This window comes from Manihot esculenta, chromosome 5, assembly GCF_001659605.2.
Source record: "Manihot esculenta cultivar AM560-2 chromosome 5, M.esculenta_v8, whole genome shotgun sequence".
Classification (NCBI taxonomy): domain Eukaryota; kingdom Viridiplantae; phylum Streptophyta; class Magnoliopsida; order Malpighiales; family Euphorbiaceae; genus Manihot; species Manihot esculenta.
Genome location: NC_035165.2, coordinates 12210464 through 12282370, shown reverse-complemented (window position 1 = coordinate 12282370; position 71907 = coordinate 12210464). Strand labels below are relative to the sequence as shown.

Here is a 71907-nt window from a genome sequence, read left to right as displayed (position 1 = left end):
CACTGCTGAGGTCCTCGGTTCCTCGGGTCCGAACCTACACAGGTGGACTCAAATGAGGGACCAAACAACTAGAACATAACTCTAAAAATATCCCCCAAAAACCCCCTAAAACATCTCAAAACATCCATGCAAGAACATGCAAAGAAGGCCTGGACAGGGCACTTTCGGCGGCAGGTTCGACAGCCGAAAGTCCCTCTAGAGCCGAAAGTCAGGCAGGTTCGGCGGCACCTTCAGCGGCCGAAACTCCCAGACAGAGACGAAACTCATGCATGTTCGGCGGCACTTTCGGCGGCCGAAACTCCCAGACAGAGGCGAAAGTCCTCTTTCGGGGGCAAGCTTCGGCAGCCGAATGCTGCCTCCACAAGAGGGTTCGGCGGCCGAAAGTCCCTTCGGCTGCCGAACCTGGTTTCTCCCAAAGGGCAGAAACTTGGTTCAAACATGCACAAACACCTTAAACTCATACCATCATGCATTTAGCTCAACCAAAACATGCACACAAGCTCCTAGGGGTCTCAAACTAACTTAAACCCCAACTACAACACACATACACAAGCATTTGCAAGTCACATTGTCCATAAACTCAAAAATCATCAAATCTCACTAAAAACCTACACATGCATTTCTACCCATAGATCTTGCATAAAACTTATTTAAAACATACAATGAGCTTAAGATCGGCTCTTACCTCTTGATGATCGAGAGAGAGACGACCTAAAACTCGAAGGTGGGAGAGATTGGATTCTTGAACCTCCAAGCTCCAAAACTTTGCTCAAAAGCTCAAATCTTCAAAACAAAGTTAAAACAAATGAAAAACTTGAAAGATTTAGAGGAAAAACATCAAAGATCGGTGAGGGGCGGCGGAGAGCTCACCTTGGCCGAAAATGGGGAAAAGCTCGCCCGTTTTCGGCTAAGGGACCCTTTTATAGTGGCTGGCCAGGCCACGTTCGGGGGCCGAATGTGCCTCCGCATGCATGCCATGTTCGGCGGCCGAACTTGAGGTTCGGCGGCTGAACCTGGACTTCCCTCACTTATGCTTTCGGGGGCCTAAAGCACACCCGCAACGCATGCATGTTCGGCGGCTGAACTTGAGGTTCGGCGGCCGAACCTGAGCTTTCCTCCAAGGTTGTTTTTATTCGAAAACTCATTTTCTTTTCATTCAAAATCATCAATAACATTAAAACATTTCATGAAAACATAGTTTTACCCTTCTAGAAGTCTCCGACATCCGAGATTCCACCAGATGGTAGGAATTCCGATACCGGAGTCTAGCCGGGTATTACACTACACAGGTGGACTCAAATGAGGGACCAAACATCTAGAACATAACTCTAAAAACATCCCCCAAAAACCCCCTAAAACACCTCAAAACAATCATGCAACAACATGCAAAGGAAGGCAGAACAGGGCAGGTTCGGCGGCACCTTCGGCGGCCGAAAGTCCCTCCAGAGCCGAAACCCGGGCAGGTTCGGCGGCACCTTTGGCGGTCGAAAGTCCCAGACAGAGACGAAAGTCTCTTTTCGGGGGCAACTTCGGCAGCCGAAAGGCTTTCGGCTGCCGAACCTGGTTTCTGCCAAAGGGCAGAAACTTGGCTCCTTTATGCACATTTGCCTCCCAACTCTTCCAACATACATATAACTCATTCAAATCATGCAAATATACATACATTGGCTCCTAGGGGCCTCAAACTAACTTAAACCCCAACTACAACACACAACAACAACACAAATCCAACATACATTGCTCAAAACATAACATTAACTCAAAAACCTAACTATGAGGTAAACATGCATTCTACCCCATAGATCTTGCATAAAACTTACTTTAAACATGAAATGAGCTTAAGATCGGCTCTTACCTCTTGAAGATCGAGAGAGAGACGTCCTAAACTCGGAGGTGGGAGATTTTGAGTTCTTGAACCTCAAAGCTCCAAAACTTGCTTTAAACTCGTAAATCTTCAAAACAAAGCAAAAGCTTGTGAAAATCTTGAAAGATTTGAAGGAAAAACTCAAGGATTGGTGAGGAATGGCAGAGAGCTCACCTTGGCCGACAATGGGGAGAAAAACTCGCCCGTTTTCGGCTAAGGGACCCTTTTATAGTGGCTGGCCAGGCCACGTTCGGGGGCCGAACGTGCCTCCGCATGCATGCCATGTTCGGCGGCCGAACTTGAGGTTCGGCGGCTGAACCTGGACTTTCCTCAACCTATACCTTCGGGGGCCTAAGGCGCACCCGAAATGCCTGTATGTTCGGCGGCCGAACCTGGGTTTTCCTCCAAGGTTGTTTTTATTCAAAAACTCATTTCCTCTTTACTTAAAATCATCAAAAACATTAAAACATTTCATGAAAACATGGTTTTTACCCTTCTAGAGGTCTCCGACATCCGAGGTTCTACCGGACGGTAGGAATTCCGATACCGGAGTCTAGCCGGGTATTACAGAGGGGTTATGGGGTAGAAATGCATTTTTAGGTGAATGTTGAGTTTAGGGATAATGTATGTTGTTTGAGTTGCTATATGTGTTTATGTTGGGGTTTAGGATAGTTTGAGACCCCTATATGCTTATTTGCTTGTGTATGCATGTTGTAGAATAACTAAATGCATGTTTGAATGGTTTGGGAGGCAAAATGTGCATGAGGAGGCTGAGTTTTGCCACTTTGGGAGAACTCAGGTTCGACAGCCAAAGGCACTTTCGGCCGCCGAACCTGCCTGTGGAGGCAAGCTTTCGACTGCCGAACCCTACCCCTGAAAGTTGGACTTTAGGCTCTGGAAGGGAGTTTCGGCTGCCGAAGGTGCGGCCTGTAATACCCGGCTAGACTCCGGTGTCGGAATTCCTACCGTCCGGTGGAATCTCGGATGTCGGAGACCACTAGAAGGGTAAAACCATGTTTTTATAAAATTTTTTAATGTGTTTTATGTTTTGAGCTAGAAGGAAAATGAGTTTTTGCATGAAAATAGCCTTGGAGGAAAACTCAGGTTCGGCTGCCGAAGCTCAAGTTCGGCCGCCGAACATGCGGGCGTTTCGGGTGTGCCTTAGGCCCCCGAAGGCATATGTGAGGGAAACCAGGTTCGGCCGCCGAACCTCATGTTCGGCCGCCGAACATGGCATGCATGCGGAGGCACGTTCGGCTCCCCAATGTGGCCTGGCCAGCCACCTATAAAGGGGCCCCTTAGCCGAAATGGGCGAGTTTTTCTCCCTATTGTCGGCTAAGGTGAGCTCTCCGCCATCCCTCGCCGATTTTGAGTTCCTTCCTTCAGATCTTTCACGATTTTCACAAGTTTCCACTTTGTTTTGAAGATTTTCGAGTATAAAGCAAGTTTTGGAGCTTTAAGGTTCAAGAAACCCAATCTCTCCCATCTCCGAGCTAGGGTCGTTTTCCTCTCGATCTTCAAGAGGTAAGGGCCGATCTTGAGCTCACTATATGTTTTAAGTAAGTTTTAAGTAGATTTATGGGGTAGAAATGCATGTTTAGGTTATTGTTAAGTTTATGGGTTTATGTATGTTTATGAACAATGTGAGTTGTTTGATGTGTTATAGTTGGGGTTTTTTATGGTTTGAGGCCCCTAGGAGCTTGTATGCTTGAGTATGCATGTTGTAGAATAGGAAAATGCATGTTGAAAGGTTTGGGAGGCGTTTGTGCATGTTGGAGCTGAGTTTCTGCCACTTTGGAGAAACTCAGGTTCGGCCCCACTAAAACACCTCAAAACATCCATGGAAAACATGCAAAGGAAGGCTGAATAGGGCACTTTCGGCGGCAGGTTCGACGGTCGAAAGTCCCTCCAGAGCTGAAAGTTAGGCAGGTTCGGCGGCACCTTCGGCGGCCGAAACTCCCAGACAGAGACGAAACTCATGCATGTTCGGCGGCACTGTCGGCGGCCGAAATTGCCCTCCAGAGACGAAAGTCCTCTTTCGAGGGCAGGCTTCGGCAGCCGAAGGCTGCTTCCATAAGCGGGTTCGGCGGCCGAAAGTTCCTTCGGCGGCCGAACCTGAGTTTCTCCAAAGTGGCAGAAACTCAGCTCCAAGAAAATGACCCTAGCTCGGAGATGGGAGAGATTGGGTTTCTTGAACCTCAAAACTCCAAAACTTGCTTTATACTCGAAAATCTTCAAAACAAAGTGGAAACTTGTGAAAATCGTGAAAGATCTGAAGGAAGGAACTCAAAATCGGCGAGGGATGGCGGAGAGCTCACCTTGGCCGACAATGGGGAGAAAAACTCGCCCACTTTTAATGCATGATCACTATTATTATTGATGAGATGAGTAATCAAGCTTAATGTATGTTATTAATACCCCATTGGAGCATGTGATGAGGGCTCCAGTGTGAGGTTTATGGTTATGTTAGTGTGCATACACAGGTTAAGCTTGATTTATGAAAGAAAAAGTTTACATGTTTAATGTATTTTGTATGATCATGTATGGGATTTGACAGGTTCATAGGTTCTATATCAGGCTTGCTATAGGTCCCGGTAGGGCTGAGCAGAATTCGGTTTAAACCGAAATAACCGACCGAACCGAACCGATTTGAAATTTTGGTTCGGTTTTATTTTTTTTTCGGTTCGGTTCGGTTTGAAATTTTAAAAAAATCGGTGATTTCGGTTCGGTTCGGTTCGGTTTTAGACGTAAAAATTTCGATTAGACCGAACCGAACCGAAATCACTTATACTACGTCGTTTGAGTAGTTTCCTAATTCCCTATTTCCCTTCCCTTCCCTTCCTTTGCCTAAATTTAAAACAAATTTCTCTCTCCGTGCGTGCATCTCTATCTCTGTGCTCACCCACCCCTAAACCTAACGCCCTCACCTCTCAACGTGCCTCGCCTCTGAGTTCCATCCAAGTTCCAGCGGCGGTTCCACCATCCACCGTCCACCGTCCACCGTCCAGCCTCCGGTCTCTTTCTGAGTAGTAGAGCCACGCACGCATCTCGTCGCGAGATTCTCGCGCATGTGATGTGCCTCCACTCTCCTCTCGACTGGACTGATTCACCATCGTCGATCTTCACCGATCTTTAGTCTCTCTTTCCACGCAATCATCGGCGTCGGCCGTTGCTCTCTATTGGCTCTCCACGCATCATCGGGCAGTCGGCAATTTGGTCGTGCTTATTCCACAGCCCTCAGTCCTCTCCGAGTCTCTGTGTCGCGCTTCCAGCCTTGAGCCTTTCACAGTTCGTGGACCAGACTCCGGGACCAAGAGTGCCACTCGCGCCTCCAGCCCTCGGTTGTGTCGGACATGGTTGCCTGCCAGTGCCACGGCGTGCTGTTGAACTTGAGTCAACCGTAGAAGCTAAGTAAATATTTGTGATTTGCTGTTGATTGTTGAATTTATGTACTCTTGGTTGAATTTGTGTACTATTGATTGTTGAATTTGTGTTATTGATTGTTCAAGTGTGTGCTCTGCTCTTGATTGTTGATGTAAACTCATGGCCGTGAAGTATTCTATTCTAGATTATGTTAACTGTTATTATTTTTTTTTTTTAAAATCGGTTCAATCGATTGAACCGACCGAACCGAACCGAACCGAATCAAATCGGTTCGATTCGGTTATCCCTCTTATTCGGTTCGGTTCGGTTTATGTAAAATACTGCAATTCGGTTTTCGGTTATTTCGGTTCGGTTCGGTTTTGAACCGAACCGACCGAATGCTCAGCCCTAGGTCCCGGCGGCCTTAAGCCGATCTGGATCCTAGCGCCGGTAGCGGTCCGGTTTTCGGGTCATTACACGGCCGAACATGCACGAGTTTCAGATCTGGAGAGAACTTTCGACCGCCGAAGGTGCCGCCGAAAGTGCATGACTTTCGGATCTGGAGGAGGGTTCGGCCGCCGAAGGTGCCGCCGAACATACCCTGTTCAGCCTTCCTTTGCATGATTTCAGTGAATGTTTTAAGGTGTTTTAAGGGGGTTTTTGGGGAGTTGTTTAAAGTCATGTTAGTCTATGTTTGGTCCCTCATTTGAGTCCACCTGTGTAGGTTCGGACCCGAGGAACCGAGGACCCCAGCAGTGAGGTAGCTGCTTCAGAATCTGTCCAAAGTCAGCCAGAGGTGAGTAGAACTGAACTATGTATTAAAATAACGAAGTTTTAAGTATGTTCATGCATCACGAATACCATGATGTACTTTAGGTTGTTGCATTAGAATCTCACGAATATGATGCATTGCATTCTATGTTGTTGATGTGGATGAATGTTGGATGATCCATTAGCCCTCAATATGTATGATGATTAATGAAAGTCCAAGGCTGCCCATGTCCACGCGTCCTGGCATTTTATATGTATGGTGATTAATGAAAGTCCAGGGCTGCCCATGTCCACGCGTCTTGGCATTGTATGTTATGATTAAGAGGAAGTCTTGCGGAGCTTCGTCGAGGGCCGGCACATCGGATATGTAAAGGGTTATTGGTGATAAATTCATCCTTGATGTGAAATGTATTTGTTGTGATGCATTCCATGAAAGCATGATTTTTATATATGTTTTATTGTTCTGCTCACTGGGCTTTTTAGCTCACCCCTTTTCCCTTAACCCCCAGACTTGCAGGTTCAGGATAGACCGGGGAGTTTTCAAGGTTGAAGTCAAGTTAAGTGTAATAGTTAGAGTGGACATGTATTGTAAAATGATTTTTATGCAATGTAATGTAGAGAATATTTTTATGGTTTAGTATTGTGCTTGGCCCGAATAGTAATGTTATTTTCCCTTGTACATGATCTTTTAATGAAATGCTTTTATGATGAAAAATGATAGTCCAAACTTGATGTATGTTATGACAACCCATTAGAGCATTTGATGAGGGCTCTAATCGGGGTTTTATGTCTATGATGTTAGTGCATGCACAGGTCAAGCTTGGTAAAAAGAAAAGTTTTAAAATTTTATGAAAATATATGATCATGTATGGGATGTTATCAGGTATCCAACAGGTATAGGAGGCTTGCTACGGGTCCCGGCGGCCTTAAGCCGATCTGGATCCTAGCGCCGGTAGCGGTCCGGTTTCCGAGTCGTTACACAAGTACTCGAGAAATAATGCTTACCATTCGAGGATCAGTCAGATTCGGGGACAGCCCGAAGACATGATTGCTGAGTAGCTTAGTGATAGAAGTGGGTGTGGAGTCAGAGCTCAGTTGAAAATGTACCCTGGACTCATTGGAAATCAAGACGATCGGGAGATCATCATTGGCACCTCTTAGATGAGCTCTCCTTACGTTTGCCTTTGCTCGCTTTATCCAAGGAAGGCTTTCTCGGAGGCAAGGAAGACGAAGTTCCCTTCTGAGAGGAGACCAGGCTAGACGCCTTCACCGGCCTTCTCTTTTTGTTAGTTGTCCCTGCAGCAACGGTGGTCATCTCCTAATTCAACTGAGAGTTTTTTTCATTTCAAGCTCTCACCGACCTCCTCAACTGGAGAAGACCAGTTTAGGCTGACCACTGCTCTCACTATAGTAACCTCTAAGCTGCCCCCAAGAGTAGGAGCACTCCAACTATGGCAAGCACGACCTCAGTTTTGTTAGAGCTAACTAAGGCCAACTCCATGTTAGCCTAATAGAAGACAAATGAGGTACAACTTGGGCTGAAGCAAGCTCCACCACCAGCATCTCCATCATCATGTCCATAGTCTTCCGGGACTTAAAAGTTTCGACAGCATCCCAGACAGAATCCCAGTTGAGTGAGAAGTTCTGAGGTATTGAGATCTTCTCCATAGGAATGATGGAAGATGCAAAAAGCACTAAAAATAAATAAAAACATAGAATGATGAAGCCAATAAAGAAGCAACAACAAGAGAATGATTAATACCAGCAGAGTAACAACCCTCCCCCGGGCGGAGATCCAAGCACTTGAAGAAATCATACTTGAAAGGCAGAGAAGAGATTCAAGTGAAATAAAATTGCTCCCACTCAGAGAGAAAAGGGAAATACTTTCAAAAGAGTCAATGACACCCTATCCTAGCTCTAAGACCCAGTCGGAGCTACCCTCGGCTCCGACTATAGCAAAATTCTCCTCTAGTTTTTTATGGAATCTTTGTGGCCGATGAAAATAGCCACACCATTTCTACCGTAGAAGCTCAAGAAATTGTTGTTTGCCTTCAAAATCTTGAAGAAGGCCCAAATAAAACCTAAAGCAGGAGTAAAGCCCTAACCCCGGCACATCGCCTTAAAGGCACTCATGAATAAGATGAAATTTGGGGTTAGCATTTGAGGCATGACCTGGAAAAACCTAAAGACAAAATGTACGAACTCAAAAAAGGGGAAAGAAAGGCCATAGTCAATCTGTTTCAAATAAAAAACAAGTCTCCTCCCGGACTCGGCATCGACTAGGTTAGGAGGGGGGGCGAAGGAGAACAAGGCAATCCATTTGTTGGAATTCGAAGCCCGAATATAATGGGTCTCCATAGAAAGGAAGGCTCGAGGAAAAATTTTCCAAAAGAGAGATGGAGGTGACCCTAGAAACCACTTTCTCAATCCGAGGGTATAACCTTTGCTCCATAATCTTCGTTTCTAATTACATTGGTTGTTTTGATTCCTAAGAATCAGATTCCTAAGAATCAGGCTCCTAAAATCATGTCTGATATCCGACCAATTGCACTATGCAATGTACTATTGAATATTATCACTAATAGTGCTGGCTAACCATCCTAGGAATTTCCTGTCTCGTATAATTTCTGAGAGCCACAGTGCATTTGTTGCAGGGAGAAGTATTCACGATAATTGCATAATGGCTTTTGAAGCTACGCATGCTTTCCACCAGGGTACAGATTGCTTGGCCACTATCAAAATGGACATCAGTAAAGTATATGACCATATGAAATGGTTTTTTATTAGAAGAATGTTATAGAGACTAGGTTTTGCACAAGATTGGATTGAACTTACTGAGCTTATATGAGGTAGAGTCGGGTCAGCAAATAAATCTCAACAAGTCTTCAATCATCTTCATAGCAAACACACAATGTGCAGTTAGGAGTCAAATTTGTTCATTGCTAGAGATGGTTGAAAAAGACTCTCATGGAACTTATTTGAGATTATTGTCTCGCATTGGTTGGAAAAAAAAAAAAGGTTTTCAGTTATGTTAAAGACGTATGTAGAAATGATCGAATTCTTGGGAGCATAAATCACTCTCTCGAGCAGGTAAAGAGATGTTATTAAAAACAGTATTTCAGGCGTTGCCTAACTACTTAATGATCCTCTTCTTGTTTTTCAAATCTCTTTGTTCTGAGATGGAACAATTTATGAACCGGTTTTGGTGGGATATGGTAACAACTATGGGTAAGGTATACATTGGTTTGCTTGGGAGAGATCAGAAGTTCCCAAACAAATTAGGAATATGGGTTTCGAAAACTCCATGAGTTTAATTTAGCACTATTGGAGAGGCAAGGATGGAATTTTGCTTGTGAATCTGGATTCTTTAGCAACAAGTGTGTCAAAAGCTAAATATTTCCCTAACTGCAATTTTTTTGAGGCAACTTTAGGAGCTACCTTGGGACTTTTTTCTAATTTAGTATTGGAGAATTTTTTTTTTTTTTTATCGATTTAGAGTTAATTTTTTTATTGATTTAGGGTTTGACTAGGAATGTAAACGGATAGGGTACCTGCGAAAATTAAACTATCCGAATCCAAATCTGATTTATATTAGTAATATCCGAACCCGTTCCAAACCCGATTAAAAATTAATTTAAACTATCCGAATCCGTCCCAAATCCGATTATTATTATCCGAATAAAACCCGAACCCGTTTAATCTTATATATTTTAATTAATAATTTATATAAAAAATATTTTTTATTAATAATTTTCATTTAAAAAATTTAATATTTTTAAAGAATATTTAAATTTAAAATTTTAAATATAAATATATAAAAAAATTTATAAATATTATTGTAAAATATATTTTTTATATTAAATTAATTATTTATATAAACAGATTCGGATAGTGGGTAGCTGTACATAAAATTTGAATTCGATCCGAATCCGCAATGGGTATATTTTTAAAATCCGAACTCATCCCAAACCCAATTATAACTAGCTAAAGGTATTCTATTAAAGTTCCATCAAATCAGATACCCAAAAATACTCCATCCCCTACAATCCCTAGGTTTAACTGCTTCGCCGGCGCTTTTATTAAAACCATTGGGAATTATTTTATTTTATTTTTTAAATGCGTGCCAGCGAACAGTGTAATTGTGGCAAAATTAATATATTATAATAATATATTTATATTATATTAATTTATTAATATTATTTATATGATTTCTTTTATGATAATAAATATTTTTTTTATAATTTTAATATATTAATATTTAAATAAAAAATATTGATATTATATAATTTTAATATCATAAAATTAATATTATATTAAATTAGATATATAAAAACAACTCTTTACATATTTTTTCAAATGATAAATTTTTTTAATTTTTTTATAATATATTTTATTATTTTTAATATATTAATATAATAATATTATAATTAAATAATAATGATTATAAATAATATAATTTTATAATTCTAAAAATAATTATCAATTTAATTAGTCTCAATTATAGGAATACTTTTTTTAATATATTATTATAATAATATTATAATTAAATAGTATCAATTATAAATTTACTGATAATAATTATTATCTGTTATATATTTTATTATTTTTAATATATAGAAATATTGATAGTAAAAGAAGTACACACTGAAATATTTAGAATTATGATACTCTCCGGATATTAAATTATTGGATTGTTTATAATTTATCGAGAAAAAAAAATCTAATCGCATATAAACTAATTATTTAATTTTTTTATTTTTTATTTTTGATAAATTATAAATAATTTTATTTAAAATTTTAATATTATTTTATTATTAAATATTGTATGAGATTATTAAGTTATTTATATTTTTTAAAATAAATAAATTAATTAATTAATTTAATTACAGAATAAATTAATTACTTAATTTATTTTTTTTATAAATTATAAATAGCTTATAATATATAATCACAATATAATTTTATTTCATAAATCTAAATATTAATATATTTTATATATCAATATTTAATATATTTTATTATTAATATTTAAATTAAAAATATTACTGATATTATATAATTTTAATATTATAAAATTAATATTATTCTGTGATTGAATATGCAGGATTGTACGAGAGTAGTCTAATAAAATATAAATTTAATTTTTATAATTTTAAATATTTATATTAATTAATTAATTAATTAATTTTTCTTATTAATTATAATGCGATAATATTATAATTTTAAATATTTTTATGTGCAGTTGTTTTTATTATCAATTTTTATAATAATTTTATATATTAAAAATAATAAAATATAATAAGCATATATCAATAAATTTATAATTGAGATTATTTAATTATAATATTATTACAATAATATATTAAAATTAATAAAATATATTATAAAAAATTTATTATAATAAAAAGTATAATATAAATAATATTATAATATATTAATAATTAAAAAAAATAAAAATAAATAAATTTAACCTGGCACCTCTCAAAATGTTGGCAGGCACTGTAGCCGACATATTTTAAAAAAATTTAATAATTTATTAACATTTTTTTTCTAACTCTAAATAAATTTTTTTCTCCCCAAATCGGCAAAAACCCCTAACCTGGGATACCTTTGGAGGAGCATTTGGGAGGCGAAATCATTATTGCAGCAAGGTGTAAATTGGCACATTCGTTCGGGTTCTCGTACCTATATCTGGGATTCACCTTGGCTGTTAGACAATGAGAACTCCTATATTTCTACCCCTTGCCCATTAAGTACCGATGTCTTTCTAGTTTGAGACTTAATTAAGAATAGACGATGGAATGTTGACAGGATTAACAGGTTATTTAACCAGAGAGATGCAGCTTGTATTCCCTCAGTGCCTCTCAGTAACATAGCACAAGATGATCATATTTGCTGGAAGTTTGATCCAAAGGGGTAGTTCACTGTTGAAAGTGCATATCGAGTTTCCATGGGCCCAGTTACTGCCTCTGCTATAGTTCTGGCTGTTACATGGAATAAGATTTAAAAGATTACCGTTCCAATAAAAGTTAATTGTAATCAGATAAGGAATAATTTGACAATTTTAGTATTTTTTCTATTGAAATAAGTATGTATATATACAAATTATAAGATTTTATTAAGGTAACTCGTAATAATTCTCTATCAATCAATTAGCGTATGATTATATAATCTCTTATAATTATGTACAGATTATATGTTCACACTCTAACATTCTCCTCAAATTGGTTCATAGGTATTTATCATACCCAAATTACTAGAAAAATATTCTATTCGAGACTCATTTAAAGTTTTAGTAAGTAGATAACCCAGTTGCTCTCCTGTCTTCACATAACTAGTAGAGATTAAATTTTCTTGAATTTTCTCACGGATAAAATGATAATCAATTTTAATATGCTTAGTTTGTTCATGATATAGTGAATTGGAAGCAATGTGAAGAGTGTTGGAAAAATAGGATAAAAATAATTAAACCTGAATCGTGTTGGACACTGTCTTTAAATATTTATTTTGTAATCCCTCAGAATTAAACAGGTTCTTCTGAAATTTAATTTTCAGAATCAGAATAACAAGAATTTATCTCTAATTTATAACCTAATAGAAAATATAGAGAAGAGTAGGAGTGTTTTTCTTTGCAAAGATGTAGACTAATTATAGTGGAAAAAATGATCGCCGTAAGCGGTTATAAAAATCTTGAGATAATATAATAAAATCATAACAGTCAGATTTAATATTAGATTTAAATATCAAACATGCAATAGCAAAAAAATCTCACAAATAAAATCTTCAAAAACCACAAAATCTTTTGAAATCTAAACTAATTTTAAAATAATCCCCCATATATTTCAAAAAATTTTTCATTGCTGGATTTAGAAATTTAGTATATATGTTTCGAATTTAGTGCCTTTTGAACTATGAACCAGACTTAGATTAATAAGACTTAACATACAGAGTAATTAGTAAAACTTTTGTTTCTATGAACCAAAAACTCTTTTTTGTATGCTAATATCTCATCAATCTCATAACGCTCCACAAATCTTATTGTCAACACTGTTTTGCGCTAATAGGCTATGTGCGCGCCTGGTAGTTCATAAGTGCTCTAAAAATTATGCCCCAATCTCATAGAAGCGGCCCCACTCCACACTTATATAGGTGATATCATCAAGTATATACTGCAATTTATACACCATCCATAAGGGGTATGGATATCATTAAGAGCTTTATCTCATCATCTCATTAATGCAGTCTAGCACTTCCACACTATAGGAAGAGACAACGATAAATAGTGCTAGCAGAACTAACAAGTGACTTGTTATTGCCCATATGAACCTTTTTCATGGGATCTCTAATCGCAAAGTTTAGGTTTCTATCACTGTTAATTTCAAATTAGCTCAAGTCACATTTCCCTCGATGTTTCATCAATTAGTTTTCTCCCTAAAAGTTTAGTCAAAGGATCGACCAAATTCACTTCTGACTTCACATAATCAATGGAAATAGTTCCATCTTTCAACAGCTGCTTAATAATATTATGTCTCAGACGAATATGTCTATTCTTACCATTGAAAGTTTTATTCTTTGCAATGGCTATTACCGCTTGGCAATCACAACGCATTGATACAGATGGTGTTGGTTTTATTCCTAATGGAATATTTGCTAAGAAGTTTCTTAGCCACTCAGTTTCAGTTCCAGCTAATTCCAAAGCAATAAACTCTGACTTTATAGTTGATTTAGCAATGATATTTTATTTGGTTGATTTCCATGTAATTGCACCACCTCCTAGAGTGAATACATAACCACTAGTACATTTTATCTCATCTGAATCTGAAATCCAGTTAGCATCACTGTATCCTTCTAATACAATGAAAAATTTACTATATAAGATACCATAGTTTATTTTACCTCTCAAATATTTCATTAGTCTAACTAATATAGTTCAATGATCGTCATTGGGATTATGTGTATGCCTACTGAATCTACATACAACATAAGCTATATCAGGTTATGAAAAATTCATTAAATACAATAGACTCTCAATGATCTGTGTATATTCAGATTGAGCAACAGAGTCACCTCTATTTTCTTTAATTGAGAGTTAGGATTATAAGGGGTACTCACTGGTTTGACATCAAAATGTCCAAATTTTTTTAAAAGCTTCTCAAAGTAATGCTCTTGTGATAGCATTAAACTATCATTCTTCCTTATGATTCTAACTCCCAAAATCAAATTTGTCTCTCCCATATTTTTATTATCAAATTTAGAGGCAAGAAAAACTTTTGATTTACAAACTATATCATAACTTGTGTAAAAAATAAGCGTATCATCCACATATAAACAAATAATCACAGATTCATCATTTATACATTTTGTATATACATACTTATCAACTTCAATAGAGATAAAACCATCATTCAACAAAATTTGGTCAATTTTTTTATGCCACTGTTTGGGAGCTTGTTTTAAACCATATAAGAATTTAAGAAGTTTACAAATTTTATTTTCTTGATCAGGAACAATACAACAAGTGTAAAAGTCATTTCCAAAAGAAGTCTATTTTCTTTATCTTTTACTTCTTCTTAAATCTTTATTATTATTTCCAAAATTATTTTCATAAACATTTTCATTAAGTGCATAAGAAATTTTCTCAACTTTTAAAGGAAAAATATGTTCAAAAAACTAAGCATTTTTTGTCTCAATTATAGTGTTACAATTAAGCACATCACTCTTCAAAATAAGAAATTTATATGCATCACTATGTTCAGCATAACCTATAAACATGCAATTAGAAGTTTTTGAACCTATTTTTCATTTCTTAATTCAGGAAGAATTACTTTAGTAAGACACCCCACACTTTTAAATATTTTAAGTTAGGTATATAACCTTTGCAAAGCTCATAGGGTATTTTATCAGTTTTCTTATAGGGTATCTTATTTTGTAGATGACAAACAAATAATAAAATTTCTCCCTAAAGGTTATTAGGTGATGAGGAACTTATTAATAAAGCATTCATCATTTCTTTTAATATTCTATTTTTTCTTTCCGCTACTCCATTGGATTCAGGTGAATAAGGTGGAGTAAATTCATGAATGATTCCTTCTTTTTCACAAAAGTCATTAAATAAGATATATTCTCCACCTCTATCTGATCTAATCCTTTTTATTTTCCTATTTAATTGATTTTCTACTTCAGTTTTATATAATTGAAACATATCAAATGCTTCATATTTGTTTCTAAGCAAATATACTTTAGTATATCTAGAATAATCATCAATAAAAGTTACATAATATTTTTTACCACCTCTAGTCATAGTTTATTTTAAATCCCTTAAGTCTGTGTGTATTAAACTAAGCAATTCACATTATCTATGTGCAGTTGAACATGATTTTTATGTTGACTTAGATTCTGCACAAATTTCACATTTATTTAAACATGTATTACTAGTGTCAGATATTATACCAAAATATTGCATTTTTTTAATATAAGAAACACTAACATGTCCTAATCTAACATGACATAAATCAAAAGAATCAAGCAAGTAAGTAGAAAAAGATGTATTTTCATTTGTTATTGCAGAAATATTGAGAACAAAGAGTTCCTGATTACAATAAACTTTTCCAATAAAAATGTCATTTTTAGTCAGTAAAATTTTGTCCGACTCAAAAGACACCTTAATCCCAGTCTTTTTCAATAGAGCTATAAAAATTAAATTAGCTCTCATATTAAGTACATGAAGTACTTCATTAAGTGCCAAGGTCTTGCCAAATGTGAGTTTGAGAAGAACTGTGTTTTTACCAATGACACTTACAGTCCTAAAATCACCTAAATACACATGTTCTTCTCCTTTTTCTTACTGTAGTGTAGGAGGTAAACGCATTTCTGTTTGTTCAGATTTGCCTAGTAGCACCAGAGTCTACTACCCATTCTTGCACATCAGCTATAAAAAAGTTTGAGAAATGACTGCAGCAATAATGTCATCTCCTTCAACTAAATTCACTTTTAGTTTACGAGAATTGTCATTTATCACTCTTTTCCTGCACTGAGATGCATGATGACTCGGCTTACCACATACAAAACAATATCCTTTCTTTTTAAAGGTGAGATTATTAAACTTAGGTTTGTAATCAGGTTTTTTATTTTCGTACCTGTTATTTGATTTGTGCACTTTTTCCTTGTGCAAGATATGCTCTTGTAGCCAGCTCTTTACCTTTTGCGGCTTTAAGTTTCCTCCTGTTTGTAACTTCAATCTTCGAGATGTCAAAAAAAGGTTTGGCGTATGAAACAGTAAGCATAATTGGCTCACCATTTACAATAGCAAGAAGCGCGACGGCAGAAAGCATGACGGCAGGAAGCACATCAAAAGCAGAGACAGTGACAATGTCACTGAAAGCAGGTAGTGCAAAAGTAGAGACAATGACAATATTTGGTTCCATTTGTATAAAGTTTTTAAATCCTTAAGATTATTGAAAAAATAAGATAAAATAATAAAATCTAAGTCGTATTGGACATTGTTCATAAGGATTTATTTTGTAATTCCCCAGAATTAAACATATTATTCTGGAATTTAATTTTCAGGATCAGAACAATAAGAATTTATCTTTAATTTATAATTCAGTAGAAAATATAAAGAAGAGAAAAAATAAAGTAAAACAATGAGAGTATTTTTCTTTGTAAAGATGGAGGTTATTCATAGTGGAAAAAGTGGCTATTGTAAGCGGTTATAAAAATCTTAAGATAATATAATAAAATCACAACAGTCAAATTTAATATTAGATTTAAATATCAAACCTGCAACAACAAAAAAATTTCACAAATAAAATTTTCAACGACTATAAAATTTTCAACGACTATAAAATCTTTAACGACCACAAAATTTTTTGAAATTTAAATTAATTTGTAACACTTTTTTATTCATTTATGTATGGAATTTTATTTTTTATACATGATTGTTGGACAAAAAGAATATTGGTCCAATAATTTTTTTATTACAAAAATTCTTTAAACCACGGTTATCTCTTTTAATCTATAAAAGAGAAAGAAATAAAATAACTGAATTAAACGGAATATTTTAATTTAATTCAGTTCGGTTTTTTTTAATCGATTTAATTTAATTTTTATAATTTTAATAAGATTTATTGAATAAAAAAATCTAAATGTTTATTACTTTTCACATTTATATTCTAACATTAAAATTTTGAATAATAAAATCAATTCTTTCACAGTTTCTTTAATTTTAGCCATTTACCTTAATCAATTTTGATCAAAACATTTTTAGTACACTTGTCATGCCATGTAAAATTATTTCTCAAAGTATTTATTAGATAAAAAATTAAAAAGTTTACCTTAATTCATATTTATATTTTAAATTTTGAATAATAAAATTAAATTTTTTTCATTTTATCTCAATTATAACTTAAATTAAATTTAAAAAGTTATCAACTAATTATAATATAGTCCCTAAAATTTTATTTGACTAATAAAATAGTCTTTAAAATATATTTTTTTATTTCAACAATGCCTTTTTTGCTAATCTCATTATTTACTTTTCATTCTCATTTTTATATACACATTGTAGTTTAATAAAAATTTAAAATATAAAAAATTATAATATTAAAATATATAATATTTTATTTTATTTAATATTATTGATATAAAATACAGTTTTTTATTGGATCAACCAATAAATTAATATACATTACAAGTTTACTTGTTATATAAACAAAATAAAAATATTAAATATAAACTTGTAAAAAAATCATAAAGGAATGACATTACATACTAAAATATATATAATATTTTATTTTATTTAATATTATTAATATAAAATATAATTTTTCATATATTAAAAATACGTACATTATAATGATGAGTATAAATTTTTAATAACATATTTTAATATGTAATATTTATAAGTGATATCTTATGCAATAAAAAATTTATTTATAATAAATGTTTATTTAATATTATATATAATAAATATAAAATAAACATAATTTTAATATATAATTTAAATTAAAGAATTATATTTTTATTAATATAAAATTTTAGAAATTATATTATAATTTATCATTAACTTTTTTAAATTTATTTTAATTATTTAGATTATAAAAATAATAAATTAAAAACACAATTTTGTATTTAAATATTCTGAATCTTATGACTTAAAGTGTCTAATAAATTAGTCTTGAGGTATATAACAAATAAAAGTTAAATAATAGATGTCTGAATATGTATTTTGGCGATTTAACTCTTGTGCAAAAAAGGCAGGAAAGAGAGAAAAAACCAGAGACATTTTATTTCAAACATAAAAATGACGTTACACCCAGTTTTGGAAGCATCTTGCTTTCTTTTATACTAAATAAAAACATATGCACAACACGTGACTATAGAGTTACAGCTTATACAAGAAAAATGACATAGTTTAGATACCAATATAAACCAATAACAGTAGATAGAAAAACGAAATAATTTTAACACCCCCTCCTCAAGTTGAAGCTGGTAGCGGGTGAGTCTGCCATGGCGACAGGCTGGTAAGACCTTGGTGAATATGTCAACCAGTTGTTTTTCAGTAGGGAGATGGTTAGGCATTATGAATCCCCATTGAAGTTGATCTTGAACTAGGTGGCTGTCTATCTCGATGTGCTTCGTACACTCATGGAAGCTTGGATTGGCAGCAATGTGCATGGCTGCTTTGTTGTCACAGCGCAATGGGATGGGCAATTGGATGTGAACCTGCAAGTCTTGCAAAATATAGCTAATCCAGAGGAGTTCACACACATAGTGTTAGACATTGTACGATACTCAGCCTCAGCTGAGGACTTAGAAACAGTAGGCTGCTTCTTTGTTTTTCAGGAGACAAGGCAATGTCCCAAGTATATACAATATCCAAAGAGCAATTTTTTAGGAATAGGTACATGCTGCCCAATCAGAGTCACAGTAGACATTCAGAAACAGGTCAGTACTTACAGGGAAATAAAGTCCCTGATATAATGAGCCTTTAAGATAGCGAAGCACATGTAAAGCAACTTCCTAATGGAGGTTTCAGGGCATGCTCATAAATTGACTCAAGTGTTGTAAAGTATAGCATATGTCAGGTCTTGTGAGATTAATATAAAGAAGTCTGCCAAGAAGTCTTCTATATATATCAGGTTTATCAAAGAGCTCTCCTAAGTCAGGAGATAAATGCAAGCCTTAAGGAAAAGGACAAGAGGCAGGTTTACAATGAAACATGCCTGCATCTTTCAATATATCTGAAATGTACTTAGTTTGACTAAGGAAGGTTGCTTGAGAGGATTTAGCAACATCTAGGCTCAAAAAATATTTCATAGGCCCCAAATCTTTGATAATGAACTTTGAATGTAAAGCAAACTTGCATTCAGTAATAGCATCAATGGAGTTTTCGGTCAAAATAACATCATTAACATAAACAAGCAGTATCAAAATTTAGGTACCTGTGTGCTGTGTAAAGAGACAATGGTTATTGGGGGATTGCACAAAAGCCTAAACCCCTGAGAAAATTGGTGAACTCAATGTTCCACTATCTGGAGGCTTGTTTAAGCCCATATAGGGTGTAACAGCCCGGAAATCGAACTGCTATCGGCACTAGGATCCAGATCGGCTTAAGGCCGCCGGGACCCGTAGTAAGCCTACTGTGAACTCTGTGTACCTGTGATATCCCATACATGATCATATATTTTCTGTAAACATTAAAACTGTTCTCTGTTCCAAGGCTTAACCTGTGCATGCACTAACTCTGTACTATAAAACCCCTGCTAGAGCTCTCATCTTTGCTCTAGGCGAGTCCTCTCATCTAATGTTAAGCCTGGTTTTACATACATACATAGACACTAAAATCATTTTCATAACAGACCATGTATATACAAAAGGGATTACAACTCATATGGTCAAGCATCATCTATACAACATACACTATCTGTACAAGTATATGTCCACACTAGCTATTACATAACTCTTCTCTTTATCTGTACCTTGCTGACCTCTCTAAACTCTGTACCTGCAAGACTGGGGTTGAGGGAGAGGGTGAGCTATACTAGCCCAGTGAGTAGTACATATAAAACATGTAATAAAACATGATCTCATGGAATGCATCACAATACAAGTAAATCACATAATCTCAGACGGACTAATTCAAAATTCCCCCACATTGCCCGGCCCACGAAGGAGCTCCTCAGGTCTTCATTCAGCACCCTATGGTACCGTGTGCCCGGCCCTTTCAGGGCTCCTTAGGTCTTCATTTAGGGGGCTAATGAATCCAAGCTATGCCCGATCTGTACATGCACTGATTAATGCAACATCTTCATGCTCACTAATGCAATACTATACATATGGCATAAATGATGCATGAAATAAAAGATTTAGTTCAGTTCCACTCACCTCTGGCTGACTCTGTACTGACTCTGCAGGTTCAGAAGCAGTGCTCACTGCTGACCTCCTTGGTTCCTCTGGTCCGTTCCTACACAGGGGGACTGAAATGAGGGACCAAACTAACTCAAGAACATCTCTAAGAAAGTCCCCAAAAACCCTATAAAACATCATAGAACAATCACATAAAACATGCAAAAGAAAGCTGGACAGGACACTTTCGGCGGCAGGTTCGGCGGCCGAAACTCCCCTCCAGAGACGAAACTCATGCATGTTCGGCGGCACCTTTGGCAGCCGAAAGTCTCATCCAGAGACGAAACTCAACCTCGGCGGCACTTTCGGCGGCCGAACCTTGCCTCCAGAGACGAAAGTCTAAATGTTCGGAGGCAAGCTTTGGCAGCCGAAACTGCCTCCACAAGGGGTTCGGCGGCCGAACCTTCCTTCGGCGGCCGAACCTTCCTTCGGCGGCCGAACCTGGTTTTGCCCGTTGGGCAAAAACCTGCTCTGTTTCATGCAAACTTCTCCCAAAACCTATCCAACATGCATAGCAACTACTCCCAACGAGCATATACCATATAACATGCATAAAGAGGTCCTAACCTCGCCTAACACCTCAACAAACATCACAAACAACACATATACACACTTATGCACCAAAGATCATCAAAAACCTCAACTAAACCCTATCATGCATACTACCCATAAAACTTCCATAAAACCTTCAAAACTCAAGAAAGGAAGTTTAGGATCTTCACTTACCTCTTCCAAACAAGAGATTAAACGATTCCAACGTGGAGATATGGAGAACTCCTCCCTCAAACTCTCCAAGCTTCCAAACTTGCTCTTTTGCTTAAAACTTCAAAACCACATGAAAATCCATCAAAACCATTAAAGATTTGAGAAAACACATAAATCACTCAAGAAAGATCAAGTCTCACCTCAGCTCATGCAAATGGACAACAAATCTTATCCATTTGACCGACCTAGGGCCTTTTATAGTTGGCTGGCCAGACCAACTACGGCGGCCGAAGGAGAACCCGAATGCCATGCATGTTCGGCGGCCGAAAGTGACCTTCGACGGCCGAACCTTGGCTTTTCTCCCTTGTTGCTTTTCTTTCAAAACCTTACTTCTTTAAACACTTTAAAACATAAAAATGCTTCCAAAACATAGAAAACATAGAAAAACATAATCCATACCCTTCCAGAGGATTCCGACATCCGAAAGTCCACCGAACTACAGGACTTCCGACGCCGGACTCTAGCCGGGTATTACATTCTCCCCCCTTAAGCACATTCGTCCTCGAATGTTCCTCAAACACAAAGAACATAAACACATAGAAAAGGGGAAAAACTAACCTCAAAACAAATATGGATATTGCTGGAGCATAGACTCCCGTGTCTCCCAGGTGCACTCTTCTAGGTTATGGTGGTTCCACAGGACTTTTACCATCGGAATTTCCTTGTTTCTCAACTTTCTGATCTGGGTGTCAATGATCCGCACTGGCTGCTCTATATATGTGAGATCTCCTAGGATCTCCACATCAGGCTCACTGAGAACCTGTCCCGGATCTGACACAAATTTCCGTAGCATAGAAACATGAAAAACCGGATGGATTCGTTCCATCGATGTAGGTAAATCCAGCTTGTACGACACATTCTTGATCCTCTGCAGAATCTCAAAGGGACCAATGTATCGTGGAGCTAGCTTACCCTTTCTCCCAAAGCGAACCACGCCCTTCATTGGAGACACCTTTAGCAAAACCATATCCCCCTCCTGAAACTCTAACTACTTCCTACGGATATCTGCATAACTTTTCTGTCTGCTGACAGCTGTTCTGATCCTCTCTCTGATGATAGGCACTACTCTGCTGGTAAGCTCGACTAACTCTGGCCCTGCAAGAGCCTTCTCTCCTACCTCTTCCCAGCAAACAGGTGTTCTGCACTTCCTCCCATATAGAGCTTCATAAGGGGCCATCCCTATGCTAGCATGATGGCTGTTATTGTAGGCAAACTCCACCAGAGGTAGATGCTGCCTCCAAGAACCGCCAAAGTCTAACACACACATTCTCAACATATCTTCTATGGTCTGGATGGTCCTCTCTGACTGACCGTCTGTCTGTGGATGGAAAGCAGTGCTAAAATCCAACCTCGTGCCCATAGCAGCTTGCAGACTCTGCCAAAACTGGGAGGTGAACTGAGGTCCTCTATCTGATACGATTGACACAGGAACTCCATGCAGCCTTACTATCTCTTCTACATACACCTGTGCTAGCTTGTCTACAGAATAGTTACTCCTAACTGGAATGAAGTGAGTAGATTTAGTCAGTCTATCCACAATCACCAATATGGAATCTAACCTGTTGGACGTCGCCGGTAATCCCACTACAAAATTCATAGCTATGTTTTCCCATTTCCACTCTGGAATCGGCAGTGGGTTAAGCATTCCAGCCGGCTTCTGGTGCTCTAGCTTCACCCTTTGACATGTTTCGCAGGCTGACACATACTGTGCCACTTCTCTCTTCATCGCTGGCCACCAATACACTCTTCTCAGATCTTGATACATCTTGGTGGCTCCAGGGTGAACGCTATACCTTGCATTATGAGCTTCCCTCATAATGTCCTCTTTTAAACTGCTGTCATCTGGCACACATAACCTCTTCCCGTGACGAAGAATCCCCTCCCTATCAAATCTGAACTCTGCACTGTTGCCTGACTGAACAGTCCTGGCAATTTTCACTAACTCAGGGTCCTCGTGCTGTTTCCGAGCTACCTGCTCTAGAAACACGGGAGTAACTCTCATCTGTGCAATCAAAGCACCTGTACCAGATAACTCTACCTGTAGCCCTTCTTCCATGAGCCTGTAGAAGTCTTTCACCACCGGCCTTCTCTCTGCTGCGATGTGGGATAAACTGCCGAGTGACTTCCGGCTTAAGGCATCAGCTACAACATTAGCCTTACCCGGATGATACTGGATCTTACAATCATAATCACTGAGCAATTCTACCCACCGTCTCTGTCTCAAGTTTAGCTCTCTCTGGCTCAAGATGTGCTGCAGGCTCTTATGATCCGTGAAGATCTCACACTTTACCCCATAGAGGTAGTGCCTCCACATCTTGAGTGCAAAGATAACTGCTGCCATCTCCAGATCATGTGTAGGATAGTTTAGCTCGTGCTTCTTCAGCTGTCTAGAAGCATAAGCTATTACTCTGTCATTATGCATCAATACACAACCCAATCCCACTCGGGATGCATCACAGAACACTGTGAAGTCTTTATCACTGATCAGCAGAGCTAACACCGGTGCTGAAGTCAACCGTCTCTTCAACTCTTCAAAACTCTCTTCACACTCTTCTGACCATATGAACTTCTGGTTCTTTCTGGTTAATCTGGTCATCGGAGCAGCAATCTTCGAGAAGTCCTGAACGAACCTCCGATAGTAGCCTGCCAAACCCAGAAAACTCTTGATCTCTGTGACTGTCATGGGTGTAGGCCAGTTGGCTACTGCTTCTACCTTCTTAGGGTCCACTGCTATACCTTCATTTGATACTACATGCCCCAAGAAAGAAATGCTCCTCAGCCAGAACTCGCACTTAGAGAACTTGGCATACAAGCCATGCTCCCTCAAAGTCTGCAAGACTATCTGCAGATGCTGGGCATGCTCCTCTGCATCCCTGGAGTACACTAAGATATCATCTATAAAGACAATCACAAAGTGATCCAGGTACTCTCTGAAAACTCTGTTCATGAGATCCATGAATGCTGCAGGGGCGTTAGTTAACCCGAACGGCATTACTAGGAACTCATAATGCCCATATCTGGTCCTGAAAGCTGTCTTAGGTACATCCTCTTCCCTGATTCTCAACTGATGGTATCCAGATCTCAGATCTATCTTCGAGAAACAACCTGCTCCTGACAGCTGGTCAAATAGATCATCGATCCTGGGTAGAGGATATTTATTCTTGGTAGTGACCTTGTTCAACTGCCTGTAGTCGACACAAAGTCTAAGAGGTCCATCCTTCTTCCTGACAAACAGTACTGGAGCATCCCAAGGTGAGGTACTCGGGCGGATGAAACCCTTGTCTACCAAATCCTGTAACTGCTCTTTCAACTCTCTCAGCTCAGCTGGTGCCATCCTATAGGGAGGAATAGAGATCGGTCTCGTACCAGGCATTAACTCTATCTCGAACTCTATTTCCCTAACAGGTGGTAGTCCTGGAAGCACTTCAGGAAACACATCTGGGAACTCTCTAACAACTGGTACTGAGGATGGTTCCCTAACCTGCATGTCTAGCTCTCTCACATGAGCTAGGAACCCCTGACAACCCTTCCTCAACAACCTACGAGCCTGGAGGGCTGATATCAAACCCTTAGGTGTCCCTCTTCTGTCTCCTCTGAAGACACACTCTGACCCATCCTGGTCTCTAAACCTGACTACCTTGTCCCTGCAGTTCAAGGTAGCATTATACGTAGATAACCAATCCATCCCTAGAATGACATCAAAATCTGTCAACTCTAGAACCACAAGGTCAGCTGGAAGGTATCTACCCTCTATACACACTGGACTGACTTGACAGACTGACTCTGCCAATGATGGGTCACATCTAGGTCCACTGACCCAGAGAGGACACTTTAACTCGGAGATTATCAAACCCAACCTCTCTGCAGCTCTAGAAGCAATGAAAGAGTGAGAAGCACCGGGGTCCATCAAAGCATACACCTCGGAACACCCAATGATGAGATTACCTGACACCACTATGTTCGATGTGTCTGCCTCTTGTTGCGTCATGGTGAATATCCGTGCTGGGGCTGACGGACCTGCACCTCGGGAACCCATCCCTGATGAAGAAGCTGACCCTCTTCCTCTTCCTCTGCCACTGCTCTGTGGTACGGCTGAAGCTGCTGGCTGTGCTACACTGCCTGAGGTCATCTGCTGGGATGGTGCCATAAAGGTCGCCTGGGGGCATTCTCTTGCAATATGTCCCTCTCGCCCACATCTATAGCAGGCTGTAGATCCCATCAGACAAACTCCTCGATGTGGTTTCCCACACTTCTGACATACTGCACTACCTGTGCTAGAGCTGGAGCCGTTTCCCATTCCTAGTCCTGACTTAATCCTGCTCCAGAACTTGCCTCTCTTGGATTTAAACTTCTCTCCCTTTCTGCTGCCAGAAATCGCTACACTGGGGGTCTTAGAACCCGAAGACTGTGCCACCTGCCGCTTTCCTGTTCCCTGTATGATGGCACTTGCCTCCATTTTTCTGGCTGCATCCATAATGGAGTGGAAACTCTCTTTCTCTGCTGGAAGAATCAAGGAGAAATACCTGGGGTGAAGCCTTGTGGCATATCTCCTTGCCTTCTTTTGATCCGTATCATACGCCTGCCCTACGTATGGTAATAATGCCAGGAACTTATCTGTATACTCATCAACGCTCATCTCCTCTGTCTGTCTCAGCTGTTCGAACTCGACAACCTTCATCTCCCTGGCACTGTCAGGAAAAGCCCACCCTGCGAACTCATTGGCGAACTCTTCCCATGACATGCTGTCTATTCTGGGATCCACATAGTTTTTGAACCATTCTTTGGCTTTCTTGCACTTTAATGTGAACCCTGCCATCTCAATGGCCCTCATCTCAATGGCCCTGCTCTCATTAGCTCCCAATTCACTGGTTATCATTCTCACTGTACTCAGGTACTCAAAGGGATCATCTCCTGTATTGAATTTAGGAGCATCCAACTTTAAGTACTCGGTCATCTTCACCTTATGTCCCCCTGATGAACTAGGTTGCTGTGCTTCAACAACAGGGGCTACAGGTTCTGGTGGTGGTGGTACTGGTTCTCTTGGTTCAGGTTGAGCGGGACTTGCATGAGAAGGTGGGGGTGGATACATGTGATATGGTGGGTAAAAAGAAGGATAAGGCATATAGGGCATATATGGTGGATATGGGGCAAAGCTGGAGAAATCCGACGTACCTCCCATCGGATACCCCGGGCCCTGTGCGCCTCTTTGGGACTCTCCCATCCCTTCTTCCGACCTTCCTATACCCATACCTTCATCTCTGCTCTGACCAACTTCCATAGCCTCTCTTTCGTCCTCTGAGCTTCCCCTTCTCTCTACTCCTCTTCTGCTCTCGTTAGAAGACCTTCTAGGGTCTCGTGACGTTCCTTCCCTGCTTGACCTGTGAGATCTTGCCCTTGGCAATGCAGGAGGACGAGCAGCTGTACCCTCACTTCCAGGTGGGACTCCAGTCAATCTAGCAGATCGACGAGTTCCTCGCATCTTCACTCTCTGGAACACAACACACATAACATCAGCAACATATAACACATGCATTAATCATGGCAGTTCACACATCAGATAGACATGACTGACATCCTATCCTAGTGGACATGCTTTCCTATGGTGCTTGACCATCTATGACCTCTATGAGCCCGACTCTCTCTCTATAGGTCCGACCATATGAACCTAGGGATCTGATACCAATCTGTAACAGCCCGGAAACCGAACTGCTACCAGCACTAGGATCCAGATCGGCTTAAGGCCGCCGGGACCCGTAGTAAGCCTACTGTGAACTCTGTGTACCTGTGATATCCCATACATGATCATACATTTTCTGTAAACATTAAAACTGTTCTCTATTCCAAGGCTTAACCTGTGCATGCACTAACTCTGTACTATAAAACCCCTGCTAGAGCTCTCATCTTTGCTCTAGGCGGGTCCTCTCATCTAATGTTAAGCCTGGTTTTACATACATACATAGACACTAAAATCATTTTCATAACAGACCATGTATATACAAAAGGGATTACAACTCATATGGTCAAGCATCATCTATACAACATACACTATCTGTACAAGTACATGTCCACACTAGCTATTACATAACTCTTCTCTTTATCTGTACCCTGCTGACCTCTCTGGACTCTGTACCTGCAAGACTGGGGTTGAGGGAGAGGGTGAGCTATACTAGCCCAGTGAGTAGTACATATAAAACATGTAATAAAACATGATCTCATGGAATGCATCACAATACAAGTAAATCACATAATCTCAGACGGACTAATTCAAAATTCGCCCACATTGCCCGCCCCACAAAGGAGCTCCTCAGGTCTTCATTCAGCACCCTATGGTACCGTATGTCCGACCCTTTCAGGGCTCATCAGGTCTTCATTTAGGGGGCTAATGAATCCAAGCTACGCCTGATCTGTACATGCACTGATTAATGCAACATCTTCGTGCTCACTAATGCAATACTATACATATGGCATAAATGATGCATGAAATATGCTAAAAATGTTTGAGTGCTCATCGTAAAAGATTTAGTTCAGTTCCACTCACCTCTGGCTGACTCTATACTGACTCTGCAGGTTCAAAAGCAGTGCTCATTGCTGACCTCCTTGGTTCCTCTGGTCCGTTCCTACACAGGGGGACTGAAATGAGGGACCAAACTAACTCAAGAACATCTCTAAGAAACTCCCCAAAAATCCTCTAAAACATCATAGAACAATCACATAAAACATGCAAAAGAAAGCTGGACAGGACACTTTTGGCGGCAGGTTCGGCAGCCGAAACTCCCCTCCAGAGACGAAACTCATGCATGTTCGGCGGCACCTTCGGCAGCGGAAAGTCTCGTACAGAGACAAAACTCAACCTTCGGCGGCACTTTCGGCGGCCGAACCTTGCCTACAGAGACGAAAGTCCAAATGTTCGGGGGCAAGCTTTGGCAGCCGAAACTGCCTCCACAAGGGGTTCGGCGGCCGAACCTTCCTTCGGCGGCGGAACCTGGTTTTGCCCGTTGGGCAGAAACCTGCTCTGTTTCATGCAAACTTCTCCCAAAACCTATCCAACATGCATAGCAACTACTCCCAACGAGCATATACCATATAACATGCATAAAGAGGTCCTAACCTCGCCTAACACCTCAACAAACATCACAAACAACACATATACACACTTATGCACCAAAGATCATCAAAAACCTCAACTAAACCCTATCATGCATACTACCCATAAAACTTCCATAAAACCTTCAAAACTCAAGAAAGGAAGTTCAGGATCTTCACTTACCTCTTCCAAACAAGAGATTAAATGATCCCAACGTGGAGATATGGAGAACTCCTCCCTCAAACTCTCCAAGCTTCCAAACTTGCTCTTTTGCTTAAAACTTCAAAACCACATAAAAATCCATCAAAACCATGAAAGATTTGAGAAAACACATAAATCACTCAAGGAAGATCAAGTCTCACCTCAGCTCGTGCAAATGGATAGCAAATCTTATCCATTTGACCGACCTAGGGCCTTTTATAGTTGGCTGGCCAGACCAACTACGGCGGCCGAAGGAGAACCCGAATGCCATGCACGTTCGGCGGCCGAAAGTGACCTTCGGTGGCCGAACCTTGGCTTTTCTCCCTTGTTGCTTTTCTTTCAAAACCTTACTTCTTTAAACACTTTAAAACATAAAAATGCTTCCAAAACATAGAAAACATAGAAAAACATAATCCGTACCCTTCCAGAGGATTCCGACATCCGAAAGTGCACCGGACTACAGGACTTCCAACGCCGGACTCTAGCCGGGTATTACATTGGGACCTTTTAAGCAAGCAAATCTCCCCTAGCTAGGCTTTGTAATAACCCTGGGGAGGTGTCATGTACATCTCTTCATTTAGATGACCATGTAAAAAAGCATTATTGATATCCAATTGAAAAATTGGCCATTGTTTAGAAGTAGCAAGGGCAATGAAAATTCTTACAGTTGTAAGCTTAGCCACAGGTGAAAACTTGTCTTTGTAATCCAAGCCCTCAATTTAGTTGTAGCCTTTGGCCACCAATCGGGCCTTATATCTTTCTACATTCCCATTTGGTTTAAATTTCACTTTGTATATCTATTTACAACCTATTGCTTTCTTACCCTTAGGTAAATTAGTAAGCACCCAGGTGTTGTTGTTTTCCAAGGCCTGAAGCTCTTGCTTCATGGCCTCAACCCAATATACATCTTTAGATGCTTGAGAATAAGTACAAGGTTCAGTGACCCTGTTAATATTGCAGATGTAAGACTAATGTAAGGGATAGAAGGACATAAAGGATGTTTGCAAAGAATTTACATAGTCTTGCATCCAGTCAAGGGCTTGTCTTTGTCTTTGAGTTTGTTTAACTGAAGGACATTTCTATAGGTCATCACTCGTATGACCAAATGGACAGAGTTCAAGATCTGGACAATCATTCTCAACCACAAGAATGGGAACCATAGAGTTCTTAATTAGATTAGTCTCTTGGAAGGGAAAAATGTTTTCATGAAAAATAACATCCCTACTCACAAATTTATCACTGATATTATACAACTTATAAGCTTTGTGTGTGCTGGCATAACCCATCATCACAGCTTTAATGGCCCTTTCATGAAATTTGTCCTTCTATGTTCCCACAGAAATAGCAAAACACAAGTAACCAAACTTTCTCAAGTGAGAATAGTTAGGTGAAGTCCCATAGAGCCTCTCATAAGGTGTGGACCAATCAAAATGTTTTCATAGGCATTCTATTTATTAGGTAAGTAGCAGTTAGGATACACTCTGACCAGGATTGAATAGGCACTTGTGATTGCATTTTCAAGGCTCTGGCTGTGTCAAGTATGTGTTTGTACTTCCTCTCCACAGCTCCATTCTATTGTGGAGTGTATGGGCAGGATCTTTGGTGCATGATTCCTTTACTCATAAGCAGAGAACTGTAATTATGGCTTAGAAACTCTTTTCCATTGTCAGTTCTAATAACTTTAATGGCATTGTTAAATTGATTTTGATTTTCTACCATGTGTATGAAGTGTTTAGTCAAACTGAAGGTCTGACCTTTTAAGTACATCATAAAAGTCCACACGACCCTACTATAGTCATCAACAATTGTGAGAAAAAACTTAGCTCCAGTAATAGAGCTGATCTTATATGGCCCCCATATGTCAATATGAATTCAATCAAAAGGTTTTGAAGCTAAGGTGTGACTTTTGGGAAAGGGCAATTTGGCTTGTTTTGCTAGAGGACATACAGGACAACACCTCATAGGTTCATTACCACCATTCATGCCTTTAAAATGTTTGAGCTTACCTACTGATGCATGTCCTAGTCTATCATGCATGTCATTCATGGTCACTACCGAGTTATGTGTCTGTTCAAGTTGTATGGAATGTTCTTTATTCAAATCCATTTGGGAAAGAGTGCTATTTACAAAGTTGTGAAGTTCAGCATTAGAGTTCATGATCTCAAGCAAACAGTTTCTTACGTCAGAATGAGAGAAACTCATCTGGTTTTGCCTGAAGAGGCCTCTTTGTTTCTTGCCTATGGCCACCACCTTCTTATTCAGTGGGTCCTGTATAAGGCAATAATCATTTCACATCTCTATACAGTAGCCATAGCTACTCATTAATTGACTAACAGAGATCAAATTATATTGAAAGTGAGAAACATAAAGAACATCATCTAGAATCAATTTGCCAAAGAGATTCAGCTTTCCAGATTGAGTAACCTGAGTTGTTTTCCCATTTGGAAAGCACACAGATATGTGCTTGTGTAGTGAATGCAAAGTGGTGAAGAGAGTGCTATCTGAACACATGTGATTTGTGGCTCCAGTGTCTAGGATCAAATTAGAGTCAGTTTACATTTGTGCATGGCAAGTGTTATAGAGAATATGCTTACCTGCAAAGTCTATGAAATATGCCTCAGATCCATGAGATGTGATTGGGGCAAGAGTTCCTTTCCCCTTTACAAGTTGAGAGACTTCTTATTTTAAAGAGCTTAACATGGATGTCAATTCATATATTCTATTTGATGTGTCTAGATATTCCATAGGATTATCCTATTCTGATTTGTTTCCTTCAATAACAGCCATAATTTTGGTGTTTCTGTTTTCCTTGACAGATTGGGTTCCAACCTTGTTTTTAGTTTTGAACTAATGAGAATAGCCGATTAGCTTAAAACACCATTCCCGAATGTGGCCATCCATGTTGCAGAAGGTGCAATGACCCTTCTTAACCTTAGACCTTCTTGGTTTGGACAGATTCTGAGCTTGAGTCTTATTCAATAGGATAAAGGATTCTGAATTGTCATTCATCGCCCCCAAAATCTTCCTTTGAGACTCAAATTTTACAACCATTGAATAAACCTTGTTCACTGTTAGTAAAGGGTCCATCCCCAATACATGGTCTCTCACAGACCCGAAGGCCTCATTCAGACCCATCAGGAATTGCATGAGCCTATTCCTATTGGTTGTTTCAGCTATGACCCTAAAGGTTCCACGGGTACATGTTGGAAGTGGTTCTACTGACCTAAACTCATCCCACAATCTCTTCAGCTTAGTGAAGTAAACTGATACAGACTGATTTTCTTGAGAGATAAGAGATATTTTCCTATACAACTCATAAATTATAGGCGCTTTGCATTCTCTGAATCTTTCGCAGATCTCTTTCCAGAGATCTCTGGCAAAGGCAGTATATATGAAGCCATCAACCAACTCCTTCCAAGATGTGACCATAAAGTCACATCTTTTCCACTGTTCATATCCCTCGGTGTCTTTGTTAGGAGTCAAAGTTGTGTCTTCAATAAATCTCAATTTTATTTTGGCACATAGGGCAATTTTAACAGTCTTACTCCAAGATCTGAAATTAGGTCCTATAAAAGGTGATGAAACTAAACTCATATTTGGATGGTCATGAAGGCTCCGGGAGTCTCCCATTCCAGTATTCGCTATCTGCGCTTCGGTCGTCTTCTATATCTGCTCTCCGATCGTCTTCGCTCCGGTCGTCTTCTGTTTCTTGCTACTGCTCCCTCGCTCCGCCATGACCAGCTTTTTCAAAAGCACCAAGAATCTCTCGCATGCAACCAGTAACGCGCCGCCGTGAGCTATGGTTCCAGCTCTGATACCATATGTAAAAAAGGCAGAAAAAAAGAGAAAAAACCAAAAATTTTATTTCAAACATAAAAATGACGTTATATCCAATTTTGAAAGCATCTTGTTTTCTTTTATACCAAACAAAAACACATATATAAAGTATCTTATTTTCGAAAGCATCTTGTTTTCTTTTATACCAAACAAAAACACATATATAAAGTATCTTATTTTCTTTTATACCAGACAAAAACACATGTACAACGTAATTACAGAATTACAACTCATAAAAAAAAACAACATAATTTAAATACCAATGTCGTTTTAGATACCAATATAAAGCAATACCACCCCAATGTCGTTTTAAATAGCAAAACAACGTAGTTTTATTTTAGCGTGTGGATACCTCATGGAGTGATTCATGCTTCATAAGAATGAATACTTGCACCATTGTATTAATTACAATTAATTCAAACACATTTAAATTTATAAAAAATATAATAATTAAATATAAATAATTGTATTACCGACAATATTCTAAAGTTATATAAATTAATAAATTTAAATTGACATAAAATTTTATAAAAATATATATATTAACAAAATTATATAACAAATTTTTAGATAATTATTAAAATGTAAAAATATTTTCTTTTGAAAAAACTAACTTTCCTTTGATCATTGTCCAATTTTCTTGAATACCCAAACAGAAAATATTAATTCAACATCTATCACGGTGAGCACACTCAAGCCTCTAATCATACATAATTAACACAAAAAAAAAAATCATCAACCTCCCTCCAATCCAATATGAACAAAAAAATGAACCATTTTAATCAACTTAATCAATAATTAATTAACGTTAACCATAAATAAATAAACATATAATGAAATAGATTTCATTTTCTCATTGGAGATGATTAAAAAAATCAAGACAAGCAACACCCACTTCACCAAATATCCACCACACCACAAATCCGACCCGACCCGACCCGTATTCATCACAACTCATCATGCGCCAGGAGCTGCATCCTTCACCTTGCTCTGCAGGTACCCTCCGCACTCCTTCGCATAATCTTTCATATGGCTCGCTGTATCGTAGATTCGGCTGCGAGCATAATCAAACCGTTCAGAACCTGGTGGGTTCATCCCTCTGTAATACCTATACATCCATGCTAATCCACCCACCACCGCCACCCCCACTCCGCAAATCGACAAGAACCCGGCAACGGAAAGAAAGAGGATGATTCCCACGGGGAACCATATGGGGCTAGAAAGTATGATCAAAGGAGCAAAAAAGATGAGACCAAGAACTGAGACTGTGACGGTGATGCCCGTGAGGAGAAGAAGAATGGAAGCGGAGATTAGGAAAGTTAAGAAACCGACTAGTTGGGTTGAGTTGGGAGCGTGAGCTTGGAGTTTACGTAGAAAAATGGAGGCATTGTTTGTGGCCGCGGGTCTAGAAGGTCTCTGCTGAGTAGAACGATCAGCCATAACGGAGTTCGACGAGATAGAGAGAGAAAGAGAAAGAGAAAGAGAAAGAGATGGAGAAAGCGAAAGCGTTAAAGAAGATATGGTTATGAGGACAGGTGTTAACGATGGTTGAGTTTTGGGGACATGCAAAGGCACACGTGGAGGGATCAAGTTTTTAAAACTCCTAGATTTGGGTGTGACCTACTGACTTTTTCTTTTCCAAAATCGAAGATTGGATTCTTGAGTTCTTGTCCTGATTTAAGGTGGTATTGGTCTTGGCCCATTCGGCCCCGGCCTGGAAAAAGAAGACACCCTGACGGCCTTGTTATCTTTCTTGAATCGGTCTGTCAAAGTTAGGAACCTAAACTTGTAGAATAGCAGCAAAAAATTAAACTATTTATATCCGAATTTAATTTATATTATTAATACTTTAAATTTTTTAAATTTAATTAAAAATTAATATAAATTATTTAAATTTATTTTAAATCTAATTAAAAATTAATATAAATTATTTAAATTTATTCCACATATAATTATTACTAATAGAATTTCAATATATTTAATTTCACATATTTAATTAATAATATATACAATTTTTATTAATAATTTTTATTTAAATTTAATATTTTTTAAAAAATTTAATTTTAATTTTAAAATTAAAACATACAAAAATTTATAAATATCATTATAAAATATATTTTTTTATTAAATTAATTATTTATATATATATATTTAAATAATAAATATTCTATATATAAAATTTAAATTCGTTAAAAATATTAATTTTTAAATTTAAACTCACCATACAACCACCGACTCCTGTATCCAATCCGTTGTCATCCCTTATTAAGTTTGGTACTACAGTTTGCATTGCTTTTCAAAACCCGATTGATACCTGACTTGAAATTTTATTGTATTTAATCAGTGTACAGACACTGATGAGGATGTTAGTGAACCCCAGCAGCAAGGAGAAGAAGACAAGCAACTACTATGAATCCAAATATGAAGAGAACAACTATAATTTGGACATCATCGTCAACCTTATTTTCAGTAACAAGCTTGTTAGGAATCCCTGAACTTTGCTCTTTCTCATCCTCCCTCTTCCTGAGAGGCTGCTGCTCATTGACAGTCTTCACAACAGATGCTTCTGGCAATGAAATCTCCTGAACTTCCTCTCTCGCCAATTCTGCTCCAGAGCTCGACACCGTATGGCTAAAAATTTTAGCTGATCCTGGGAGTTCTCGAAATGTCGAGATAACTGTTGTAGCAGAGTCAGTAAACGAAATTCTCCTTCTTATACTTCTTCTTTGGCTGCTTGAAGAGCTTCCAGTAGTGGCAGTAGTAGTACTGTCATTTGTATCGCTGTCGGTTGAAGAGTTATTCGAGGAACTGCTGTCATCAGATAGTAGTTGTTTGGATTTCTCATGGGGTTTTTTATTTGTGTTTTTGCTAATAAGCTCCCATTTTGAGGGGTTTCTTCCATTGTTTAGGATTTCAAATCTCAAGCAAGCGTTTAGCCAGCGTTGGTATACTAACTCTTCTACCATGCTGAATCTGTTCTGCTGCAATCTCTCTGCCTGATTCCAGCGATCTTCATTGTGATTCTTTAAAGTAGTTAACTCCTTCTCAATCCTGGCAATGCTTTTGCTCTGCAGCCGTTCCAAACATTACATTAATAATTACAAAGAAGATTCAAGCATGAGTTCCTTGTAAATTTTTACAAGAGCTAAAAATTTTATTACCTCTGTAAAGTTGGAGAGTGAAGTGATTCTTTCTTGAGCAGCAACTAACTTAACTGCCAATTCCCTCTTTTTCAACTCAAGTTCTTTATTTTCCCTCTTCTTCTCAAACCATTCTAATTCAACATCTGTGAGAGCTTTCATTCTCTTCACAAGTGCAGTATCCCTGTGAGAGAGTTCTTCTCTTTGAAATCCAGAAACAATTTCTTGAAGCATCATCAATTGGAACTTCAAATTGCTTGCATTGGCATCCATGTTCCTCTGCATTTTCTCTATCTTCTCTTTTTTCCACAGCTACCTGCTTTTCAGCCAAGACAATCTCTTCCTTTTCCTTCTGAAGATGATTAATCTTATTATGTAAATAATTACTGGTTACATTAAGCATGTTTATCTCCTTCATCTTCTCCTCCAAAGCTTTTTCGCAATTGGGAAATGTAAGTTTGCTGCTCTTTTAGACTATACAGCTCAAGCAATTTTCTCTCAAGTGTTAATTTCCTCTGTTCAAATTATTTTTCTAGATTCCATATTTTCTCAGTATCATTCAACTCCTTGTCCTGCTTCAGAAATCCAAACTTCCAGTTTCTTTCCACTTCAGTCTCAGTTGCAGCCTCCTTAATTTCCTGCATTTCCTCATCCTGCAATGAGTGGACTAGTTACTGTTAACTTTTCCAGGAATTCTGATGCACACAAACTAACACAGAAAAAGAAAAGAGAGAAAGAGAGTATTGATAATGATAAATTATCGGTATGCCTTTCTTCCTCTTCTATCTCTTGCAGTCTTGATCCATCTTTCCCTGGACCCGAACAAAAAGATCAGAAAAACTAAATCCTTGAAGGTATATAAACAAGGATTTAATATTTGGGTAGCCATCGAAGCAGTACCTGAGTGATTTACAGAAGAGTTCTCTTTATCCTGAGAAACTGCAATAGCTGAAACTGCAGCCATGACCAGAAAGCTTACCCTGAATATCATGCAGTTGTTAACAGAAGATAAAATCACTGGTGCTGAGCCTTCACCATCGCCATATCCTCTCAAGTCACCCCGGTTCTGGTGTATGTATCCTTCACATGGAGTAGCAGAAGATAAAATCTCATCACTAAGCAGTGGTTGATTTTTTTCTCCATGAAGACATGGATATTGAATACTCTTGGAACATTTTTTTTTGTTCATTTTCTTAGTTTCAGCTTTACAACGAGATGGACGTTGATATTTTTCTTAGTCAATTTAGCCATGACGTATTACTCCAGTGCCACTTTTCTCTCCCTCTCTCTAATACTCAATTCCACATATAGTCAGGAAGTTGATACATGGGGAATATTCATAGTAAAGATGAAGTGGTACTCTATACTAATTATAAATATTTAATGGATTGATATTTATTTTTATTTTATTATATATTTTAATAATAAAATAATAAATATTTTAATTTTATTTGTTAAAAGTACTGTCTACTCAGTAGGGGTGAGCATTCGGTCGGTTCGGTTTAAAATCAAACCGAACCGAATAAATCGAAAATTAAAATTTTAGTGTTTATGAAAATCGAACCGAACCGATTTTGATCAGAAACCGAATCGAACCGAACCGGTCTGATTCGGTTCGATTCGATTCGGTTTGATCGGTTTCGATTTTTAATAATTTTTTTATTTTTTACATTTTATTTTTAATATTTTAAAATTTAATTAAAATATTTTAATATTAATATGATTTAATTTCTCTATATTATTGAAAAAATATATTATTATCACTAATCGGTTCGGTTCGGTTTTTTCGGTTTTTTCTGATCAAAACCAAACCGAACCGAAATAATCGAAAATTCTAAAATTAAAAATCGAACCGAACCAAAATATATAAAAAACCGAACTAAATTTTTAAATCGGTTCGGTTTGATCAATTTTTTCAGTTTGAACCGAATATTAATCACCCCTACTGACTAGTGGAACTTAATAAGATAGATTTAAATAGTATATTTAAAACGATTTCAGATTTGAACTTTAATAATCAATACTCCTTTGGTCCATGATAGTATGTTTGGTTTTCTTTTTCATCCGTTTTAAATTATAATATACATTTATTTTTAAAATGTCAATTTATTTATTAACTTTTTAATTTGTATTAAAGTTAAAATTTAAAACGGATGCAAAGCTCCGCTGGAAACCGCTTGTGATCAATGATGAGAAACCCACCAAAATCAGAAGCTTCAAGAAGAAGTCTTAACAAGCATAGAACAAAGGAAAACTTTGAAGTCCAGCCACAACATAGCCCAAAGTCTCCTCGAAGGTACCCATAAGAATAGAGCTTGCTGGAAACTCAGCTTGGAAAAACAACGACCACAAGTGCAAAGATTGACACCACAAGAGTTGCATTCTCATAGAACCAGGGAGGGGCCGCTTCAACGCGAAATAGATTCAGCACCTATTCCATTGATCGTCGAATGCCACATGCAGCCATTGATGAAGGCAGGATGGCACATAGAAGAAACTCAAAACCCAAGCCAAACATATCCAGGAGAATACCTCTCCTTTTCAGCATTGGATCTGTAAAGCACCGAAACATATATACTCTAAAAAGAAGGTCGTGGAGGAGACAACCTTCTCAAGAATAAAACAAAAAACTGATGGAAAGAATATTCTGTCATAATTATAATTAATCAGTAATTAACATTATCATAGTTAACATAATTCTAGCATGATTTTAGGCGATAATTGATAGCATAATCATAGACATAATTGATCATATTTTGTACTTATCCTATTACACAGAAAGTAAGGAAATAAAAAATATTTTTCTTCCTATAATTCTAGTTGGTATCAGAGTCTCCCCATCCGATGTTGGGCCTCACGTGTCACGCACCAGTAAAATTCTGGGCGTGAGGGGCTATGTTGAATCTCACATCGATTGTGGAAAGGGGTAATGTGCTCCTTATATGAGTCATAGGCAATCCTCCTCCTTGAGCTAAGTGAGCCGACCCAGTGCTCGAGACCTCCTCCACATAGTACAGTCCATCTTTTTCAAAACCACGACCCAGTACCGTGTCCGTATGAATATTCTGCAAAATACAAAAATGAGGATACATAAGTACTTTGCGATTTAACTGCTTGGTGATTTGATTGATAGAGAGTAATTTGCAAGATAAGGAAGGTACATAGAGGTAGTTGGAGACATTTAAAGTGGGATTATATAAATGATACCACCACTAATGACTGGGAATGAGCCACCGGTAGCATTTAGAATATTGGATTTGGTGGGTGGAGTTCGAGAAACAATATTTGAATGATCATTGGTTATAGTGTCTGTGGCTCCTGAATCAAATATCCAACCACTAGTACTATGCACATTATTAACATGGCCAACTGTCGCCGGCATTGGGAAAGTGGGATGTGCTGAATCAAGAGTAATTTGATTTGCTAGTTTCTGATTTGTATTTTGGTTGTTCTAAATTAATAAAAAGAGTTTGTGTGACAGGTCTGCTATTAGATCAGTTACTGCCTGGGATTGATTGGCTGGACTCTGGCTAGAAGAATCGGCCATTGTTGTTTCTCGGTTAGAGAAGGTTGGGAAAGGTTTTCTTGCAAATGATGATTGCAGGAAAATACATCCTTGATCTGTTAGCCGAAACAGGAATGATAGACTGCAAGCCGATTGATACTCTAGTAATGGTCAATCATGAGTTGAGCAAAGATTCAGAAGAAGGATCAACAGATAGGGGGCGGTACCAGAGACTGGTAGGAAAGCTGATTTACTTATCACACACCAGACTAGACGTGGCGTATGCTGTGAGTTTAGTAAGTCAGTTCATGCACGATCCAAAACAAGACCATATGGAGGCAGCATTAAGGATTGTTTGATATCTGAAAAGAACAACTGGGATGGGCATATTGTTCAAGAAGAATGGTCATCTCAGTATCAGTGGATATACGGATGCTGATTGGGCAGGAGACCATGCCGACAGACGATCTACTTCAGAATATTTTACCTTCGTTGGAGGTAACTTTGTGATATGGAAAAGTGAGAAGCAAAAGGTGGTGGCACTGTCCAGTGCTGAAGCAGAATTTAGGGGAATAGCAAAAGGACTTGCAGAGCTACTATGGATCAGAAAGTTGATGTTTGAGCTTGGATTTCCATCAGGGGACATAGCTGAACTTCATTTTGACAAGGTAGCAATCAACATTTCTGAAAATCCTGTTCAACATGATCGAACAAAACATGTTGAAATAAACTGACACTTCATCAAGGAAAAGTTGGACAATGGTTTGATATCATTACCGTTTGTTCGATCGGAAGATCAATGGGCAGACATCCTAACTAAAGCAGTTGCTGGACGAATATTCCATGAAGTTTTGGGCAAGTTGGGCATGTTGGATCCACATGAACTAACTTGAGGGGGAGTGTTGGAAAGAGTATTCTGTCATAATTGTAATTAATCAGTGATTAGCATCACCATAGTTAGCATAATCCTAGCATGATTTTAGGCGATAATTGATAGTATAATCATAGGCATAATTGATCATATTTTGTACTATATAATCATTGTATCCTATTAAACAGAAAGTAAGAAAATAAAAAATACTTTTCTTCCTATAATTCTAGTAAACACACCTCCTTTTGCTCGAAGGACAGAGGAGGCCAACAAAGTAGAACTTGGCGGACTCTAGAAAGGATGATGAGAAAACCACTCGAGAACGTTTTTTTCTCTCTAGATATTCTAGACATAGTGAATGGTTTTATATCCATTTTAATGAAATAACTTTATTTTATGAGATAGAATGAGTATTCTTATATTAATAACTAAAATTAAATTATACACAAGAGATGATTTCTTTTGCATTTAATATGTAAAATTTCAATGCATTAGTTGCATGATAATTTTGAGAATAATTAGGGATAAGACTTTTTCTTTATGGGAGATTGAAGAAATGCACTGAGGCAAACCCAAGGTGGTATGAAGCCATTAACAAAGTTCGGTTGAGCTATCGGGTTACATAGGAAATTAGCATCATAGAGTGCCTTAATAGTCATTGAATGCGCAGCTTAGTTTCCATTGTGCCTGACATGAAGGAAAGAAATAGAGCGAAAGGTAGATGAGAGTGAATGAATATCCTTGATCAACTCACTTATAGAAGTAGGAATATTGTTTCCAGATATTGACTAGATCACCACTAAGGAATCACCTTCAACCTCTATAGAATGGTAACCATGAGAGCGAGCGAGCAAGCATCATTGCTCCCTGCAGGCGAAACACTGAAGCATAAGGGGTCAGTAATGTATGTAATGCTCCTATAGAACCAAGCTAATGGAATGCCTTTATGATTTCTGGCAAGTACTGCTATAGAACCTTTCCTTCTTTTTGTGGACACCCCGTATCAAAATTTACTTTAATAATTTCCATATAAGGAGGTGACCAATAAGTAGCAGAAGTCATTGTTTACATGATGGGGGTAGAAGAGATCTAATCATTAAACTCCATGGCTGATGAATAATCTTCCAAATGGGATAAGGCAACCATAAGGATGTCTTCTACATTGTTATAAGAATTCTGACCTTTCCATATGTGCCAAAGTATGAAGGTAACAAGTTGAGTGAGTTGAAAACCTTCTTGATGAAGCTTTAAATGATCACACAGGTTCAGCTAGCTAGTCTTAATATCACAATTGGAGAAGGCAGATGAATATAGCCTAAGCAGGGAGTTAAACCATACTGCAACAGCTTAGAGACACGAGAAAAAAAGGTGACTAAGCGATTCCATCTCTCTGCACCCTCTACAATTGGGATAAAAAAGAAAAAAGACAAACGCTTATGGAGCAAGTCATTATAGGGCAAACGTTCTTTTTGAAGTATCCAAAGAAAGATAAATAGTTTGCTTAGTAGTGGGAGGTTCCATTTCTTCTTGCAAATCAAATCATGGCTCATTGACAAGCTAGTTCTCGATCTAAAGAGGGAGAGGCTAAGCTTAGTATCTTAGTAGCAAGCATGTATCCTAACTTGACAGTGTAAGCACTTTGTCCATTATAGTGCCAAATAAGTGAATCTTGCAGTGTGGTAAAGGGAAGATGAATCGAGATGATACATTGGATATCACCAGTATAAAAGTTAGCTTTCAGCTCTTATCTTTTCCAAGAATGAGTAACAAGGTCTATTAATTGGGATACCCAATTAACAAAGGGGTTGTGATCCAATCTCAAAAAAGGTTGTGCCGGATGCATTCGTGAAAGCCACTTGTCTTGTTTATATAAGATTGACCATTACCTACTTGCCATCGGTTCCCTTTTAATAAAAGTTGTCTTCCCCTTAATATACTCTGCCAATCCCAAAAGGGGAGTTTCTTGTTTTTGCTTGAATGAAGGATATGGCATGGAAGTATTTTCCTTTAAGCACACGAGCTAAAAGACAATTCAGATTTTGGAGAATGCGCCATCCTTTCTTGGCCAACAACTCCATATTAAAACATTGGAGGTCCTTGAAGCCCAAATCTCCTTTCATCTTTGATTCATACATAGAAGACCAAAAAATCTAATGTAGATTGTTTTGGATTCACCATTACTCCACCAAAAATTAGAGATGAGAAAATTGAGTTCATGACATAAACCTACAGGCAATCTAAAATAAGACATCACATCGACATGAATAGCTAGTAAATTGATTTAATTAAAACCTCTTTACCTCCATTAGATAACAATTGCTCTTTCCATGTGGCTGTTTTATTCGCAATACGCTTTTTGAAAGCAGCAAAGATTTTCCTCTTTGATCTAGGAGTGTTTATAGGAAGGCCAAGGAATTTGTCTGGAGTCTCAAAATGAGTAATGCAGAGAATAGATGCAATGTTGTTTTTAACATGCAAAGGAGTGTTAGGCTTAAAAATAATACTGGATTTTTCCACATTAATAGACTGACTGTTGGCTATTACATAGAGATTAAGAATTCGCTTAATCTCAAGGCCTCCTTTATATCAGCTTTAGCATAAAAGGTGGTATCATTAGCAAACAGAAGGTGAATAAGCTTGGGACCATGCTTAGATATCTTGAGGCCTTGGAGGTTGTACTTCTTTATCAAATGGGAAAGACCTTCAATGCAAATAAGATAAAGGTATGGAGAAAAAGAGTCTCTCTATCTAATACCTCTCAAAGGGTGGAAATAATCATATTTAAAACCATTAATTTGAATGGAATAGGATACCGAAGTTACACAGGTCATAATCCAGTTCATCCAAGTTTTATTGAAATCAAAGCAAAGCATTATATGCTGAAGATAGGCCTATTCCACACTCATAAGTTTTACTTATGTTCAGCTTAATTGCCATTCTATAGTTTCTATATTTCTTATGTAGCTTTACAGAGTGCATTACCTCATGATTAATTAAAATATTATCTGAGATGAAATGATATATGGTAAAGGCATTCTGCTAACAAATTATTAATCTTATCCATGAAGAGTTGCAACCGAGAGGTCAGAATTTTAGAGATGATTTTATAAAAGACATTGCATAAGCCAATCAGTTATAGGTCCTTTATGCTGCATACATGCTTCACTTTTGGGATCAGAGAGATTGGAGTGTAATTCATATGCTTATCAAGAAACCCTATAGCAAAAAAAGTCTAGACTATATTACAAACATTCGTACCCATAATATGCCATTATTTATGAAAGTAAAGTCTAGTAAAACCCATCTTCTCCTTGGGCTTTTATGAGGTGAATGGGAAGTGTTGCATGTTTAATTTCCTCCTACCAATAGGTCTGATCAATTATTCATTCATGTCATCTGTAATCCTTCATAAAAAACCTTCAGTGATAGAGTTGAAGCTCAAAGGGTTCCACGTTGCATAGATATTCTTGAAGTAGTGAAGAGCAATATTTCTATTTGAATGTCAAACAAGGAAGATCTCTAAGTTCTTGAATTATTCAAGAGCCATACTATGAAATTCCTCATCCTTCGTTGGATAACTTGGGCGTGAAAGAAAGCTGTGTTTTTGTCACCTTGTTTAAACTAATTAATTTGAGATTTCTAAGTCTAATAAATCTCTTCATTGTGAATTTTGTTTGCAAGTTCTTTTTCCACCTTTCTAATAGCATTGCCATCCCAAGAAGGAGACTTTTTAAGAGAATCAAACTGATCTTGTAATCTAGTGATATGCACTTTGGAATTCCGATGATTGCACCTATTCCAATCAATAATGGCATGTCTACAAGATTTTAAGAGTATAGTGTATAACGGACATACCATCACATGTAACACCTGATTCCCATGCATAATCAATGACACTTGTAAAGTCTGCCTTGGAGCATCATTGTTTATCAAAACGAAATTGACGCTTTGATTTAGGAAGGTCTGATTTAAGAGATAAAAGAATAGGCCTATGGTCTGAGCCTATATCATCCAAATGAAAAACTTATAGATCCGGATATAAAGAGAACCATTAATGTGAGGATAAACATCTGTCAATTCGTTCTTCAATATTATTAACACCATCATAAAGGTTGTTTCAAGTCATGGCAGGACCTAAAAATGCAAATCAATCAATTTAAAATGATTAATAAAATCGCGAAAGATCATCATCTTAGAATCATTTTAATTATAACCATCCTATTTTTAGTTGATATTCAAATAAGCATTAAAATTGCCTACAAAAAGGTGTACAATATTAAAATTAAGAGCATAATTTTTAACAAAAGAAAATTAATCCTACATAATTGATTCTTCATTGCTCATATGCATGAGTAATAGGTCCCACCCAATATTAAGATGGCCATCCCTCACGAGCACATGAATCATAAAGCTACTCTTTTTAAAATAGTAACAGAGATATGGTTCCTTCAAGCTACACACAGTCCCCTGCAATACCCACAGGTTCCACAATAACAAGGTCCACAAAACCACTTTTATGCATCCACTTACAAACTGCTCTATTTTTGTTATTTGTCTCCATGAGGAAGACTATATTAGAGGAATGGGATTTACTCATCCCTTTTAGATGATGAATTGTCATGACATTGCCCATACATTGACAATTCCAAAACAAAAGCTTCATTGGGCGCCATGGGCCATTTTGGGTTCGCTTCCTTCGCCCTTATTGAGTTTGTATTCTTCATATTCGCTCTCTTTCTTTCCCTTGATTCTGAAGAAAACTCATTATTGTGTTTTCCCCCTAATTTGGTATTCTCATTGCTGCCTGATGGGCATCGAATCCATCAAATAAAACTGATTTTCCTTTTCTAATTAAATAATTCTTGTAGATAGGGTGAATGAGTGTCGATCTCACAAAGAACTTAAAATTATTTAATTTAAATGCTCAATAAAGAAAAGAATAATTGTTTAAAATGAAATAGAGAAGAAGAAATTTTTTATTGGAAAAGTTGATTTTAAGAAAGGCTAAAGAAAAAATAAATAATTAAATTAAAAGCTCAACTGAAAGTAATCAAAATTAAGAGGTTCTCAGTTGATCATTGATTCAAAGATAATTCATTTAATTTTCTATTGTTTGGTTATAGTGTTCAAATAAGCAAATCTTACAAATTCTTTTTAAGATTAAATTAATTTGCGAAGTGCTAAATTAATTTCTAATTAATTAATAAAGATTTAATTAATCGATTGCTTTAAGAAGAGAAAAACTCAAACTTAATCAACAATTGCAAGCAAATTGTTTAAACCAAATCAATCAGTTTTTTAATATAAATAGATATGCTAATTGCTACTTGTATTAACCCAGTTAAATAATTATGTATTTATTTGAGTTAATTAGTAATATTTTTCTATTTAGGAAATTCAATAGACATCTTAAATCCTTAAAAAGACAAAAATGGAGGTGGTGCTTCTGGAAAACAGAAAAAGATTGAAAATAAAAATTAAGAATAAATCTCACAACATAAATAAACATCAAGATGATTAATTTTCAACTGAAAAAAGAGAGTTTAGCCACTAAGGGCCATAAAAAAATTACAGAAAATAAATAAAAGAAAAGGGAAAAGAGGTTCGGCTAGAGAAAAACCAAAAAGAAGAGAATGGGGAGAAGAGGAGAGGTGTATGAGATGATTATGGGGAGATGCCCTTCCTACTTCTAAAACAATCTTTATATAGATTTTTTTTAAATAAAAAGATAATTATTCGAAATTTAAAAAGAGATAAAATAAATATACTACTCCTACTATAATTGTTATTCTAATCCTGATCTGATTGTATTTGCAGCTATCTGAAACAGTTTTGAACTTTGTACAACTAGCAAAATAGAAATCTTACAATCTATCCGTCGAGTTTGGGTCACAGCCTTGGGTAAGACTATGTCTTCCAGACCAAGATAGCTCTAAAACAGCTTCTTTTGTTTTTTTTTTAAACTTTTAGCTCAAAATCTGTCTAAAATCAAAATTTAAGTAAAAAGCCAATTGTTTATACCAAAATCATAACAAAATGATGAAATTTAATATGGAAAAAGTGGTGATTTTTGCAACTCATCATTGCCAAGTACGAATTTGTCATCATATTTGGATTTAGAAAATAAGCTGGTAGCCAACTAATAAGACCTTTAAAAGGCATCCAACATTCTAGGTCTAAATGCCTTGGTGGGATGTATAATTTTATGCACCAATCTGCCCATTTGTGTTTCCTCTAGCTCCAACGTGAATCTTTTGGCCCATTTTCTATTTTATCAAGCCTGGGGCTTCCCTCTTGGCCACTCATAAGGCCTATGTTTGATTGTTCAATCTTGAGCATAGTGCTTAGGCCTTGCCGAGTTAAAGATTTATTGATTAAAAGGTTGAGAGAATGGGCTTCTACAGATGGAAGAAGCCCAACTAGTAAATAATTATCATTATGCTTCCCATGTTGATTGTCTTCTCCTTGTAGCTGCACACCTGCATTTAATGCCAATAGCCATAAGTACCTAGGGAGAAAAAGAAAATTTGCAAAAAGCTTATATGTGTTGACTTCATCTCTCTCTATTGAGGAAAGATAATACTTAAATAGGTCTGCTACATGATTTGGGGAAGAGGGCCATTTGGAAGAGATGTGGGTGTTTAGCTCGAGGTTTCCATTATCGATAAGGTGGGTGTAGGTTGTTGCTTATCGTCTGACATAGTATCGAGAAAGGAGGGTGGTTTTGGTTGGGGCCAGGCCTGAAACAATTGGTTGTTTTACTCATGTGTGGTTTCACTTCTAATGATTTTCAGTTTCGATGGTGGTGGAGGAGAATTTAGAATTTTCATCACTGATTGAATTTTCCCCCCACGGTGTATCGATGCATGTGTTATAAATTAGATTGCTTCTCGATAGAAGAGGAAGAAGATGAAATAGCTCTAGAGAGAGAAGTTGTTTTAAGCCACAGTCCGTAACTGGTCTTTCCCTCAATACTTCCTTCTAGCACAACATAGAGATCTTCCCTAGTGCAATTCTTGCCAAGATGTCTGATAATTCCACACTGATAGTAGAAGTAGGGCAATTTCTAATATCTGAAAAATGCTTAGTGAATAGAGCCATTAAGTCTTCTACTTTTGAAACCAGTGGAGATCGGTTTCGTTAGATCGAGATTAACTCTAATCCTAAGAAAGTGAGAATTGTTGAAGATTCCATCTTGAGCCAAATCTACTTCAATAAATCTTCCAATGGAATTTTCAATAATTTTTGCACTCTCTAGGTTATGTTGATTTGGGGGAAAACCATGTACTTGGACCTAGATTGGTATGAATGTAAAATCTAATTCCTCAAAAGAAGTATCAAATGGCCAACCTCTCACTGCTACTAACTGATTATTAAATCATATGATAGTTTTTTTATGGTTATCCACATATGAAAATTATAGAAAAATATTTTCTCTCAACCTCATTTGAGCATTATTCTCTTGGTTTATGTGGATGGAGATTTTGTGAGAAAGATAGAGAAAGCTCATTTTTGGTAGAAGAGGGGTTACTTCAACCTCAGCCCTCTTCCCTAGTTGGTTTATGTATAGTTTTGAGTTTTTCTGAAAATTTAGGGCTTATCAAGTGAATTTTCAATTAGATTTATATTTGAGTGGTGGATAAAAAAAATTCTATGATTTTGTTTAGTAATTATCAAATTTAATAAGAAATAGTGAGATAAGTACTAAAACTTATAAGAGTAAAAGATATTCTTTTATAGCTGTGAAAGGCTAAAATTATTATGTCGTTGGCTTGAAGAAATTTAGTAAATATTTGTATTTTTTAAATTTTCTTTTAAATATATTTTGATCGGAAGTTAAGAGTGGTATTTAAAACCTAATCTTCTTTGGATTTATCTCATTAAGTTGTGATACCATTATTGAGTTTATTTGTATAATGCCTTTGATGTTGGAACACATTTATAAGGCATTGCAAGGAGTTGTTCATGCCTCAATTCTCCTTCACCGTCCTACATGGGTTTCCATTCGGGATGGTGAAAGTTGGAAGTTGATTCCAAAAATGCTCTGGATAAATTGGCTTTCTTGGGCTCCTTAGCTAGATGGGCCGGTTTCGCTTTCTGATTCAACCTATTGGACATGTAATTCTTGCCCCTATGGGCTTTATAAGATTTGTTCTGGTAGACTTTTATGCATGTCTTATTTACAGATTAAAAAGATTATATTAAGTTTTAAATTAAGTATTTATATTTTAAAAAAAAAAAAAATACACTAACTATAATTCAGCTTTGAATTTGAGTGCGTGCATGACATGGACGGAATCTAAACACCAGCCTCATAGATTCGGAGTCCTTCCTGTTTTGGCTCTCTGCGAAGCCCTAATCGCTTCGCCACCCACCCCCCCCAAACGGTGCGTTTTGTGCTCAATTCAATACAATTCGATAACCATGAAATGAAGCTCTAGTTTACATTTCAATGGCCTCATACCGATTCTACTCTTATCATCAGTAACATCAACAACGGCGATAACTGAAACTTTACTGATTGATATTCAAGCTTCATGGACACTCGTAGAGGTTGGCGTGCAGTCCCTAAGGTCCGCCAGGTCGGATTCTTCACTCCCAACGAGCCTCTGCCGCCGGCTCGGACTCAGTCTGGTCCGCCTGACTCTAGCTCCTCGCCGCTCTCCAATTCTCCTGCGGGCAACTCCTTATCTCCAGTAATGATCCCCCCACCACGTCACCTCTCTGATAACCTTGCTCATCGCGCCACCTCGCCACTCCCTGTCCCCGAGCCATCTGCCTATCGCCGTCCTATCCCCGGCGGCGACCATGTGACTGTGGTGGGGAGCTACAATCCGAACGAAATGCTGCTCGGGGCATCCTCGCCTTCAAGTAGGATAGGTGATGGAGAATTTTCGGAGGAATCTTCTCTTGGTTGGTTTCGCCGGAGTAACTCTGCTAAGTTCGCTTCGAGTTTCCCTGGTGGTGGATTCGATTTGACGTCGATAAGATCATCCGAGACTTTGGAAGTTGGAGTGAAAAAGCCCGTTGGAGTTAAAAAGCCTGTTGAAGTACCTGGTAATCCTTATTTGGTTATTTGCTTGTTTCCAGATCACGATATGATTACTGGTTATTGTCCTTTTTCTTTTGTTCGTTTCTTTTTACTGTTTAATTGTGATCACTGTGGCCTTCACTGGCATGCAACTGAACTCGAGCTCCTGCATAGCAAGTAAGGGCTTTCATTGTGATTACTTACTCGCTAGCATCAAAACAGTGTCTTAGACGGTTCTATGATACCGCTGTTGTGTCCCAATCCTAGAGAAGGAAAAATGAATTTTGTTCCCAAGAGATTGAAAGCTTTCACATTTTGAATGCTGATGTGTTTTTTATGGCATTGTTGGCTGTCCTGGTGAAACGAATCTAGATCACTTCTAGTCTTCTGCATGCTCTGGGTGACACATTATTCTCCATCTGATAAATGCGATTTGAGGAATTGTTTTACCTTTCCAAGCGTCATAGGGATTTTATTTGGAGATTGCCACTTATCTATTAACAGAGACATACAGGTATGAGAATTAGGTCCTTATCTGTTTTTTGGGACGGACAATTCTCCTAGGATCCTATTTACAAATTTCAAGTGAAAATATTAGTTATTGCAATGGTTTTGAGCTCCTTGTGCCCTTTAAGAATATTTAGGAAACTGGTGTATCGTACTGAGAGAGTAATAAATTAATTTACTGGTCAGGCTAACTTTTGTGTAAAAGCTATTAAGGTTACATCTCCCTTGCTTCGAACTTTCTTTCAGATTCGGCCTATTCTGGCTAGTTCCCTACTATCAAGCTTAGTCAATCAGTTATAAACTCCCCAAGCCACTAGTGGAACTCCAACCCTGGGTTAGTCAATACATCAGTTTGTAACTGCCCTAGCTAGAGAACTAGTCTCTGGCTCAACTCCAGCTACCACTCATTTCCTTTCTTCATTTCTGGTCTGATAGCTAGCTGCATAGCTACATAGGAGTAAAAACTTGTCAAAGTTTTTATATTTATTTATTCTTTAATCTGGATTTGATATCTTTTCAAGGTTTTCCTGAGGTTGGGGATTTGCTGTTCCCTTACCTATAGTAGAAAGATGCAGATTTGGAACATTTCTAGTAATATTGGATTTTCTGTTTTTCTTCAATAGTTTGCTGCATGGTTAACGCCGAATAAATGTTGCAGAAAAAAGTGGAATGGCTGCTGCAGATCTGCAAATTGAATCACAATCAAGTTCAAAGCCGTTGAAAGAGAAGACGACAAAGGCCGAAAGACGTGCATTGCAGGAATCCCAACGAGCTGCAAAAGCTGCTGCAAAAGGTCTGACAAATCAACTTTCCTCTATTTTAGATGTTATGAAACAAGCTTTCTTATCCTACAACAGTATTAATTAAATTAATTTGAAATGGGCTTGGCAGTTAAGTTATTTCACATTTATTGCTTATGCTTTTTAGCATATGCTTGCACGAAAACTTTTAGTGCAATTTATGCAATTATTTTTTGAATTTCATGTTCCTAACTCATCAGGAGAAGCTACTGGTAAACCTGCTATATCATCTGAGGGAGCAGCTACCAGTAAACCTGTGAAGCAGCAACAATCCCATAAGAAAGGGGCTCCTTCTTCTGCAGCGTCAGTTGCTGCTTTTGATAGGAAAGGAGTGGATCGTCCACCAGAGAAAGAGAAGAAGAAAGAAGTCCCTCCTCCGCGCATGCAGTTTGATGATAAAAATCGAGTGGAAAAGGCTAAAAAGCGTGCAGTGGTCAATCAAACTGAAGCTAGGAATAGGGTTGAGTTGTTCCGGCACTTACCTCAATATGAGCATGGAACTCAGCTTCCTGATCTTGAGGCCAAAATTTTCCAACTTGATCCAATGCATCCTGCTATTTACAAGGTAGTACTTAAATTAGGTAACTATTTATAGTCGGTTCATCTGCCAAGCTTTAATAGGATCCATTGACTTTCAAACCATTTAACTCCAGACATGAGTGTATGCTTATGATTACCTATGCTTTGACAAGCTCCAGAAAAAACACAGCATAACACTGATACTTGCATTAGAAATTAATGAACTAGCATATGGCACTGTCATTAAAAGTACGTGTACCTCCATAATGCTAATCTAATGAATAATTAGTTGCTGTCATAGTGTCTTCTAATCGTATATTCTATGAGCATTTTCCAAATGTATCATTGCACTTATAACATGTTATTGCAAAACTTTGCTTCTTGATCAGTGGTATCTTGTAACTTATTAAGTAGGAGAAACATTTTTTTTTTCCAGTGAATTATGCCTAGGCTATTAATCACTCGTACGGCCATAAACCCTGTTCTGAAATTTATATTCTCAATACTGAAATCTAAATTTTGGAAGTGTAAAAGTATCTGGAAATTTAAGATCTTTTTCAGGTATCATAACTTTTGAGTTTGCATTGTTAAGCACCTTATATCTGCCTATTAATCACTGTCATTTGGAATTGGATTCATTAGCCTTTTGTTTTCCTCTGTTAATTTTTTTAAGGCTATTAGGTAGGCATTAAAATAAAATATCTTGTTTTATTTGGTGAAGGAATATAAAATACCTAAGCACTTGCATGTCATAGACTTCTTTACAATTTTATGAAATTGACTTAGGATGTGTGTATCAGCTTGTTTACGGTGCAGTCGTGCAATTTTGTCAGGTTGGATTACAGTATTTGGCAGGAGATATCTCTGGGGATAATGCTCGTTGTATTGCAATGCTACAGGCATTCCAGGAAGTCATCAAGGACTACTCCACACCGCCAGAAAAATCTCTTACCAGGGATTTAACAGCAAAACTAGGTAGTTACATTTCCTTTTTGATTGAATGCCGGCCACTTTCTATGAGTATGGGAAATGCAATTAGATTTCTGAAGAGTCGTATTGCAAAGTTGCCTTTGAGTCTATCTGAATCGGAAGCAAAAGAATCCCTTTGTTCAGATATTGATCGGTTCATAAATGAGAAGATAGTACTTGCTGACAAGGTGATAGTTAGACATGCTGCTTCAAAAGTCAGGGATGGGGATGTTCTTCTTACGTATGGATCATCATGTGTTGTTGAGATGATTCTGTTATATGCCCATGAGCTTGGGAAACAGTTCCGGGTTGTGATAGTGGACTCACGTCCTAAACTTGAAGGCCAAGCTTTACTTCGCAGGCTGGTGGCAAAGGGCCTGAGTTGTACATATAGTCACATAAATGCAGTTTCTTATATCATGCATGAAGTCACTAGAGTTTTTCTGGGGGCTTCCTCTGTATTGTCCAATGGGACTGTTTATTCAAGGGTAGGAACTGCATGTGTTGCTATGGTTGCTCATGCATTCCGTGTTCCAGTTCTAATATGCTGTGAAGCCTATAAGTTTCATGAAAGGGTTCAACTGGATTCAATATGCTCAAATGAACTAGGTATGTTGTGTTCCCATATGAACCAATATGTATATTTCTTTCTCAACTGATTCCATATGCTTTTTTCTGGAAGCAGTTATAACAAGGTATCTTCAATTTGCTGCAGGTGATCCAGATGCCATTGCAAAGGTTTCTGGAAGAATGGATGTAAACTACCTGGATAATCTGGCTAATAAAGAAAATCTTCAGCTTTTAAATTTGATGTAAGCTTCTAGATGTTCTATGACGAAAAGAATAGGAAAAAAGAAGTGAATGGAAAGACAATCTACTTTAATAAATGGTGATCACTTATATGGTTGTTATATTCTGACAGATATGATGCCACTCCTTCAGAATATATCTCTATGATTATCACTGATTATGGCATGGTAAGTTATATTGTTGAAAACTTATTGTTATAAATATGCATGATCAAAGTTGTGGGTGGCTTAATTTTTAGGAGTACATAGATTAGAAAATTGATATTGAATCATAGCATGACCAGAAATATCAAGAGAATGATCACGAAATGATACTCATATGACATCTCTAATTTCCTACTATACTTTCTAGCCTGTACTCTGTAGGATGCACGCAGGCACTAATAATCTTGACTTTGTGCGTTTTTTAGGCTAAGAATTTAACAAGGTGTAAAATTATAAATTACTAGGAAATCTATCCTTGATATCATTCAAGCTGGGGGCTATTCTTATTACTCATACTTGTGATAATTTGACTCCACAATAAATTGAGCATAAGTAGCAGAAAAAATCATTAAAAAAATCTTGTGGTTTAGCACTTCACTTTAGTTATTCATTTGTGATTTTAAAAGAAAAAAGAATGTTAAAACACAACATCAATGTTATGTCACTTAATTAACCTCCTGTGCCTTGGATGATATTCCGATTTCAAACTTAATTGCTATGTTACATAGATACCAAGCAAGTTTCCTTTTGATGATATTAGCCAAAAATAATACTAAAATAATAAAATATGAAAATTGAATTTGAGGAGACAATAAAAGGTCCTAAAGTGAAAAAACATTAAATGTTGATCCTCGAGACATGATTTTGGACTTTCCCCTTAGGTTGTGTTTGGATTCATGAACATTAGATATTTAGATTTGGAAGGCAGATGCGTACTTTACCCTCTGACCCCATTTTAGAAAAAGTTATTTTACCTCTTTTATTTTATAATTATTCTATTCACTACCCTAAACTTGTAAATTGTGGAATAGCTTAACTTTTAAAGTCTAATGCAGTTGTACACATGATTTAATGCTCTGCTAGGCAAAGTGAAACTCATAAAATATATTTGTTTAGAAGGGGAAAAAAAAAAAAGAAAGAAAACTCAATGGAAACAAAATTTGCTCAAATGATATCTCTTCTTTCTTTTTATCGCTGCTAGGGATTTAAATACCAGTGGAAAATGGCTAGATTGTGTATATAATGTGTTTTGATATATAACTTGCAAGTGTTAAGTTACCCACAAATTCATTGGGTAAATAGGATGACAATAATGTTGAGATGGTAAAGTGATTTTTTATGAAAGATCAAGAGACAAACTATGCATTCAGCTGATTATTTAGAAATTAAAATCTATAAATTTGAAAATTTCTTATTTGACTATCAAAAATAAATTTTAGATTTTGAATTTAAAATGAAGGCAAGTATTCAACAAAAGATTTTGTTAGGCCAAATATGAACTTCAAATAACATACTTTTTGTTGTTATTTCAAATACTTGCTCTTTCGAGTCGTAATATTTTTCTTGAAATTGATTGAAATTCAGTTTCAGATTTTTCTTAAAACTTCCTAAACAAGATATTTGATCCAAATTCATGCAACCAAATATGGTGGTATTGCCAATCTGAATTCAGATAGACCTATATAAGGTAGATCTTGATTTTAATTTTAAAATATGGTGCTATTGCCCTGGAAAAAGGTGATATTTTCTTCAGTGCATAAGTTCTGGGAGTAAATAGAAATTATACATTTGGAAAGCATCAATCAATAGATACGAAATGCCAGCTTTCCTCTCTCCTCCTGCGCGTCTACCATGAACTTGAAGCTCCTGGCAATATTGTGTAGATCTAAATGCTGAATATCTATTTGAGTGCCTGATATTGTAACTTCAGAGCTAGGACAATAATACTCGATGCCTATTATTCACATGAGATCCTGAGGATATTTGACATTTCATTGAGCTTTTGTTTTAACTTTTGCTTTATATTTTCATTAATGTGGAAGGTTTTCAAGCTTAGAATTATTTCCTCCTTCCATAAGCATGTGAACTTTTGAGCAGTTGATTATTAAACTGCTGTTATGATGCTTGATATATCCTCCTAACTTACATTTTATATTTTATTTTTATTGGTCTTATTAGATCCCACCTACAAGTATCCCTGTTATCGTCCGTGAATATCGGAGAGAACACTTGTGGATATAATTTTACATGGACATTTATTATTGTTGGGCAAATAAGGTGCTTCATGCCGAGTTTCAGTTAAGGAACCAAGCACACAGTAATGGAGCTGCACACGAGATGATAATAAGACCTGGAAATTCTACAGCGTTTATTGTGATATATTCTGCCCTTGTGATGATTGTATTCTTGTCAAATTTAATTTGTATTAGTTTTCCTAAGTAAAATGTGCAGGAGGGTGCGATTTGTCGCTCCTGCTGACGGTTTTGATTTTGGAAGTGTTCATATTTGTAACAAAAACTTTCCCCCTTGTATGGTTGCTCCTTTTTTTAGTCGAATTGGATGCAATGAATCATTTGGTTACCCTTCATTCGTGTTGAATTTCAGTAACTACATGAATTAAAAACACTTTAGAGGGGACAATTACACAGGAAGTCCTTGAACATCATTTGTTTATCAATTGGGTTCACAAACTTCTTTTTTCCTTGTTAGATGAGTCGCTTCACTTGTCAAAACGTATTAAGCAAGTCCACTGGATGATTTGATTGTTTTATGTTGATATTTGAGTTGGTTATGTTAAACACACCCATGGAAAATTTAGCATCCACATTGGTCAACATTTTGCATATAAACTTTGGATTAGATTTTTGCAATCTTAAGCATTTCAAAACCTTAGAAAAAAAAAAAACGGCAATGGGTTGGCAACTACAATGAATTGGAGCAATTTTAGCATTATTATTATGCTCTAATAGCTGTGCGTTAATCCCATCTCTTGATTTTTTTTTTACAGTTGAAAATTGAAATAGTGCCACTCACTAGGGAGCTAAACGTATTACTGATTTCTATAGCAGACTCGCAGTGAATAGCCCAGTCGACGGTTCCTGGTTTTGCTTGCGACCGACAAGGCTACCAACCATTATTGCGGAAAAATAGAAAACTATGGTGGAAAATTGAGGGCTTGTTCATCAGTGAAGAGATGTTCAACAGCCTCATCCATTAGTATACATCAGGATGCAACTTAATAAGGTAAGGGTCGTTCCAGGCTTTTAATTTTATTTAAGCCGTCTGATATGTGAGATTCTCATTAAATTTACTTGTATGTTTACATCATGACATGAGATTAACCTGTTAGCCTCTCTAATTAGCTTGAACTGTACACAAATACATAATATTGATACATACAACATTAACAAGAAAATTATTGAAAACCAGTTTCCTCTTGTGAGCAACCTAAATTACAGACTACGAAGGATACAACCTAGATTAATGGCAGAAAATGTTTTCTGCTTCCATCCCCCAATTATAATCAGCAATTTTCATTCTTCAATTTTTGTTTTTTATCAGACCCAGCATTACCGTTATCTGCTGTAGCAGCTACTGCCAACTCCATCAACCTCTCATAATCTATCTCTGTTGATTTGTACTTCAACTTGATCCCTCCTTGAGTCCATGACCTAATGCAAAAAATGGCTTGTGTGCTATCATGTGGCATACAAAACCGTTGCTTATCAATCTCATCACCTTTACTGCAGAATAGTTCTTCAGGTGCTACTGAAGTAGGCTGTACAGCCAAAAAGTCCCTTGCCATTGTAGAAAGCCGAGGGTACCGCGTGCTATTGACCTTCCACCACTCTAGAACATCTGTTGGTATTGGAGCAGGAGTCTCTGATAGATACTGAGTAAGTTCATCAGTAGCATTGTTCAAGCTCGCCCTGCGCTTTTTTCGAGCAATTTCCTCTGCGAAAGAAACACTGCCTCCATCTTCAATCTCTTGACTACCATACCCACTTGTCATGGATGAAAAATGGCTAGAAGAGTAATTTCTTATGAAATGGTTTCTGGCTTCGTCTAGATAATTTCCTGTGCCAAGGCTCTCAGGGATGAGCTCACTTTTTATTCGGGGATCAAGAATTGCAGTCATGTAGGTGAATATGTTGGAAACCTGATTGTTGTAACTCCTGGCCTTCTTGGCCATTTCTTCTGCAGCATTTTTAAGCCAATCTGGGCTGTGACGAGACTCTCTGCATATGGTAATCATCTCAGAAATATGATCCATGAAGAAGAGAACTAATCCAATGGTTAGTAACTTGTTTGTGCATATATTATTGGTCGTTTTGTAGAAAGGCTCCAAATATCCATGCACGATATTAACTGCATTCTTTTCTGCAGAGCTAAGCACCATTCTACCACCTAATGTTTCATCGTACTTCCTTATAACACTATCCATAGACTTACCAGCCTGCATTGTCAATAAATTCCCAGTTTAGCATGACTTGTTACATCCATTTGTGAAGTGTAAATGTGTGTGTGTGTGTGTGGAAGCAACTCTGTCATATCTAATGAAGAGAGATCAGATGAAAGAGCAAGTACCTTGCACACTAGATCAAGCATTTGGTAATTACCACTCCACCGTGCTGAAGTTTCAAGTGGCAATTTCCAACTTCCTTCCTGATAAGCGGTAGTTATTTGAATAAAATCTTCTGCCATCTCTCCTGAGGAATTTAACTCTAATACAAACTCCCTGATCTTAGAGATAACTGGTTTTGTGGTTCTTAAGCCATCATCTATAATCAAATTCAAGGCACGGGCAGCACAAGGAATATAGCAGAATGGAGCCACTTTCTGACCATCTAAATCCTCTTTCAGGGTGTGGCAGGCATGGATGGCATTCTGACTGTTATCATGGGTGCAGGAGAGGACTCTATTCTCTAAATTGTACATCTTAAGAACCTTAATTAGGGAATGATAGATCTCAGAACCACCACAAGGGTAAGGTATATGACAAATGTCAAGAAGAATCTTTTGGAAGCACCAATGTTCATCTATCCATTGACAAGTGACACTCATATAGAATATCTGCTCATAAGAAGTCCAGAAATCCAAAATGATTGAAACCTTAGAAGAAACCTGTTCCAATGATGTCCTCACATCTTCTTGCATGCTCCTGAAAACTTCACGAAATACTGCTTTGTACTTGTCCCCTGACCAGAGCTGTATTGATGGGTTTAGAAATTTAAATGAGTTAGCCAACCACTTTTCCTCCAAAGTTGAAGGAGGAAGAGAAGCTAAAATGAGCCACTTAATGAGCAACCAATTCAGATGATCATAATCCACATTTGCTTTCCCCTGAGGTTGAGCTTTCTTGATCACAGTGATGGGTTGTGGTGCTGAAGTGGTGACTGAATCTCCAGACTTATCATATCCTGGATGCCGATTGCTGAGGTGCCTTCCCAAATTGCCTTCACCATTGGAGATAATATGTTCATAAGACAGTTGCTTTAATCATCATGTAGCCTGATGAAATTCATCAGATGATAGGACAAGGAAAGCAAAAGAAAGTGTAATTTGAAGAATCCTGTTCAGAACATACTACTTTTGATATGCAAGGACTATGGAGAATAAATTCATGATGCATCACTACAGAACTTGAATAATTGGGGCAAAGTTATTAAATTTTTCTCCACGAGATAAGTGGAAACAGAGAAGGCACTAGGAATTAACCTGTGGCAGTTGCAATAGAATAGCTCTGTCCACAAAACTTGCACCTCCGACTTTTTCCATCCGGAGCAGTCTCAAAATACTTGAGATAAACCGATGTCATTGTCTTCTTTCTTTTTGTTGGAACTACAGGATTTGCCTTCTCCGAAGTGCCCAATCCAATATCTATCGGATCAACATTTTGAATGATTGCCATATCCATCACTGATTTAGGTTCAATATCTATTCGAACAAGCAACAGTTAATTACAGTCAAAGCTTCATATGCTAAAGTGAGAGTTTTAAGGCAATAAGATGATTAGTCAAGTATAGGCAGCTCAAAATTCTCAATTTAAACCAAAAAAAACCCTGCATTCACAATTAGCAGGATTCCTTGTTCCATGGGCAAAGTCACTGAGACTATAACCAAAGCTGGAGCAGAGTTTGCATATACCAATTGCAATGGAAGAGAATAAAATGGATTTTAGATTTTTAATCTTTCAAAAAGTGAAACCCATGGCCATATATAAGAAAAGGAAAATAATGATAATAGGGAGTGAGAATTTGGAGTACCTTTGTAAGTTTTAAAAGCGTTATTTACATTCCAGTCCATTTGGTTTTCAGCTCTACCACTCACAGTTCCTGTCTATGACATATTTCCCATTACATGTATTCACAAACATTTGGGGAAAAAAGAAATTTGCTTAGAACTTAGAGTTTAGCAACAGCTAACCGAAGCATTACCTCGAAATTCATGAGAAAATGAAACCTTGACAACAACACAAATCCTTCCCTCCTTTTTATTTCTCTGTAGATTTCAAGTCCCAATTATGATAAGCAGAATCTGTAAACGCAAAAGAAAAGAAAAGGGTAAATTCCAAATCAAGAAAGTGTGATGGGGAAAATAGTAGCTAACGACAGTACCATTGATCACCCAATTCAACTGGGTATTTCTTCTTTCTTCTTCTCCCCCTCTCAGAGCTAGAAGCTGTAGCATTCATCAAGTGAAGAAGAAGCAGAACAGAACCAACAACAGTGAAACAGAAAGAAGAAGCTCGATGAAGAGACAAAGAGGAGGAGAGAGAGAGAGAGAGGGGGGGGGAAATGGAGGGAGATCAAATTATCAAAGCAAGGAGAGAGAGAGAGAGAGAGAGAGAGAGAGAGAGAGAGATTTGGCTGCTTAGATCTAATTAAGCCGGATCTGAGCCGAGCAAGGACAGTCGAAGAAAAAATTTAAAAAAGAAGAAAAAAGAGATCAGCTTTTTCAACTTTGCAGAGCCGCGACGCCATGTTTGGAAGATCTATCTCTCTTTCCTGTTTCTCTCCCTCTCTGTGTATGTCTCTCTGACGGCTTACTTTGACGCCATATGTGGGTGCGAGAGAGAAAGGGAGAGAGAGAGGCTCGGCTGATGGGGGGAGTGGGAGTGGGTGAGAGATTGGTCCAAGGAAGACAACCAACTCGAGCTGAGTGGCTCGGAGCGAGATAATACAATGTCTTTTAAGCAAAAAGCTTTGACTGACTCGGGTTAAATTTTTTAGCCAGCTTTGCGTTTTATTGTTTTATTAACGACAATATTACTATTAGTCCACTATATAAAAAATTTTATTAGATGATAACCGATTTTAAAAAATATATTAAAATGATTGTCAAATTTAAAAAAAATTAATTAATTAATTATTATATTGACTTAAATATCAAGTATTTAATATTTAATTTTTTTATTATAATTTTTGTAATAATTGATTACTTAATTTTAAAAAAAATATATTAAAATTTTTATTTTTTTAAAAAAAATTGTTAATTAGTCTCTTTGATGACATTTTAAAACTCTTTTAATTTTTAGAAATTGAGAGACTACTGAATAAATAGTAAATTTTATTTATTTATTTGGTATAACTTTTGTCTTTATTTTAATTTAATATATATTTATTTTCTCATGTAAGCTCATGTTTTTAGTTTGTAGGAAAATTCTAAAAATTTTCATATTTTGCATATTTTCTAAAACTTTTTTTACAAATTATCTTAAAGATTAAAATTATTTTAAATGCTAGTATTTTTATCAAAATTCTATTTAAATGATTTATTTGTATTATATTATATTTTATCTTAATATAAATTAAACTCTATTTATTTTGTACAAAATAAACTTCTATATAAAAGATATTTTCTTTTAAAATTATTTCAAAAAAACAAACCTTTTTCATAGAGAAACGTGTTATTTTTTTCATTATATTATACAAGTATACATTTTTAATAAAATAATTAAAATTTTAAAAATGTATTTTTTTTTAATTTCAAGATGGAAATTATTTTTTAAGATAATTTAATTTTTTTAATTGAAAAAATATTTTTCATTGACATATTTTTTTTTAGTTTTCATAACATTGAAAAATTTTTAAAATGTTTTCCATAATTTCGAGTGTTTTCAAATTGAAATTTGTAATCCTAAATAGGCGGCATCCTATAAACAAATAAAGCCTGATCCAATATTAAATGAATGGCCCGAACATTAAGGCGGTTATGGGCCGATCGTACAAACACAAATAACCCGATCCAGTATTAAATGAATTGGCCCAGAACACTAAGGCGGTTATGGGCCGACCCTATAAACACAAATAGAACCCGATCCAGTATTAAATGAATTGGGCCTGAACAATAAGGCGGTCCCTCGCGTGCGCCTACGTGACGATTACATAATGCATTTGCTATAAAATCCTCTTCATCGTCTCCAATTCTTTTCTGCCTTGTCTCTCTCCTGACAAACAGGTACATTCCCTTCTATTATTCATATTCTGAACAATTTATGTTTGGATTTACGGGTTAGGGTTCTGATAAAAGTTCAATTCGGTGATATTTTATTGAGCCGTTTTTTTTAATTACCGGAAAATTGTAGCTGAGTTTCAATTCCGAGCTAAAGTGGCAGCATGCGTTTGTATTTTTGTAAATTGATCTCGTAATTGTGTGGCGCTTGATTTCTATCTTATCTTGTTCTGAAATGTTTTTATTAAGGACACAACTGGTGGCGGTTCCTTTAGCATTGATGTTATAAATTGTTGAATGTGTTTCTTTCTCCGAATAATTAATTTCTATTAGATTGATGGAGAGGGAAAGAGAGAAAAGAAGAAGAAGAAGAAGAAGAATCTTGCATGTGAATGTATTAATTTGGCTTTTCAATATATGGGCTATTCAATTCATGAATCTTTGACGTATCACCTAATTTACATTAAAACATTTTTTCCTCTTTCACTTAAATTAGATTTCTTCCAGTGATTGTCTCGATGCTGGCGTTTACTGCGAGTTCTGTTGGAATCTTACCTCTAGCAGCTCCAGGTACGTTTCGTATAATTCAAACTTCCAAGCTTGGAAAATATAGAATACATATTTAGTGACTTATTTCCCTTAAATCTTACATTGGTGAGCAGGCTTGATGCTAAAAAACAACATGATTGTAGTTTTGGACACATTCTTGTGGACTTGATTAGGTTCATAGATTTGAGTGAGCTTGACTATTATTATAAGCTAGCCAAGTTTGTGCTGTTTAGGGTCAGTTATGGACTCCTGTAGCTTCAGTGTAGAGAATAAGTTAATGGATGGAAGTTTCTTGAACTGTAGCAAAAGATTTTTTTTTTTATGCCTATTTTAAAAAATTGTGACTGTCCTGAAATCTAAAATCTGGCTTAGTGTAATATTGTCTCCACTCTCCATTTCAAATGGTTCATAGAGGCTGTATCTTCCTTGAAATATTCAACTTACCAGCAAACTTCAATGATATGTGATAAATAAGTTTTGGGTGGAGTAGGGCTTTTGATGTAAAACTTTGTATTCTAGGTGTCATGGGTCAAGTTCTACTCTACCCAACAAAAATACATGATGGTTATCTGTGTCATGTTTATGCTGCGGTTAACTGGGTGTCAATGTGTTATGGATAACGGATAGACCAAACACATAACACAATGTTATTTGGTTCACAGATTAATTTCTCTTTTTCCTTTAAATAGTAATTTATGCATTTTAAATTTAAAACTATGGATGCAAGGGGTCAAGACAGATTTAATTTCTCTTTGTTGATTTTATATTAGTTTATGCAGTTAAAACAAGGAGTGCACGCAAGGGTCAAAAGGAAACAAGCTGTAGTCCCGTCAGTGTTTCCACTCAGCTTCAACCTTATGATTATCGAAGTGGGTTTAATAATATTGCTCTCAGTTCAATAGGGTTTGAAAAGCAATTATGTCCAATTTATGGAAGGAAACATTCCAATAGAAAACAGTCTGCTTCTATTACATGTTCTGCTATGGTAAGATTATATCCATACTCCTTAGCATGTTTTTATGATACTTGTTTCTTGTGATCTTGTCCATTTTTATTATATTTTCAACATGTGAAGTTGTAGTTTTCTTTCATTAACTTCGAAAATAATTTAATAGTTGACCTTTTTGCAGGTTAATGCTTTTTAATAATACAATCAATAATAATTGTGACATTTTATACTGGCTGTTTTGATTCTTCTTAATAGTTGTTAGCCGTTCCCCCTTTCCTTCATAAAAAGGGAATGATGGACAAGAACTTAGCTTTGAGATCTTGCTAAAGCAAGAAGCTTTTTCTTATAGCTCTTCTTTGTAAAATTTTGTTATGGATCATGTTGATCTATTTTGTGGGATGTGTAAATTTGAATAAAAATGAAGGGAAGTTACAATTCCATTACAATGTACCATTTCTGAAGTTTTTTCTGGCATTCAAATTATTTATTGATTATGTTATTAGTTTGGAAGAGAAATGTGGTAAAAAAAGAACTGCTCATTTTAGAAAAGCCATGTGTATACTAGCAAAATATTCCAAGCGATATACATAGGAATATTACATTCTTTTAACCAACTTCAAGGTCTGTAGAGTCAACGCATTGAGCAAGCGATATACATAGGAATATTACATTCTTTTAACCAACTTCTAGGTCTGTAGAGTCAACGCATTGAGCAACTTTGTATTCTAATATCTGAACTCTCTGTCCATCTCCTGCAGAATGCAAGATGCTCTGCTTCAGGCCAAACTCAAACCGTTACCCGTGAGGCACCAACGATCACAAAGGCTCCTGTACGAGGTAATTTGCTTAACTCGTAAATTGACAAATTGCATGGTGTAGCGTGGTAGGCATATGCTCTACAGCCATGACTTTAGCATAAGCCCCATGTCACTGTGAGGCAAGTTTAGCTTAGAATTACCAAGCTCCGACGTGCAGTATAACTGACTGGTGTAGCATTACCAGCTATATAACAACTGGAATCCTGGCTGCGGCCTTATTTTGAATTTTACTGAGTTATAAAATATAAATATAATTCCCCTTCAGTCGTAAGTTTTATATGGTTGTGTTAATAGTTTATTTTATATAAGCCCATTTGTTTGTGTAAATTCATGTATTGTTTAAGATGGGTAACAATGGTTGTTTGTATTTCAGAACCAACCAAGACCCCACAACTTGATGATGGGGGACCCGGACTCCCACCTGGTGGTGATGATGGTGGCGGAGGTGGCGGAGGTGGTGGGGGAGGAAACTGGTCAGGCGGATTCTTCTTTTTTGGTTTTCTTGCATTTCTAGGCTTTTTAAACGATAAAGACAGTGAGGAGGACTACCAGGACAGTAGAAGATAAAAGAGCACTTGAAAACAATATTTTTTTGATGCTTCGATTCTGACATTCTGCTATATTCTTTTTGATTGATTATTAGCTAATTAAAGGAATGAAAGAGATTAGTGATCCACTTGTAACGTCTTCTCACCAACTTCCAATGAAGTAGTTAAAACGTTATTTCAAGCTTTATTGTCACCTGGCTAAGCTATTTCAAGCTTAACCGTAGTTATGTGGTTTTTAAGCCTCTCCACTGTTTTATTGCATGGTATAAATATCAATCACTGCTTCATTGCAACAATTTTTTTACTCTTTTTGATCATTTGGTTATGAGATTAACACTTGGCAACTTCATTACTATACATGTGGTTTGGTTTACTGCGAATTGTCATGGCTCTATAGTTCCTACTCTTACATCACAGGCAAATCATAGGCTTTCCGAGTTTGCTAATCGTACTAACCTAGCTTTGAGAAGGAAATGATTGCTGAAAGCTGCTTCAAGACCATGACAAGATAAAATCTTTCAAAATTTTTGCTGTAAATTCAACTGTTGATCCGTATATTGAGGTGTGATGTGCGAAACAAGTCCAGATTCCGAGACATGTGCTGTGTGAGACAAGTCTGAAGAGCCAGAAACTGAAGCCCTTGTCGTGTTCGAAATTTGCTGTTGGCTGTAGCTAAGATTAGCTGAAACTGTGATTGAGATTATATCAAACTGGGTCATCCTTTATGAGGTTCTCTTCCTCCTTGACTTCCTCCATTTCCAAATAACTGCATATGGGTTTGGACAGATTGTATATGGAACTTTAGGTGGAGGCGTATCGGGGACCCTGCAAAACCCTCAAGCTTCAAGTTATGGCTACTATAAGTAATTTAAAAATTATTATTTCTGAACTTATTAATAATTTTAATCTGTTTTTGAATATGATCAAATTTAAATTATTTATTTTTAATAATCATGAAATTAAATTTTACTTGTTATGGGTATTATTACTAAATTCAAATTCATTCTTTAATATATGAAGATTGAATTCGACTCGTTGTCGTATATATGAATGGAGGATTGTAAACGAATCATTTAAAATTGCAACTTGATGGAATCTTTGCACTTGCTTGCTGAATGACCATAATACCCATAAAACCATGAGCTTATGTAATCACATAACACTGTATAAGAATGCATGAATGGATTTTAACAAAATGGGGAGCAGGTAAAAATATGATAGAAAATGACGAGAATCTTACTCTAATGTAGCAATCTCGATCTGTGAAAAGTCCATACTGGTTGAGCTGTCGACTGGTAGAGGCATTGCCCTGGTCCTCCGAGCTGGCCTTGCAGCTGGTTCTTTGATGGCTAATACTTTGCAATTGAATTTGCTTGTTATATTGCTGTGGGCCATTGCCAACCTACACAGTAACAGTTAAAAAAACAGTGTTAGAATTCCTTCCTTCATTCTAATGATAAAAGGTGTAAAAATTATTGAAATAAGTGATTCTTTTTCTTTTTTAACTGAGATCAAAAATTTAATTTTCACGAATGAAATATATATTTATAAAATATTTTATTTATTAATAAATCGACTCGATACAAATAACATAAAAAAAAAATTACTAAGGATAAATGTATTCATTTTATTTCCTAAATCGTGTGCTTAATGGGAATCGGAGAAGCTGAGTAGTGTTCCTTTTAAAGCCTTATACAAGTAAGAATTTGATTTCATAGGGCTTAAAAATTTGCGAAGGAATCTAGGATTAGGGGGAATCAAATATTGGAAATTTTGAGCAAAATTTAGGCAGTTTAGATCAAGACAAGGGGAACCATGTCCATAACAAGGTAATGGAGTCGATGGGAACCACAGTCATCATTCACCAACCATTACTGACAACTGCTACGGACCATTTCCAAGGTGGATCCCAAAAAGCTTTTTGGCTCTTTCATTACAACTGCTACGGACATGTCACGTGCTGTCACTGTGGTGGTTCATGTCTCATGGGTCACTGGTCTGGTCAAGCCACTTGCCGTCACTCTCAGGCAGCAGCTGCTTTCAGGGTAGGGGATAAAATAGTTCATAAATGCCTAGGTCAAGGTAAATGGGCAAAACCCTAAAACTTAGTTTGATGACAACATTGCTGCTATGCTGCTACTATAGTCTTCTTTTAGTTTACATAGATTATTTTTTGGGAGATGAATTTTTAAAAAGTGATTTAATTGGGTTATTTCTTGTTGCAATAAAAAAACTAAAAAATAAGAAATAGTTTTAACTTTTGAAAAATCAAAATTCTTTAATTGAGTTATCCTATTAAATAAGACCGTCCAACAACTCTCTAATCATATCCAAATTAACTAGGATTGAATTGAATAACTCTTGTAGAGTCTTTTGAGGTTTGAATCCTTCTGCCCGTCAAAATATTGAATGGAATCATTAAAAATGAAATGGTTTTATTCCTAATTGTGTAGTCTGGGATTAGGCTAGCTACTAGGCCTTCAGAAAGATGGGGAAAACAAAAGTTTGAGTTTTTTAAGACTTGGGAACTTGAACAGAAGCTTACTTGTAGAGAAAGCTCTGATGATGGAGTCCAACAACAAGAGCAAAGGCACCCATCTCTCTCACCAAAGCTGCAATTGTCCCTCCTTCTTGATCCCCTTTTGTTACTATAATTTCAACATTCGTCTGTGCAAAAAACACAATTCTGTGAAATGGAGATCATCATCAATTGCAAATCCTCTCTCTCTCTCTCTTTCCCTGTAAATATATACATAAGAAAAATAGTTGCACGGTATATATTACAAGATTACATTAAAGAAGCTGTTGTTACATATATCTTTGAAGGAGAGAGCCAACTGGAAGCCATTGAGACGAAGCAGCCTCAACTTCTCCATGCTGCTTGAATTGGAGGAAGATGAAAAGACATGAAGAAGAGTTAGAAAATCTCCAGAACGAAGGAGATTGTGAAGAGCCCATTTAAGAGCTGTTCTTGCTGCCTCTACATCTTCTACTACCACCACTATTTTTCTCACATCCATTCCTTTCATCTCTCTCTCTCTCTCTGTGACTGTGTGGATGATCTTCGACAAATTATCTCTCTCAAAGTTCTACGAGGAGAAAAAAAGGATAAAAGAGAGAAAGAGTTCTGAGTTTCTTTTTATGGAAATCTTGATTGCTTGCCTCATGAGTCTTTTCTATCTTGACTCGCATTGTTTGATTACACTAGGGATAAATTCAGCTTACAATATATCAAGTTACAACCTCCATCATTTGAACAATTATTTTCATTTTTTTAAAATGGTTTTGAAAAGAAAATTAAAATATATATATATATATATATTTTTTTATTATATATATATGACATAGTTCAAGTCATTTGTGATATAGTCCTTAATGTTTAACTAAAATTATAATTTAGTCCTTTTTTTTAATGAAAAACAATTTAATTTTTGATATTTCATTTTATTAATAATAAATTAATTTTTAAAAAGAAAATAAACTATTCTTCTATTTAAATTCACTCGACTCTATTTGGAACTATTCATCTTACAATAGAAAAATTGCAATGAATTATATAAAATAATATATGATTTTTTTAAAAAAGAATTATTAAAAGTTTTGAATTTCTTTTTTAATGTCTGCAAATACTCAAATATCCTAGTAAAAACTTGGATGAAAAGTGGTAAAAGATCATTTTCAATAAAGTTTTATTTTAAAATCATTTGAAATATATTTATAATATTTTTTATAAGAATTCATACAATTATAATTTAATAAAAATAAAATTATTATGTATAGCAAAGATTATATAACTTATATTAATATATGAAAAATTAAAAAAATGTTATAAATAATACAATAATGATATTTTATAAGAATATCATTAATATTTTATAAGAAATTATTTTTTAACTTCTTAAATTTTGTCTAAATTAATTCATGATTCTCTGTTTTTAAAATTAACAGTTTAGTGTAGTATTTTGATTACGTGAAATTTAAAATCCTTTTGGTAGATATTCTAAAATAATATACTTTTTATTTGATAAAGTCTAACATATAAATTAAATAATTTATTTTAAATAAAACAGTACTAATTTTAAAAAATATTATATTTTAAAGGATATTTGAATTATTTATTAAATAATTAATAAAAAAATTGATATGAAATTCAAGAAGAAAACCTCCAATTTGATGTAATCAGAAATAAATAAAAAAAGAAATAGAAAAATAATTTACTAAAATTACGATCAAAACTGACGTGGCATCATTCAAACATTTCTATGAGTCAAATCTTTTTTTTTTTCCCTAAATAACATCAACCTATTAAATAGATAGTATCTAATTATACCTTTGTTCCGGTATGCATTTATTTTCCTTCCTTTTCATCTTTTAATCTACTTCTTTTTTTCTTTTTAATTGATTAATTATTTTATTAATTTTAATTATTAAATATTATAAAAAATTTATAATATTTTTAATATAAAATGATTAATTAATATATATTTTAAAATTTAAAAAATTAATTACTCTTTCATTTCATCAGTTTTATTCACTTTACTTTTTTATATATATTAAAAAATAAATTTTTTTATTAATTTTTTATTATACTCATTTTAAAAATATTAAATTTTATTAAATATTAAAATATATTTTAAAAGATTTTTTAAAAATAAAATAAAATTAAATAGAATTATAATAATTAATTTATATATTATTACAGTATAAAAAATAAATAATTTTAAGATAATTAAAAAAAATAAAAAAATTATAAAATGAAAGAAGTAATATTTTTTTAAAATATAGAAATTAAATAGTTAAATATTTAATAAATAATTAGTATTTTTTTTAAAAAAAATTATAGATTAATTGATGAATTTTTTTATAAAATAAATATTAAATAGTAAAATTTTAAAATTAATGGATATGATCACAGGATTTGGTTTGGTTGCGTGATTTATTATTGTAATGACGATAGTTGTGTTTTTTGTGTCGTCACTTGTGCTGTTATGTCGTTGCTGTCATTTGTTTGTCGTTTCCACCTTTTCTTTTATGCTCTCCATTTTTAAATAAGTTGGTAAATAAAATTTTTATTATTAATTTGACGTAATATTATTTTTGGAGTTGGAAATATTATAACATTTTGGAAATTAATTAGTCATTTGAAAATCAATCCATTCTCTAAATTTTGACACCGTCTCTCTTATGAAATGTGGTGTTTATTTTCTTTTTCAACCAATCACTTTTTTGAAAATATAATATTTCAGAATTTATAAATATAAATTTAAAATTTTATAAAATTAATATACTTGACCTCATAAATTCTAAGCTTTTCATTTGTTTGTAAATTGACTATTTTATACAAATTTATTAGATAAATATAGTAATGCTTTATAAATAATGTAATAAAATATTATTTCAATTTATAATAATTTAACATACTAATTTATAATAATATTATTAGTTATTTTTTTTAGATATATTGTTATTTTCATCAATTTCATATTTTTTATAAGATTATTAACATAGTATATTTATGTAATTGCATAAAAAAATTGCAAAATTTAAGATATTTTTATAAATAAAATATTTTTTTATTTTTTACGTTAAATAAATACACCAATTGTTTTGAGTTATGCTGCCATTGATACCCTACAATTGTCTGTTCTTTTGCACTTGTCTGGCCATCACTACCTTTCCCCAAAAACACAAGCCGTCCTCCTGAGAAGAAGTCCACATTACAAAGTTAAATGCAATAGTTAATGCTGCAGTAGCTAGCACTTGATAGAAACATGGAAACATGTTAGTCAAGAAACAAGCGAAGTGGACCTTGATTTGATCTTTTAACTATGTAGAATTTAAAACTTATAGTCTTATCATCATCATCATCAGTATTCAAAGAACCAAATTCCATTAAATGACAAATGGAGAAGCAAACCTAAGCTATGTAGTTACTTGCTTCTGACACCAACACTGCTAAACAACAATCTCATGTCCTCTGCTTTAATTGTGCAAGGCCTGAGTATTTATCATGGATTCAAAATGCATATACTTGGATGCATCTGAGCAACGCGTTCCCAACATGACTTCAACCACCATTCATCACGCTGAAAATATATTCTCTGTGCATGGACAACCCAACACAAACAGAGCTACAGCTGTTTGATTTAAGTTTGGTTTGCCAAAGCTGTCAACTGATTCCTAATGTTGATACAGAGATTATTGATTTCAAAATTCCACGCACAAAAGGAATAGAATTCGAGACTACCAAACCAACCTCATCCACCATCAGATTAGTTATTTGTGGTTGCATCTACCATCAAACTAGTTATTTGGGTTTGCAACCACAAATCTAGCTAATCCAATGTATTTCATTTATTGATTAACTATTGGTTAATAGTTATAAACCATTTAATTGCCCTATATCCATCAGCTAAATTAATATCATACTAACTATGAAAAACAATTGAAGAACCATTCATTTAAGTCTCAACTATAAATCACTTGTTTATATTTTGCTAAAAGGGCAAAAACACAATTGAAAAATACAAATTACAAGGTAATGTTGCTGAAAATAAATTGATGACATGGTCGAAATGAAGTTATATTGTGATTGGTTCACCTGCAAGACATAAAACGTGAGGCGGTTGGCACCTATAGAAGTCAGTAAATTGAAGAGAAGGGCAAGTATAATGTTTGGAACTTAAGAGTAGTTGTGGTGTGAGAGAATAACATATAATTGCCTCTGTAATCATTCTCCTTTTATACGGTAAGACGATAGAGATAAATATAACATTTCTTGATAATCCGATAAAGATATGGTCGATTCATTGGTAAGAGATCTTCACTGGCTAATTGGTCGGGAATTCCGTGATTACAGACGTAAAGGGAATCTGCTAGATTGTAGCAGTTAACGATAACTTCCTTATAGAGTCTCGCCCTGAAGTTAAGAGGGTTAGTCTGTCTGACCTGAGACCGACCAGTCCTAAAGCATCCAGGTCTTTTTTTTCTCTTGGTTTTGGACACCATGGTCATCCGGACCTTCCTTTCTTCGGGTGGAACCACGTATTGATTCATCAGATCCTTGTTACATAGCCCTGTCTTATGGTGACAGCTCACTGTCTACTTTGGACGAGTTTCATGTAGCATCAAAGATCCCCCTGCTAGTCTTCAATTCTTTAGATTCGAAGATAATAGTTTTCTTCATTATCTGAATCATGTGACTTGTTTGTCCGGACTGAGCGCATGATGTCCTTGCTTTCTTCTTACTTGCCCTGCCGACCAATCAGATCCAAGATCTTGTTTGGAAAATATTGATCCGAGTGATATAGTAATACTCTGACTAGTTTTTGGGCTCTCTCTAGCCCTGGGATCATCCGGGAATCTTCGAGCCCCTTGGCCTTTTCTAGTCCTGATGGGCTTTCTGGCCTTTTATAACCCTGACTGGCTTACGTGTATCTTTACAGTCTTGACGAGCTTCTGAGCATTTTCTCAGTCTTGACGAATTCTTTTACTTTTTGCAGTCCTGATGAACTTCTTGGCCTTTTACAGCCATGATGGGCTCCCATGTATTTTTCTAGTTCTGACGAGCTCCTTGGCCTTTTCGAGCTTTCGAGCATTTTTCTAGTTCTGGCAAGCTCCTTAGCCTTTTGGAGCCCTAACAAGCTTCTGTATATTTTTTCAGCCCTAACGACCTCCTTAGCCTTTTCGAACTTCCGAGCATTTTCTAGTCTTGATGAGCTCTTTAGCCTTTTCAGCCCTATCGAGCTTCCAAGCATTTTCCAGGCCTGACAAATTTCTAGGCATTTTTCTAGCTCTTGCAAGCTTCTTGCAAACTTCATTTGCCCAGTTGGTAGCTCGTCCTACCCTCATTGATCATCAAAAAGTCTCATCCGCCTACAATGGAACTTTGCAAAAAGTTTTAGATTTTTGAAAGTGATTGTAAGAGTAGCGACACATACCTGTGATTCTCTTTTTGTGAGATGGGATCGACGCTCTTAGTCGTGTGGTCTGGCTCATACATGCCTTGCGACCTGGCATCAAATGCCTTAAAAACTTCTCGAGGAGCAGGACTAACACCAGGTTGGTCGGCCTGACATGTATCCTGCCTTGCGACCTAATATAAAATGCCTTAAAAACCTCTAGTGAAGCGGGACTAATACCCGGTTTGTCGGTCTGGCTTA

The 71907-nt window shown here is 36.3% G+C and overlaps 5 protein-coding genes and 1 pseudogene across 9 annotated transcripts; 2 read left to right on the top strand and 4 right to left on the bottom strand.

The window, feature by feature from the left end:
- Positions 1–33122: 33122 nt before the first annotated feature.
- Positions 33123–33842, bottom strand: LOC110616166 (oleosin). The gene has a single exon (XM_021758512.2). The coding sequence runs from the start codon at positions 33729–33731 to the stop codon at positions 33249–33251; it is 483 nt and encodes a 160-aa protein (XP_021614204.1). The 5' UTR covers positions 33732–33842; the 3' UTR covers positions 33123–33248.
- Positions 33843–34518: 676 nt separating this feature from the next.
- LOC110616194 lies at positions 34519–36625 on the bottom strand (annotated as a pseudogene).
- An 11469-nt stretch (positions 36626–48094) lies between these two features.
- LOC110615914 (translation initiation factor eIF-2B subunit delta) lies at positions 48095–55014 on the top strand. Its single transcript, XM_021758126.2, has 7 exons — positions 48095–48864; positions 50004–50138; positions 50346–50710; positions 51498–52242; positions 52349–52445; positions 52556–52610; positions 54606–55014. The coding sequence occupies exons 1-7, from the start codon at positions 48345–48347 to the stop codon at positions 54666–54668; spliced, it is 1980 nt and encodes a 659-aa protein (XP_021613818.1). The 5' UTR covers positions 48095–48344; the 3' UTR covers positions 54669–55014.
- Positions 55015–55759: 745 nt separating this feature from the next.
- LOC110615913 (zinc finger BED domain-containing protein DAYSLEEPER) lies at positions 55760–59591 on the bottom strand. 3 transcript variants are annotated; one of them, XM_021758124.2, is made up of 6 exons: positions 59045–59591; positions 58865–58964; positions 58694–58766; positions 58146–58364; positions 57015–57883; positions 55760–56883 (listed from the first exon to the last, which is right to left on the bottom strand). In XM_021758124.2, exons 2-6 carry the CDS (start codon positions 58874–58876, stop codon positions 55951–55953), a joined length of 2106 nt encoding a protein of 701 aa, XP_021613816.1. In that variant the 5' UTR covers positions 58877–58964; positions 59045–59591; the 3' UTR covers positions 55760–55950. The 3 variants fall into 3 exon arrangements, with proteins under 3 accessions (XP_021613816.1, XP_021613817.1, XP_043812364.1); XM_021758125.2 differs by having other exon boundaries at positions 58694–58762; XM_043956429.1 differs by lacking the exon at positions 58694–58766.
- A 1214-nt stretch (positions 59592–60805) lies between these two features.
- Positions 60806–63926, top strand: LOC110614429 (protein YELLOW LEAF 1, choloroplastic). 3 transcript variants are annotated; one of them, XM_043957163.1, is made up of 5 exons: positions 60806–60887; positions 61389–61451; positions 62210–62415; positions 63138–63216; positions 63571–63926. In XM_043957163.1, the coding sequence occupies exons 2-5, from the start codon at positions 61400–61402 to the stop codon at positions 63762–63764; spliced, it is 531 nt and encodes a 176-aa protein (XP_043813098.1). In that variant the 5' UTR covers positions 60806–60887; positions 61389–61399; the 3' UTR covers positions 63765–63926. The 3 variants fall into 3 exon arrangements, with proteins under 3 accessions (XP_043813098.1, XP_021611651.1, XP_043813097.1); XM_021755959.2 differs by having other exon boundaries at positions 60808–60887; positions 61378–61451; XM_043957162.1 differs by having other exon boundaries at positions 60818–60887; positions 62201–62415.
- Positions 63927–64011: 85 nt separating this feature from the next.
- On the bottom strand, positions 64012–66973 carry LOC110614428. Its single transcript, XM_021755958.2, has 4 exons — positions 66538–66973; positions 66291–66412; positions 64986–65147; positions 64012–64570 (listed from the first exon to the last, which is right to left on the bottom strand). The coding sequence occupies exons 1-4, from the start codon at positions 66772–66774 to the stop codon at positions 64468–64470; spliced, it is 624 nt and encodes a 207-aa protein (XP_021611650.1). The 5' UTR covers positions 66775–66973; the 3' UTR covers positions 64012–64467.
- Between the last annotated feature and the right edge of the window lie 4934 nt (positions 66974–71907).

Bases quoted from the DNA above. Each gene is read 5' to 3' on its own strand.
- LOC110615913 (XM_021758124.2), bottom strand. The intron at 57,884-58,145 runs GTTAATTCCTAG...CCAATGGTGAAG, and splicing joins TTCTATTGCAACTGCCACAG to GCAATTTGGGAAGGCACCTC. The intron at 56,884-57,014 runs GTACTTGCTCTT...TTGACAATGCAG, and splicing joins TGCTTGATCTAGTGTGCAAG to GCTGGTAAGTCTATGGATAG.
- LOC110614429 (XM_043957162.1), top strand. From the start codon at position 61,400: ATGCTGGCGTTTACTGCGAGTTCTGTTGGAATCTTACCTCTAGCAGCT. The intron at 61,452-62,200 runs GTACGTTTCGTA...ATTTTATATTAG, and splicing joins CTTACCTCTAGCAGCTCCAG to TTTATGCAGTTAAAACAAGG. The intron at 62,416-63,137 runs GTAAGATTATAT...CATCTCCTGCAG, and splicing joins CTATTACATGTTCTGCTATG to AATGCAAGATGCTCTGCTTC.
- LOC110616166 (XM_021758512.2), bottom strand. From the start codon at position 33,731: ATGGCTGATCGTTCTACTCAGCAGAGACCTTCTAGACCCGCGGCCACA.
- LOC110615914 (XM_021758126.2), top strand. From the start codon at position 48,345: ATGGACACTCGTAGAGGTTGGCGTGCAGTCCCTAAGGTCCGCCAGGTC. The intron at 48,865-50,003 runs GTAATCCTTATT...TAAATGTTGCAG, and splicing joins AAAGCCTGTTGAAGTACCTG to AAAAAAGTGGAATGGCTGCT. The intron at 50,139-50,345 runs GTCTGACAAATC...CTAACTCATCAG, and splicing joins TGCAAAAGCTGCTGCAAAAG to GAGAAGCTACTGGTAAACCT.
- LOC110614428 (XM_021755958.2), bottom strand. From the start codon at position 66,774: ATGAAAGGAATGGATGTGAGAAAAATAGTGGTGGTAGTAGAAGATGTA. The intron at 65,148-66,290 runs GTAAGCTTCTGT...GTTACTGTGTAG, and splicing joins CATCAGAGCTTTCTCTACAA to GTTGGCAATGGCCCACAGCA. The intron at 64,571-64,985 runs GTAAGATTCTCG...AGGGTTTTGCAG, and splicing joins ATCGAGATTGCTACATTAGA to GGTCCCCGATACGCCTCCAC.